The sequence below is a fragment of the Mytilus trossulus genome, chromosome 14 (assembly GCF_036588685.1).
Source record: "Mytilus trossulus isolate FHL-02 chromosome 14, PNRI_Mtr1.1.1.hap1, whole genome shotgun sequence".
NCBI classification, from domain to species: Eukaryota; Metazoa; Mollusca; class Bivalvia; order Mytilida; family Mytilidae; genus Mytilus; species Mytilus trossulus.
Window position 1 is genome coordinate 38,353,342 of NC_086386.1, and position 68,203 is coordinate 38,421,544.

The following is a 68,203-nucleotide window of genomic DNA, read 5'->3' on the forward strand; positions in this document are numbered from 1 at the left end:
AATATATTGAAAAAAACGAATCGAATGAAACAACTGATTGTTATAGTAATTACCTAAATTGTTAAATCAATTCTGCTCAATTGTTACGAATTTTTATTATAAATAAAATACTAGCACAATTTCTCTGTGTTGAGTGTTATGTTTCAACTGATTGTTGTTTTGGTGTCATGTTGAACGCCAACTTAATGTTCTTGCATTGATAAAGTGTTATCCTACATCAACGTTGTACTATATGTTTATTACTTTATAATTAATTAGCCTAGAAAATCTAGCGTTGCCGTCATGTATTTGCCAGTACTCACTTCTCTCGCTACAACATCTAATTCAGTTCCATTGTAATGAAGAGTTACGTTTACTTTGTTTTCATTTCTATTAAAATCTGTCAGATTAATAACTAATGATCCTAATTCAAAACAAGTGTCTTCAGTTACAAAGTGAGGTTTGGGATCAGTTGATGCAAACACCTCCAGAATCGCCAATCTTTCGCCTTGTACAGCTTGATACACAGCTTCTTTTCGTGGTTTTCCTATTTCGGCCTTTTCACCAATTTGCAAATGAATGTCAAATATATCATCACATATAGCATTTCCTTTAATTATTTGTCTTTTTCTCACCGGATGAACACCTGGAACGTACGGTACTGTAATCGCAATACCGTATGTATACCTACAAATTCTTGAAGATATAGCTTGAGGATCATGGCCAAATAAAACAGCACCTTTAAGAACACTAAGAGAACAATCATCCGGATTCACAATGCGCATATCTGGAAAGTTCAACCGCATTGCTTCTTTTACAACATGGGATTCAGAAAACCCACCAACTAACAAGATTGTTTTAATGTCTAAAAGATCCTGTTTATGAAGCAGACCATGGATATGATTTACAATACATGACAGTGAGCTATCAAAGAAGGTGTAAAATTGTTTTGGTACTATCATCATTTTGTCTCTTTTCAGTTCCACTGTATGTTTCATAGTTGAATTTTGAACACTTTCCGCAATAGTCATTGAATTTATTTCATAAAATAGTTCATGTAGACAAACGGGAATTTTAAGTGCAACAGCTAATGTCTGTTTTGGTTCAAAAACTCGCTTTTTTACTTCAAAATCCAACGATAGTTCCAACATTTCATTAGGATATTTTCTATATGCTTTTTCCATTACTTGTTGACCAAAGAGCCTAAACAAAAAAAGCTGGAACTCGCTATCAACAGTCGTGCCTCCCCATCTACCTCCGGTGGCTTGATACAGTTCTTGTAGAGTGCCATCATTGTGTACTTTATGTGCCGTTATATCAACTGTTCCACCTGGATTAATGGTTTAATGTTTAACGTTTATACATATAAATCAATTAGCATCGCATGTAGTTGCTGTTAAGCTCGCTTTAGTTTTCCCTCTCCGATCAGATTTTAAACATGTTTTTACACCGTATATACTTTTTAATCGTTTATTATTTATTAAGTTTATTCATACATAAAACGTAGAAAGAATTCTTATAACTTTACTTGCATGAACTTTGAATATTTGTCGGTGTTATAAAATTCAAAATGGTTAAAAGTTGCATTTAAACTTTCTCCTTACTAAAGGTTAAAATTAACCAAAAAGGTGAAGGAAAATTACAAAAAAAAAATCGAAGAAGTAATTTGAATCTACTATACAATCTTAAAAACTTAAAATATTTAGAATGACACAGTTCAATCCACCATTTTTTTTATAAGAAAGCGCCTGTAGCAAGTCGGGAATATGACAGTTGTGATTCATTCGTTAGGTGGGTTTGAGCTTTTGATTTTGCCACTTTATCAGGAACTTTCCTTATTGAATTTTTCTCGGAGTTCAGTATGATTGTGGTTTTACTTTTCAATATGAAACGACCCAACCTATCTGATTATTAGTTCCAACATTTTCTCAATCTAGACAATCAACTACTGAATAGACTTTTATGGTAAAAACTGTTTCCGGGAAACAATAATCACGTTTAGAGTTGCAATCATTTAGTATTCAATATAATAAATGCATTACAAAGACCTTCATCTTGATTTAAAAATGATAAATTATACCTCCAAGATCAATCAACAGATATTTGCTTCCTTTCCGTATAGCGGCTTGTGAATTTCCGTGTACGGCATGCTGGAATGTTTTACAGAATAGAGACGCTGCTTCAGGCTCCAGGGCAAGAGTAAGACTTTTACTCGGAATACTAGCCTACAATTATATATAATAAACAAAATCATCAACTTTTAATAATGAGAAATAGACAGAAAAAAAAACCTTTAAGATAAATGGCAGATGATTCAATATTAGAAGAGAAATTGTAATGTATTTTTAATTCTTTATTTATTCAAAGAGGATTGCCAACAGCCAGAGGCTACGTGTGGGTCTCCTCATATTTTGCATATTTGCGCCTATTCCAAGTCAGTAGCCTCTGGCCTTTGTTTGTCTTGTATGTTTTATATAATAGTTCATTTATATATTTTGGATTTTAAAGTGACGTCTATTTTCACTGAACTAGTACACAACTTTATTTTCGGGGCCAGCTGAAAACCACCTCCGGTTGAAGGATTTTATCGCTGCATTGCAGATCCATTGTAAGGTTTTCCTACATTGACGAGTGTGCTGTCGAAAGGTATAGCTTGCGAAGTAATATCCAGTCTCAATAATAAATATAAACAAGTAAGTTTGTGCAACTGAAAGATGATCTTACTTCTGCGGCTGCTTTTCTCATAAACTGTTTTGCTTTGTCACTCCATATAGCAGGCACTGTTAAAACCCAATGTATCATATCTTCTCCAACAATTGACGAACTGTCGTGGCCTTTCAATCGATCAAGAAGGTGGTTCTTTAAGTAACTGGTAACTAAACCAAAAACGTCAATGGCATACATATCTTTCCCGTGTATGTCGGGTATTCTGGTTTTGTAGTTAAGATCCTATATCGGTGAAATACAAGTAATGTCAGTTTATGTATCAATGTAGCTAGTTAATGTGGTAGGTACCCAACACTTTCACTAAAATTAATTTGGCTCGTTTAATTTTCATAAAATTTTGAAAATGTATTTACTTTGACCCTTTAACAAAAATATAAAAATATTCAAAAATTTTGCACAACCGTTTTGTCAGAAAAATTACACTGGATATATAGCAGTTTGACAAACACCAATTTTGATCATTGAGAAGCTTAATATTCCCTTTACAACACAACGTAATTAAAACGTTTAGCTGACTTTACAGAGTTATCTCCCTGTAGTGTTAGGTACCACCTTAAGCGAGTACTATAGCAGTATATTTCATTTTAATAGTATTTCATAGAGTTAACATATAAATTTTATCTGTTAATGAAAATGAACTCTTGCTGTCTTAATTTTTTATTTAAAGTTAATTTGTGGTTAAGTTCATGAATAGCAAAGACATCTAGCATATATAAAATACCAAATTAATAAAAAAAGAAATTGAAAGATCATCCAACAAAAAATAACCTCAGTTAACACCATATACCTACAGGAGTCATACAAACTGTTTAAACTATTTGCACGATTATTTATTTATACTAGAACACACCCGTGGTATCGCGGGTCCGTGACTGAATTAAAGTATATAACTATACGCAAGCCTTATTTTAGTATTAGTTTTTTTATCTGATAAAGTTATGCCGATTATACGATACACAGTTTTCTCTGCTTTCAAATCTTTTTGTTTGAACCCGTCGATTTTAGTATTCGTACTGTTATCTTAGAAAGTCTAAACTGGTTAAAATTTGACAATTTAGTAGTTTCAACCCTATGGATACGACCCGTGTATATTAATCCTGAATACACCGTTTGGTGGTGCGCCTGTCAGATGCGGAACGTACAAATAAGGTAATCGGTAATTGGATATACTATTGGTATCGGTATCGGACTCGATCCGGAACTTCTTTATTATTGGCAATATTAATTACGCGGAAAACAAAAGGGCCTGGAGTTGTGTAATTTTTAATCTACACCTTTGTACTATATAAGTTATATATAAAGTCCAATTCTTTAATTCGTCGTTTTACCGTGATGACGGCTGACAAATTGGACCCCGTAATTTTAGTATTATAGATTTTCCCCAATTATCTGCGCAGTATCGCTAACTCTCAAACGCATTGAACATCAATATATATATAAGAATAAAGATAAGAAGACGTTGTATGCATATGATTGACAATGAGACAACTCTAATCCAGAGATTAAATGACGGAAATGTTAGCAATAGTAGGTCCCTGTTTGGCAAAACCCATACCACATAACAAGCTATAAAAGCCCCGACATAACAAAATATTGGAAAAAAAACAAAGGAGAAGACCAACAATTTATATACAAAATAATCTACGGAAAACGGAAATCTAATAGCATGTACAGCAACAAACGACAACTACTGATTAGCATGTTCTTGACTTGGGACAGGCACATCCATAATGTAGTAAATGTTGTCTGATAGAGTTGTTTTTCAACTTTCCGCTTTTAAGTCTTTATCTTTAGATTGTTTGATCTGCACAAAAATTGGTACCGTTTATGATATTAGTGTTGTTGTTTTTTGGTATATTGATTTGAAAATATAAACAACCTACCTGTTTATTATATAAGATAAGTTTAAACTTATTAAAGTAAAAGTAATCACTTTCACGCGAATTTTCAACCAGATTGGCATACATTAGCTGGGCTTCATATCCAAATGCTACGACCTGTTTTCCTGGGCCGATCAAAATAGCAGATGGCGCCTTTGCTGATAGACCACTATTATGTGCCCACATGTTCGTGGATATCTTAAGTTTGTCAACCAGATAATCATGACGAAAAGAAAACGCATATCCAGAAAATGTAGTTCCAATGTCTATCGCTGCTACAAAAACTCTTTCTGGTGTTGACCGCTGAAAATATGATATGTGGATGATCAAATGTTTGTAAATTAAATACATGCAATACAAACTTCTAGTTCAGATATCTAGTCTTGGTAGGTAAAATGGTCTATTATCGTTTTTTTTAATAGTGTATTGTACTAGAGGAACACACTTGTTTATTTTTCTTCAAAACGCTATAACCTAAATGTTCAAACCTCAAAAGATATAAATTAACAGTTACGATTGTGCATCTTTTTCCTAGAATTAGCATTTCTATTTGAACGCACATGCAAAAATTGTTTCGTGGTAATTTATATAAAATAAAATGCATTATGTTTACTAGTACACTTTTTAAATCAAATTAAATCCCACAATCTAAAAGAAGAAAAATAAAGCTTTTTCAAAGTTACTGCAAATATCAAAAATATTATGGAATTATTAGCCTTTTTGGCTACCGATTTATTTTAGGGACCCATTTTTTTTTCAATAATTGCATTTTTTATCGCTTTGTCTGGTTAATTTTGCAATAAGTAATTATTGAATACTTCTGTACATACTGTGAAGTTCTCTGGTGTGAACATGGAAGGACGCTGAGTTTGAACACCTCTTATTGTTCTACGCCCATCATTGTCCTGCAAAAAAATCATCAACAAATAAAAAAATATATTCAAATTCAGCCACTTTTCACGAACAAAATATTTCAGCTCAATGTTTCTTAGGATAAGCCCTTTTTCGAACATTTCGTCAATTTGCTTGTTTCAATGTCTCCGTTGTCTCACTCATGTTCATAGAAAATCAGTCACCTTTCACAATTCATATAGAAGATGGGCGAACGATACCAGAGGGACATTCAAACTCATAGTTCGAAAATAATCTGACAACGCCATGTGAAAATAAAAATGACAAAAAACAAACAATAATACACAAGACACAACATAGAAAACTAAAGATGTGCGTTGCGCTTGATTTATTTATCAGTATTTGAGTTGAATTTTCTTCGATATTTGAATTTATGGAATTGTTTTTGTTTTTATTATGTTGACTTTGAATGTACATTGACAAAATGGAAGAAAAATTCGGGTTTTTTTCTACGTCATTCTTTTTTCCTTCTTGACAAGGGGCTTCGGTGACCGAGTATGACTTTGACACAAGGTCATTTTGTCATGTACGTAACCATGACTAATTATTATATTACAGACTCCCGTTTGATGTATAACAACTCACCCGTCCTATACCTGATGTCAGGGTATTACTTGGTAGATTTAGGTGTATAACAACTTACCCGTCCTCTACCTGATGTCAGGGTATTACTGGGTAGATTTAGGTGTATAACAACTTACCATTCCTCTACCTGATGTCAGGGTATTACTTGGTAGATTTAGGTGTATAACATCTTACCCGTCCTCTACCTGAAGTCAGGGTATTACTGGGTAGATTAAGGTGTATAACAACTTACCATTCCTCTACCTGATGTCAGGGTATAACTGGGTAGATTTAGGTCTATAAAAACTTACCCGTCCTCTCCCTGATGTCAGGATATTACTGGGTAGATTTACGTGTATAACAACTTACCCGTCCTCTACCTGATGTCAGGGTATTACTGGGTAGATTTAGGTCATGTAATGAGTACGGCGGTGGAGACGATGGCTGTTTAACCTGGTCAAGGTCTAAATACACATGTTGTTGAGGTGGCTCTACTATGTATTCATATTGCTAAATGAAATGATAAAATGAAAATATTATTTCAAGTTGTTTGATATTAACAAATAATAAGTTATATGTTGCAAATGAATTTAACAAATACCTTATTAATTGTTTAACAATCGCATGGTAAAATACCGAAACAAAACAAACCATGTAGACTACATCAGAACACTTTCAATCAGATTTATGTTTACAAAAGAAACTTATATATCTTATGATTTGTGAATTTAAGTTTCTTTTTCAGTATACCTACAGTTATCTGTAATAATCATGTGTATTCAAATTCAATAATATATTTCAAAAACGACTTTTCAATCTTTATATTTAAAACTTCAAAATACAATTCTGTTTCCCTACAGAATCAGGCCATTAGTCTACAAGGAAATTAATTTGAACGTTATTGCTCTAAATCCACCATAGCCACATTTTCCCCCTTTAATTAAGATGTATTTTTTCATACGTTAGTGTAATTTCACCATGCGGTTAATGGATTGAAATAAATCATCTTAAAAGTGTATTACATGCATACGCAACGGCAACGGCAACGGCGTAAGTTTATTTTCTCATACAACTTACATGTGCTGGTCCATGTTGTCGGTTCCTTGGTGGTAATGGTGGTGGCCTGGCACTAGTTTGGTCTGTTGATTCTACATCACAACAGTTTCCCATGACTTGGTTTACAGTACCAAAGTATATGAATTAATGTCTTGGTCTTCCTTGATAAATAAGGAAAATTAAACATTTTCTAATTGCATGATTATGTTATAAATTTGTTTCCATCTTGCGACCAGGAATTAGCTACATATTCATGTCAGATGCTTTGTTCAGTGCAGTCGGTTGGTTAAAAGCCTTTACCAATTTCATTACTTGTCAATGAATCTTGCAAATATTTTGATTGAAGAATAGCAATGAAATCAAAATACCTCGGGTAAAAAACTTTCCACTTTGTTTTTTCTTGGCTTTCTTTTAAAAGAATGATTTTCTGTGTGGTCTGCAGTTTCATAATAGTTATCAAAGGTACCAGGATTATAATTTATGTTCATTTGTAGCGTGCACAGTTATCTTATGTTAAAGTTTGTCGGGCAGTCATTTCCTGATCATGCTGCATTATTGCCGATGAATTGAATTTTTACATCACTCATTGTATAAAGAACATTTTCTTTATACTTTTCTTCCCACCGAATGATGTGAATGTCTTTATATTGTGTTAACTCCTTGATAATGTAGAGTTGTAGTGTGTAAGACATGTTTACATCTGCCATGTAGTCACTTTCTGTTTGGTAAAAGTTTGAAATATTCTAACATTTCCTTGTGCAGGATATTTAAAAATTTTGTCTTAATTTCTCTTGCGGAAAAGGGTTTTATATATACTCTACTGATTGATAATTTACAGTTGTAGGGGGGTAGTAAGTTTTGAAGCTACGGTGCAGTCACGTCCTATCATAGAACGACTTCGTCGATTTTTTTCTGGGCTTTTATGGAATGTAACGATTTTTAATTAGGCGTGCATTTTGAAATTGATAACTGTTCACGTGTAAGCAATTTTATATTAGTCAGATTTTTTTTTAAAATCTACCATACAGTTACTTCCTGTTTGTCGATAGTCTGAAAATTGTCAATATTCATCGTACAAAGATTTGTTTTGGTCAAAGTGATCTTGGCTTTGATGTTTTAGGGAATGTACAATTTTTCTTGAGTATTTAAATATATTACCGCCATAACGCCATCAACTGCTTATGCAATGCAGAGATGTTAGTCCAGATGCAGTATTGGTCTTTATAACCAAAGACAATAAACTATGTTTTACTAAGTAATTTAAAATAAAAATATATAAATTATAATTGAATTTAAAGAAATAAAATGTATACGTTATTTCTAAAATTTGTACATTATATTATGATAACTTACCAACGTTTCTTTTAAGATATTATCAACTGCATGAAATCGTATTTGATTTTAAACTTTTAAAAATATTCTGATAACCCATAATATTTATACTAGACTATGCATATTTGTATTATGTAAAACTGTGCAGTGTGTTATCTATTTTTGTAACCTTTAACATGTACATGTATCGATAAACTGCATGAATGTAGGTAACAGTAAAGAAAATGATTTAATTGGAATGTGTCGTACTATAGAAACTCAAATATGAACCAATATGTGATGTTCTACAACAAAAGAAAACACTAATTTATGTTCTTTTGTATTCCTTTTGATATTACAATGATAACATTGGACCTTTTGGTAAAACGTTTGATTGCTACTCCAATGTGAACATAGAATAATATAAAGGGACATAAACGCTACATCGAATATTGTGGCAAGTCCACTCTTCGGATAAACTCATAGCTTTAATAAGATTAAATGCAAACAGTGGGAAATAAAAAAAAAAATAATGATAACGAAACTTTGTCTTTAAATGGTGTGTTTGAAAGGAAATACTATTTAGTAGTGAGCGTCAATTGGATATCAGTTCACCTATATGCACAATACAACAGGATAGTTTTATCATCTTGTCATGTATAATAGATTTTTTTGATTTTTTTAATTATTTTTTTTTAATTTTCTACCTTTATTTTTTTATTTATTAAAACTTGAAATTTCGGAACAACTCTAAATAGATTATGATAACAATGGCTCCGACATTTGCAACTCATGTCATTGTGCCCTTTGAAAATGTCTAAAACTGAAAATCAGATCAGTTTTGAACTGTTTAGCTCGGTTGCTTTAACGTTATCTTGTGATCTGGGACAATTTTTAAACGCTTCCAAGTGGCATAAGGGGCTCGCCAACTGGAGTCAAATTAAAGGAAATGACGGCTCCAGCCTAAAGGTTAGACACAATGAGATACGTTCTTTCTGAAATAGTTTTTACTCCTCAAAACTCTTAAGCCGGTAGTGAAGTTGTAATAAATCAATAACCGTATAGGTCTTTCATATAAAAGCTGATCCGGCACATTTTTGTCCTTATGTGTTTGGTATCCTTCAATAAAAATTTCTAGTATACAAAATTGATGGGAAATTGGGGTTATGTAGGTCTAACAAACAAATAGTATTTATACCTTTTTTCGTTGAAAGTCTTTTGTTCATATTCCTACGTCAATATAAAAAATCGAAAGAAATTACCTTTTACTATGTTTGACAGACTTATTTCTTCTTTTGTTGTGCTGTTGCGCCGCTATCCCAGATGATAGGGAATCATCGGGTTTAGCGCTCTAAAACATGTTTTTGAACCTTGTCACTTCTGTATGTAGCGTTGTCCCAAGTCAGAGGCTTGTAGTTCAAGGATTATCGGTAACTTAATTAGTTCACGTCGGTCTTGCAAGGGCTGTATAGCCAGTCAAGGTCGTTAAAAACTTCCATCATCGTGTCAGTCGTATTTATTTTTTGTAAATTGGTATGTTATAAGTTCGTTAGAGTTCTCGTTAGAGTTCTCGTTTGAGTTGTTATACCGTGACATTTTCATGTCGGGGGACCTTTTATAGCCAACAATATATATGCGATAAGGTTTTTGTTCTTCATTAATTAATGTTTTGTTGCCTGTTATTGCTTATATTTACTTCATATAGCCTCTTGTGGATAGTTGTCTCATTTTGGAATAAAACCCCGCGATATCCCTATTTTTAAGTTACATATGTACGGTAAAAATAATAAACTAATATGCTCACATGAAACGTTTTGTTTAGTAGATGTAAAGAAAGTAACGACTGATGGCAATGCATATTCCATAAAAAATTAAATTGTCATACTGAACTTAGACAGGAAATTACTTGACTGATAATTTACTGTTTTGATTTCTAACCTTCAGCATTTACTTGAGGCACAAAAAACGCGAAATCGTTTCGAAAAATCAATTTTCAACGGTAGTCCAGAAAAAACAAACAACAAAAAAGCTTAACTTGAATACAACCATTGTCCAATTTAAGTTATGAATTACTTCTTAGATGTACTTAATAGACATAAAACATTAGACATAAAGCTTAATTTAAAGTCGGTATATGCAATACAAAAACAAACATTATGAAGAGCTTTTAAAACCGACAGAGAACAATAAACAGACAAAAACACACATAGCAAATCATGCTCACATTAATTAAACAAAGAAAGCAAAAATTCATAGACCATTTCAAAAGATAAATACATACTGAAGTATGTACTTATGAGTGAAAAAAAAACCCACAAAAGTAAAAATAAAAACAGTAAAGATAAAAAAATAATTTTGCTATGCTGAAAACAAAGCATTTATCAAAAATAATGAACAGAATTAACTGGTTTTGCAAGCAAAACATTGGCATGAGTTGCAAGACCAAATTGGAAACATGTGACATGATATTCATTTCTTGTTGAGGAACAAACTTTTTTCTTAAAAGTAATGTTATGGCTTGCCGGTTAGAATTTCTGAATGACAATTTAATATGAACTTGCTTTAGAAACTGTTTTTTTTTTACTGTTATTCCTATAACTTCAGTTAAAGCTTTTGTTTAATTACTCTTTCACTATATATATAGCTATTGCTACCTGAGTACATCTTGTAATTGAATGCTCCATATAGGCTTATACATGCAAACTGACAGCTGATCTTTGAAAACAAAAAAATAAAAATGCTTCAAAGATTTTTTTATATTCATATTTGACATGTACTAATGTGAAATCGCGATTTAATCGGGGGAATATGATGTTACGTAACCCTGAAGTCAAAACCATTTTTTTCTACTTTCTGTTGGTTTTCTGTTTGCTGTTTTTACTAGGCTGCACCATTTCCAGTAATCATAATATCCTTCCACTTTCCTTGAATAGAATTTCCAAAAGGATGGAAGATTTATTTTAAATCTATATATATGTTTTCAATTTAGACTTGTATATATAATCAAATTTTAAAGGTTTGAACGTAGTTTTCAATTTAGACTTGGATATATATATATATAATTGAAACTAAGTTCACACCTATGATTGCGTTGGATGAAACCGCGATTTTTATACGTGTACATGTAGACAAATTTCGTTGTAAAAGGGTCTAAAAACAGCACAAACAACATTTTCCAAAAGACCAAAAAAAGTGGAAAAGTATATTTAAACAAAACGCATTTGACTTACAGGTCGAAATACATATGTATGTTTCAATTCAGCATTAACTTTTCAGTAATCAAACAGAAAAAAATTGGTTCCCAAAAAATTTCAGAAAAGTGGACTATTCAGTTATTTCCCTAGATCTTTTTGGCCTCCCACTAAATGAGAAATAAAATTAAAATTCAGATGAATATATAATTTCCAGGTCTGCCAAAAGACCCCAAAATAGCCCCATTTAAATGAAAACTAATCTACACAGAATACAGAAGAAAAAAAGAATTAATTTAATTATGTTTCATTTTTTTAAAATACAATTCATCAGAATTTTAATTTTTTTCACAAATGTGGCTAGTATGTATAAGTGCCACAGAAATATTGATGATATTCAATAAGTACTTTCTGCTTTATTTCAACCTGGGAACAGTATATCTAACGTTAATATATATGTTCCTGTTTCAACTAAAAGAAAAGAACTACATTTTCAAAAACATTGTTATCTAAGGTTTGTATAGGTACTGAACTAGAATGGGGCGATTTAGAAAATGAGGCAAGTTAGTGAAAAAAGTGAGGCGATTTTCACAGCAAAAGATTAGAAAATTTGCATATTAAGAAGCGTTAATTTTGTTTTATTATGACGATTCTTACTTTTTCCGGACTTTGTACCGAAATTGTTTTTTGTTTTACTGTACTTGTTCTCGTAGCTTACGAGAAAAAACGAGATAGCCACGATTAACAGGTTCCCTGTCCTTTAGCTCCTTGGCTCTGTGGCAAGAGATAACCAGCATAAGCTGACGACTACTTCCGTTTTCACCCGGCAGAAAAAATGAACACAGTTTTATCCAGATTGAACACAATCTTTGCCTTCACACTTAGTGTGATGGCAGGGCTTACATTTTGTTGCTTTTTAACAACATTTTTTAACGACCACAAGGCACCAGTTTATTTAGGAACAGGAAGAGTTATAGTGTTAGTGTCAAATTTACAAATTATTTCACCGTGGAAGAAAAATCCATATGTTGAAGTTGTATACGTTTGCGTGTCTTAGAAATTCCTGCTCCATCAAAAAAGATGTGTTCTATTTTAAATCTAAGCTTCCCATGAACAGAGAGAAAATATTTGTTTTGTACTCGTGTCAAACACTGGGTACATTGTATTTTGTAGTCAATATATATGAATAATTTTATGAAGCCTTGTAAGGGTACTTTATTTGTTTGCTTTAATGCCTTACAGCGCAAATGAAATAGCCTCCACCTATATAACATAAAGGTACTTATAGTCGCGGTCACGTAAAATTGGCACCATGTTTTTTGTCAAAATTTTCTTAAATATCGACTGCGTTTACAGAGAAGCTGTACCCAAGTATGTCAACCATTATTATTTTGTCTAAAAACTGTACATTTGGCTCAACTGTCTTTTGGCATGTGTTAATCTCCATCAGATGTTTCCATTGCACTATTGTTTTTGGGTTAAATATAACTTTCTTATTGGTGTTTATTTAGCAATCTATGAGTTAGAATGATCTGCTACTTTGGGGTTCTTGTTTTTCTACAATGTTTGTGATTGCTACCATTTATCTTGAGAAGTGTCTTGTTTCAGTACATAAAATTCATATATTGAATGATAATTCAAATAAAAAATGTATATGTTGCGAAAATGTTTGATCCTTATTCCAATATTTCTTTTACTTACAGGAAGAATGTACCAGATTACAGTGCTGGAAGAGAGAAGAATGACTTGGGATTTGTTGTTTTTGATATGCAAGCAGATATCCTTTAAAAATAGCAAATTCATGACAAAGTTACAGAAATCAAATTAATTTTTAATCAATGATCTCTTTAATAATAGTGCAAAGACTACTGCTACATGTATTTTGTGGCTGCATTGGCTAGAAAAAAAGTTAACACTTATAAGATCGAGTGAGCTCGTTATATCAACTACACAATAATACAAATTAATATAAAAAAGTCGGGTAAACAACACATCATTAAACATATAATACACAGTGATGCATCATGATTCATGGTATTAAAGTCTTTATTACTCAAACATGCCAAATGTACGATCAAAGATAGTACATGTAAAAAAAAGTTAAAGAAATGAATAAAGTTTCAAATACAATATGGAGATTAAAAACATGCTCTTGTAAAGAATATTAGTGAATGATGACATGGAATGCTAGATTGTAGACAGTGATACTGTTGGCTTTTTTCTAAACCACCTCTACCCTTTTTTTTTTTTATTATTAATGGGAAATTATGCGTAATTGTCATCAAATTGGAAATTTTAGAATAAACCATGAATTTGACTGAAACTTCAATTTACAGACCCCATTTCAAGAGTCAAACCCTGCTTTGAAATTAGACCCCTTTTTTGTCAGTGATGATACATAACCAGACCCTCAAATATGCACATATTGTAATTTTAGGCATGAAAAAAAGTATAAATGAGTGTTTTTCAGTATGAATTCATGCACAATTACTACTGAAACTGCACTGTTTGGGAAAAAAGTTGTCTTTTTGGGAATATTTTAAGCCATTTTTTTCTTCAAATTGGGATTTTCCTCCAGGGGAAACAGCCTTTATTCTCCATTAATATAAGGCAAACAAAATCACTGGTAGAGTACAAGTATTTGACACCTTTTGGGTTCTAAGATTTTTGTCAATAGAATGAAATTATAAGAATAAATTATGAACGACAACGACAAGTAGTTTTTATTTTAATCAATAAACTTGGCTAATTTTTCACATATCTCACACTAACTTGAAGTTGTTGAGTTGAATTTAATTAACTCTTAGATGATATTCATGATATTATTATGGGTAAAAGAAGTCTCCCTTTTGGTTTTAAATTTTTTTATTTAGAGTTTCTTTATTTTACCATAGATTTAAGTCAATTTGTTCACATGCATGTATTGCTCACTTAATAACTGGAGTATGCTTGGATTGAATAACTAAAAGATTAATGCTGTTATTGGGAATGATTCAATGCAACTCTCTATTAATTTTGAATATTAACTGTATGTTTTTTTTTTTTTTAGAGTTACAAGACTTTCAACTGTCCCCTTAAAGTAATTTTCACATTCTGTTTACTTGAAACTTTGCAAGTAATTCTCATGGTCTGTTTACTTAAAACTTTGCACAGAATTAGTGAAGACAATTTTTTTTTTCTAAATTTCTGCAATTTTTTATTCTAGAGTTATTGGACTTTACCCATCAGATTTAAGCTATTTTTTCATATGTTATGCACTTCATTTTAGTTCTAGTATGCTATTATTGAATTTCTAAAAAAACAACCTACTGAGTACTGCATTTTGTGTACATAGGATTGAATAATAGAGACTCCCTTCCCTTTTTGTAACTTTTCTAGTCTGATTTTCCAGAGTGAGTTATAGAACTTTAAATAGTCCTTATTAGGCTTACTCATATGCCTTTTTGGTATCCTATTTCAACCTTTTCTACATGGCTATTTTACTGACTAATGATTAAAAATCTTTTAAACACTCCATTTTATTCTTGCAACAATTTCAATGTGCAAAAGAAGGGGTCACATCCTGGTGTAGCTGTTTGTCAGTATCATTGAGTATATAATTTCTTCTTTGTGTATTGGTTACATTTGAGTAATGAGGACTTTCCTAAATAATCATAAGTATACAAATGAATATGACTATTTGCAAAACAGTTGTTGGCATGACACGGGTTATGTTCTTCTCATATATGTTATGATGGTATGATACTAAACCCCTAACTGGAAGGATTGTGCCTGATGTTCATATGATGAAATCATAATCTTTCAGTCAGTTTAATTGAAGTCTGGAGCTGGCATGTCAGTTAACTGCTAGTGGTCTGTTGTTATTTATGTATTATTGTCATTTTGTTTATTTTCTTTGGTTACATCTTCTGACATCAGACTCAGACTTCTCTTGAAATGAATTTTAATGTGCATATTGTTATGCTTTTACTTTTCTACATTGGTTAGAGGTATAGGGGGAGGGTTGAGATCTCACAAACATGTTTAACCCCGGCGCATTTTTGCGCCTGTCCCAAGTCAGGAGCCTCTGGCCTTTGTTAGTCTTGTATTATTTTAATTTTAGTTTCTTGTGTACAATTTGGAAATTAGTATGGCGTTCATTATCACTGAACTTGTGTATATTTGTTTGGGGGCCAGCTGAGGGACGCCTCCGGGTGCGGGAATTTCACGCTACATTGAAGACCTGTTGGTGACCTTCTGCTGTTGTTTTTTTATTTGGTCGGGTTGTTGTCTCTTTGACACATTCCCCATTTCCATCCTCAATTTTATTAGTTCAGTATGCAAATTGTTTAAAAAAGTATCAGAATAAAATAATTGAATATGCCCTGGTTCTGTTTACAAATGAATATGGATTATCTAAGAAATAAATCACATATCATAGACATCATAATGGATATATATTTTTCCTTAACATGCTGTACATCTGTCCAAAATATTTAACTGGAATGTCAAACAGCTGTTTCTATATTTGACTGCTGAGTATGAATCCAAAGCTCATGTAAGTATTTATAGTGCACAACATATTCATGTGTTATTCATAGATAATGTATGACAAATAAATTCTAAGCTTAGTATAACTTACTTGCACAATCTGACTAGAATCATTAAGAATTGGAACTTTAATTTATTAGTTTGATACTTATGTTTTTTTTTAAAACTGTTTTGACTGGCTGCAATTAAAGCCCTCAAGGTTGGAATACTCTTTAAACAATATCACATAAAACAACAATATAAATCAAATATGCGCATCATCGGATAGAAATTGACCTTATGATACATGCACTGGTACCTGTGTAAAGTTAGTAAGATTGTGTTTGATTTTCAAACATTTAAAAAATGAAATATGAGATTAATTTTGGTCTCTTGCATAGAAATTGTTTCAACATAATATAAACAGATATATTGATAGTCAGTTTTTATCCTATGCAGCTCGTATGTAGAATATAATAAATACATGATTTAGATGTGCAGAAAAACTTGAAATTGTTACTATCATTCATGATTCACTTTTAAGTTTTAAGACATTAAATTCCAATGAGCTTCTTATTGTTTTAAGGTGATCAAGCAAATGTGTTAATTGCAAGCAGTATATTTTCAATAAATTTTAAACAACATGAATAATGTCATATATGGTATTTTCCTTGCAGGTTTTGAATCAAGTGGTTATTTGGGATAAGATAATTAAGAGGGGAGAGAACTCTTTGTTGGACTACAGAAGTAGCAATACTAAATACTATTTCTGGGATTACGGAAATGGTCTCAAGTAAGTAGTTAACTTAGAAATACCAGATTTAACATTTTGTAAAAGTTGACCATGAACTTCAACTTTATTAAAGTATTAAAAGACAACAATTATTATCGGTTCTTTAATTGGGTGATACCAATATCCACAATTATGTGTTAATTTAAAGTAAAACTGTGACAATATCTTCAACTTATTGTAACCCTTCTTGATCCTTCTCCTTTAGAGATAATTTACAACGAGATCCAATTTAAGAATAACAGAGAATCCATATGTAGGTAAAACCTTAGACTGAAAAAGTGAAAGCAACTATATATGATATTATATTGATATTACCTAATTGAAAGTGGAGAAAAAAGAAGCAAACAGAAATATAATTTATAACTTGCATATGATGTAAATGTACAAATTAGTGATCACAATGGCAATGGTAAGGTTGTTTAATTTCAAATGGTATTAAATTAGAATATTTGTTCATGGACACCCCAACCCCTTTCATGTATTGGTCACTATTTAAAGAATAGAGAAATACAGAAATCAGCATTCAAACAGACAAACAATTAACATACAGGTGATTTCCAATATAACATGAAAAACTAAATGAAACAAATAACACTAAAACATGAAACTTATTTCCATTTTTATAATTTTCTCTTATCAAAAAGTACTGCAGGATTAACACAACTTTTACTAAAAAATAAAGCGTAAAGTTAACATTTTGTAGGTAATGTAGGTTAAATTAGAGAAATAAAGAAAGTTGTGAATCATAACAGAGCTCCAGATAAGCTGCGTATTTGCGTGATCATGCAATACAAATATTAGAAAACCCAATGCAATTGTCCATTGCAGGGTTCAACAACCCAATTAATTCAACGGAAAACCCAATTATATGCCAAAACCATGAGTTCTCAACCCTTTTATTGACTACCATTTGCGTTATTTACCCTTATCTGTTTAAAGTCGTCGCGTAAACTATTTTTATAATATTTATAATTGGAAATTTCCTGTCGTTCTAAATATAGATCCCTGCATCAAGTACCTGAAATGGGTCCCTGTTTGAGTTTTCCCTTGCTCAATAGGCACACATGTTTTTGTAAACATCGATCTTCTCTGCGTTTATCATGTAGTCATAATTTTTTCCATTGCTCGGGATTTATCATAACATACATTGAATTAAAACGAAAGTGAATGTCCGGTAAAAATATTTAAGAGAAGCATGTTTTCGGCTTCTTTTGAAAAGCTGAGGGAAAGTTATGATGATAACAAGACTCATCCAGTGTTTTAAGGAAGCGTCCATCAAATGCACGGACGTGTGTATGTTCCATAACGAGAACATTTGCTAATAAACACGGGGTTTCATCAAAATCGAAATCAGTTGAAAAAAGTGAAAGGCCAAATCAATTATGAAATGATAAAGCATCAGAAACCAAAAGTTCTAAATAAAAGACAACTAAACCCAGATTTATGTAAATTGAATAAAACAAAATCATTCAAGTATAATTAGAGTTTATATACTATTTTTTATTAATTTTACTGTTAATTAATGAATACATACCATGCACACAGGCACTGCATGGTCTCAGAATTTATTATATGAAGGTATAAGACGAGTGCCTGTGAATTCACATATGTGTTTTTGTGAGAAAATACAAAACTGGCAAAAGGTTTGAAACGGGACACAATTTAAACCTACAATTGCTCCTCAGTGAATAAACCAAATAAAACAGCTAACCCTAACCATAATCTCAAACCAAATAAAACAGCTAAACAAAGAAAGAAACATATTTAAGATGGAAAACAATTGGGGTTGATATTGCCTAAATATTCAATATTGTGTCGATGAAAAACCCAATTCATTAAGGAGCTCGGTGGTGAAAAACCCAATTTGATATTAACCTGAGGGGTGAATTGGAATTGATAATGCAATTAAAAAACTTTATCACCCAATTATATAAGAAAATGGTGGGTAAAAACCCCAATTTGTGAATTCTTATCTGGAGCTTTGTCATAATGAGGGGAACTATATGGCTGAAAATCACAAGTTGGATTGAATTATCAGTTTTATGTTTACTTTAACCTTTAAATTTACTCTGCTTGTAAGGATCCATTAAAGATAAATGAAATAATTTTGTAGATATAGGAAGATGTGGTGTGAGTGCCAATGAGACAACTCTCCATCCAAATAACAATTAAAAAAAAAGGTAAACCATTGTTTTTAAAGTGAGACATTTTATTTAAATGTGGTTTTATTATAATGATTAAAATAAAGTAATAGTTTGCTTTTACTTTTTTTTCCAGGGGAAATAAAAATGTAACCTTGACCTTATCCTGGAATGTCATACCAAACGCTGGAACATTACCAAAGGTTATGGGTGAAGGACAGCATAGAGTGAAATTCCCAGATGAGTACCAGTCGTCCAAATATTAACCAACGAAAGACACAGAAACAAATGCAATCTCATTTATTGTATGGTGCTAGGAATTACCACCATTGTTTAGCAACGGACAGAATTTTCCAATGAATATTTTTTACTATAAATCAAATAGTTTCACTTTGACTGGAATAGGATGAATGTCTATAAAATCATTTGATTTTACTAAATTTAAGCAAATTTGAAATAACTGAGTATTTATAGTTATTAAAATATTGAAAATTGCTGGTTTTTTTTTAACTTCTTTTTTTGGCAATAAACATAGAAATTAAAACTGAACCCATTGAAAGATGAAAATTATTGTGCAATAAGGATAAAAAAATAATTAAAATTCTCATTAATTTTATATTTCATATATTAAAATTTATAAAGTTAACTAGAGATGTTTGTTATTAGGCACAAGAAAACAAAATTAAGTAAAAAGTAAGAGGTTAAATTTGCTGAGCTCAATGATAGTACAGTATACACCTTATCGCTATTTAGTCCATTCCTGGAAAAACAGTCATTTATACAACTTCCTGTTTAGGTCATGCAGGCCGACAATGGAGGTCATCAGCAGTGAGCTGAGGGAGGAAAAACTTTAAAAAGTGATCATCAAGAAACTTTGATATAGTATGATCCACTTTTTTCGAAATTAAAATTAAAGTAAAAAAAATATTTTGTTCGAAGTATTTACGGTAGTTTAAACAGGTCTCATTAAAAAGTATCATGCATGGTGAATTGTTTAAACAGGGTCCCAGATAGCTTCAACTGGATGAAAAAGTTGTGTAATTCTAGAACTTATCCGGAATGGAATAAATAGCGATTAGGTGTATTGCTAAGTATTTGTAAAGTGGACATTGAGAAATCCTCATATTTAAGGTTATAGTTGGCAAATTAAGACTATAGCTTTTCTGTAGCTTTATTAAAGTAACAAAGTCTGACTGAGGATAGACTAATTAAAGAAAACCTTTATATGATGATTTAAATAGAATGTGGCTTAAATATGAGAAAATAGAATGTGGTTTAAATATGAGAAAAATAGAATGTGGTTTAAATATGAGAAACTGTTTTTCCTTTTTTTTATTTGTTCGTGTTAATTGTTGTCTGTATAAAATTTACAAGAGATATGATGTTAACATACTTTTATGTCAAATGAAAATACTATTGTGGATTTATCTATTGGGTACCAGCTTATGAGAATACTTTATGTCAATTTTTCATCAAATAAGATGCAAATAGTCTTTAGGGATTTTTTATTGTTTGGTACATATTTGTGATTAAACCATAACCCACCCAAATAAATACCTAATAATAATATGAATTCATAGTTTATACACTTGATCAGTCTATATATGCTTTTAATTTGTTGGTTGGATTATAAGTGGGTATGTGAGTTCATTTAAAATGCCTTTATTCATTCTTTGATATGATTGTAATGATTGAAAGTTACACAAGTTTGTCATTGTTGATATATCTGTGTTAGAAAACTTGTTTTTCATGGTTAATATTGATTTATAATATTAGTTTTCATTTGGAAACACCAATTCTTCATGTATGTTGAAAGGAGTTTTTGTGCATTTAGAATAAGCAACTGCAAACCATTGTAAATTCATTTACCATTGAGTACCATCTGATTTTGATTAGAATATATCTTATTTGAAAGCTGAGTTGTTAAACTGATTTTAAAACAAATTCATAATTTTGTATATTAGTTATTATAGTGCTAGCTATTTATATTAACACATTTTTCATGCACCTATGCTTGGTATTGTTGAGAGATATTATGAATGTAAATGATTTGTTTGTTAACAAACACATAGTACTGTGGATTGATCAGTATTTGTGGGATGAACATTTTTATGAATTTTCGAGGAACTGTTTAACAACAAGCTTAAATGTTCAAAGAAATGTGAATATACCTTAATGTTTTATGCATACTTTGGCAAGAAAACATAATCAAGTATCCACTGAACTGCAATTTTTTCCAAAATCTACAAAAAATGGTATCCACATATAATTGAATGAACCCACAAGATATGTCAGTGAGCTAGAAATATTTAAATAAGAGTACAATTTGATAGTTAAAGTCTTTTTGTTAAGAATGTTAAAGTATAGAATAATGAGTGAGAGGGATTCCTTCAAAATACACACAATATTCAAGGATTTTACCCAGTCCTTTAAAAGATCATTATTGATATCATGTTCATGTATAATTGTGTAATTGTGGTTTAAGTGCCAGTCTTTGTAAGAATCAGGCAATTTAGGTAAAAATCAAAACATGATCAGAAAAAACCCACCGAGCTAATCATTCTATTTGATACTAACCATCATCCTGAGTTGAAAATTATTAGTCTTTCGTTTGTGTGTGTCTGGTAATATCAAATAACTCGGTTAGAATATTGGTTAGAATGATAGCAAATCACAGAGTCCCCCCTTATTTGTTAATTTCTAGTGCATTTCAACCAAATTGTATCTTCTATTACCAGAACAGAAAATAGAAATGAATGTTATTTTTGTGCATAACTACATATTATGAACTGAAATCAATGTCAAATTGGGTGGGTTTTTTTGGTCATGTTTTCATCACTGCCTGATTCTTAGCCAGACTTGCACTTAAGTATGATGTCAGGTGAAGGTGTGATGTTCTCATTTGAGATTCATGTTATAATTTCTGATGCACTCATTACATTGAAAGTTCTGAAAAATACATTGTGTCTAGTGAAACAAAAATATTTGTTTTTTTTAGTTTTGTTTATCAAGAGAACATTAGGGACAAAACATTCATTTTCATTCACTCTGAAGTTTTATTTAAAAAAAAAACTGGAAACTTTTACATTAGAACTAAATATATATCTTTAAACTTACTGTCTGTATTTTAATATTGATTCAGGAACTTCTTTGTAAACTGCAGTATTTTTCTCTTAACTGTATTTCAAAGTAACAAGTTTGTAAATTGCAAATATTTGTTTAAAAGAGTATTTAAATTATCTTAATTGAATAAAGAAAAATCTGTTTATTAGAAATGAATAATAAAAAATAAAAATAAAATGTCATTTTATTTATTGTTCAATCACACTGTCAACATTTTAAGCTTACCTGACCTAAAAGTTCCAATTGAGTTCACAAACTTGGTATCTGTCTTTAATAGGTCGTAGTCTGTTTACTTTTCCAAAAATCTTCTCCACTGAAACTAATGGCCAAATGAAACCAACTAGGCCTTAATTATCCTTAGGGTATCCAGTTAATTAAAGATGGCCACCATTGCTAAAATTAGAACATGGGAGTACAATGTGGTTTTTTGCTTATAACCCTGAAAGTAAAGCAAAAAGAGGAAATCTGACATTGGTGGAAGTATTCATCAGGTCATGTATCTGCCCATGAATTATCAAACGCATCAGATAACCTGTTGTTGGCTTGTTCCTCAATTGATTATTTTAAGGAAACACATTTAGAAAATCCAAAGCTAGGATGCAGACTTCAGCTGTCCCCTAAACAAATATGTGTACAATTTCAGTGATAATGGCCATAAACTCATTCGGAACTCCAAAACATATACATGAGTTATAATTAGAAATAAAACAAGACAAACAAAGGCTCCTGAATTGAAACGGGTTCAAAAATGCTGCAGGATTAAGCATTTTCGTGAGGTCTCAATCCTCCCCCTGTTCCTCTAGCCAATGAAGATTAAACAAACACACAACAAAACACATAATTAAAACTCATTTAAAAGAAGTATCGAGTCAGATGTCAGAATAGGTAACAAATGGATGAGTTCAGTTAGTTTCAACTGGAATGTCAATCATTGAAAAACATTTTTATGGTTGAAAAATCAAGGATTTTTCATCTGAATGATATCGTTTTTAGAGAACCGAGCGTGCACTGATTTATATCTTGTTTTGAGAACATGGTCTTCCAATTAGTGTTCTCCTCGATAAAGTTGTTTATGCTTCTGACACGTAGTGTTTGTTGTTAGTACCAGATCTGATTAGTAAAACGTTATTTACTGGTTGTCCCAAGTTCAAATTGATTGTATCACACACATGTTAAAATACACCAAGTTGAAATAGTGTGTGTTCAAGGCAAGAATTCTTCAGTGTAGTATTCCTTAGTTTCCTGCCTTATTTGATTTTCGTTTAGTATCAGTGTCTATGGATATAATTTTAAAGGAGAATGAAACGTTCTTCAGACTGTCGTACATGAAATGTGTATCGTCATATAAGAAAGTAAACTATAAGACTTAGTATAAAACCTTGATTCAGTGGTGGATCTAGAATTTTTCTTAAAAGGGGACCCGCTAACTGCCTAGGAGAGTTTCCGCTCCAGTCATGCTTCAGCGAATCCTTGTATTATCAACAATTGTTTTCAAAGCCCCTTCCCTAAATCCTCCCCGGGCATCATATCTTGTAATGCAGTCATCTTATGTAACGAAGTTGCAGTAATTGCATAGTCCGCTATAAAAGACCCATGAAAACGTTGTAAACGAGAAAACATACTGCCTTGTGTATGTAATTTTTTACAAAATAATGAATAAAAAATCAACAAGTACGTGTATGTAAAACAGCACTAAACTACAACCACTGAATCACAGGTGCTTGACTTGGAAATGCCACAAACATAACTTTGCTGCAGTAAACATTTTAGCGTGCGCCAAACCCTCCCATAACATTAAACAGTTGTGTAAAAGTACAACAAAAACGATATAAACAGTCAAAGAAAAACATAACTGTGCAATCCAAGATACATGTATCGACATATTGTTGATCCATGAATGTGACTGATATGAATATAACAATAATATTTACTTTGCTTTTAATTTACTGAAAACAAAATCAGAATAATGTCTGTCTGAAAGAACTTAGTTGGCCTTGACCTGTTAGTCATGGATCTATAAAAATGTTTAAACGTTTATTATGTGATACGTATAGTAAAACATTTTTTTTAAATATTTCAAACACGACACCAATGGTCAGTATTTTTTTTTTATTGTTGACAAAATCAACAAAATCCAAAAATTGGCAGTCAATAAAACCTGAAAATAATTAAAAGTTAGACATTATCAACCAACGGAATGAATGGGAAACAACTGCCCTATGTCTGATTTGGTACATGCATGTTTCTGAATGATATGGTTGGTATAACATAGTTTTATAGCTAGCCAAATTTCCCTCTTGTACTAGTGTGACTTCGGTTATATTTACAAGATTGGATAAACACAACCATGACCACTAGCAGATATGCATTGTGTAAGTCTTCACTATAAAATAATTAAGTTCTTTTAGCCAAAACTGTGTAAATCACAGACATACAGAACAAATGACAAAAAAATAAATAAAAATGATACACACCTTAGTTTTTCGAAAAATTCAAAGTTTTGTTATCAGGAAATTTATAAAAATGATCACATTATTGATATTCATGTCAACACCGAAGTGTTGACTTTACTGTGCTGGTGATACCATAGGGGACGAAATGTCCACCAGCAGTGGCATCGACCCAGGGGTGTAAATATTTATCAAAGGTACCAGGATTATAATTTAGTACGCCAGACGCGCGTTTCGTCAACATAAGACTTATCAGTGACGCTAATATCAAAATATTTATAAAGCCAAACAAGTACAAAGTCTAAGAGCATTAAGGATTCAAAGTTCCAAAAAGTTGTGTCAAATACGGCTAAGGTAATCTATGCCTGGGATAAGAAAATCCTAAGCTTTTCGAAAGATTCAAAGTTTTGTTAACAGGTACTGGGCTGGTGATACCCTTGGGGACGGAACGTCCACCAGCAGTGGCATCGACCCAGTGGTGTAAATAGTTATCAAAGGTACCAGGATTATAATTTAGTACGCCAGACGCGTTGACAAAAATCACTAAAGATCATGCCTGATACATGAAGACATTTAGTATGTACTTACTTTATTCAGGTACAGTTTGAATCAGCTTTTAATTATATTAAAAAATGTCGTAAAATATAATGTGAATTGTTCTAAAAAAGATTCTAGAATAGTATGGACAGATATGTTCTTCACAATAACTTAGAACCAATTTGAACAGTTAGACTAGAGCTAGAAAATATATATAAATATTTTTGTTTCTAGAACAGATTGTCGCTTGTTCCTGTATATATATTATATTTGCTTTCCGTTCATTGATCTGAACATAAATCAGGGCGTCCGTTTCTCTGCTTGCACTGTATTAAATATCACCTACTGATGAATCTTCTATCAGATATATGTAGATTCAATGAGAAGATTGTTGCTTGTTTATATATTATATATGTGCAGACATTTTCATTAAATATTTAAATTGTATATATATGCATAGATTTTCATTAAGTACTAGTATTTACAGTGATAATCTTTTAAATGTCGTCATTATATGAATATCAAGCACAATATCTCCGCTTGAGGTGCAGTACTATACCATTAAAAAATATACGACGAGAACATAACCCGTAACAACTGGTTTTTAGATACATGTGTTATTTTCCGATGCAAAAACCATATATTAAGTGAATTAATATTAAAGCATGAAAATATGAACATTTGATATTTTGTACTTTGTCTTGTGGTAATACAATGTAAATACTTAATAAAAATGTATGCAATTTCCAATGTCGAATTCCTTGAAAAATACAGCGACAAAATAATCTCCTCATTATGCAACGATATATATCATTATATGCTGCAATGGGTCATTCCAATTAATATCTGATAATGGGAGATGGATGGTCCTTTCTGAGGGGTGTAAAATTTATGCATCTTAGGGGTGAAATTTTGGGTTTTTTCATCTGACAGGTACTCTTTTACGCAACAATTTCTGAGGGTCTTGCAACAGTAAATAATTAAAAATAATTACATCTTAGGGGTTACAAAAATACCTATTTCATATCTTAGGGGTGGTTTGGAATGTAGACAGTTTCGTAGTATGCATTACCTGGTATTGGATTTAAAATTATGATGGGTACAATTCTTGCAGTAAAAAATCTGATAGGTCGATTTTTCCCATGAAAGCCCATCCACCTAATATGAACAGAAACTCTACATCTGATAGGTCTTAACTTATAGATCTGATAGGTAGGTTTCCATAATGTGTTTTTTTCTGATAGGTCTGAACGATAATCTCCCCATCTATCCCCACCTGTCAGAAATTAACTGGAATGACCCAATAAGTTTCTTGAATATTAAGATGCACATTGTAGCTTTTGTTAATTTATAAAAAAAAACATGCTTAGTCCATTTCTGTGTCTGTTACATTTTAATGTTGTGTCGTTGTTCTCCTCTTATATTTAATGCGTTTCCCTCAGATTTAGTTTGTTACCACTATTTAGTTTTTTGTCCATGGATTTATGAGTTTTGAACAGCGGTATACTACTGGTGCCTTTATTTGTTATAACTTGTAACAAATATGTCTGTCAATTGCTCTTTCGGTTTTTAAATTAAAAGAATTGGAGTTAAAAATTTACCAAGCCCGGTATTATTCTATAATGATTCACTAATAAATTTCTGATATTGATAATTTTTCGAATGGGGGATACATTTGTAGTTTGGAGAATACATTTGTACCAAATAAGTGAAAAAGAAGCGTGCAATCAGGAAGTGTGTCCGAAAATATGTATGAAGGTGATGAATATTTTAGTTACTGAGATGACATTAATTTGATAAGCAATAAATGTCAAGGACGACTGAAAAAGATTATAGTCATTACAGGTTCAATTTCACTTAATGATTTGAAATATAGAATTAATAAATCCAAAAAATATTTTAAAGATATATCAGGTAAATAATTAAAACTGGAAAACCAGCACATGCAACTGTATGGAAACATGGCTATTGGTACTTTACGGAACGGAACGGAACGGAACGGAACGGAACAGAATTTCATTTAAGGTATCCAAAGGGGCATTTATCAAAATTTCGAAAAATCTTTAAAACAAAACAAACTTTAAAATTTCTGTGTTTTACGGTTTTCCATATACAAATAACACAAATGTATACTTAATCTCATCTTCACAGGTGAAATGTGTAATAATGTATAACATCGGGAACTATTCTGTAGATGAATATGTCGGATTGTCCTGATAAATTATCATGAAATTAACGCATTTGCAAGTCATGCATTATGATATATAGACTGACCTCACGTCGTCCTTTCCGACGATGATTAGAAACATTGATTCTGATTTTAACTTTTTAAATTTATTATTCCGTTCCGTTCCGTTCCGCAAAGTACCAATTGCTCTGAGGAATTGGTATTTAACGGAATCGAACGGAAACAGACATCTTTAATGTAATTAAAGCAGTATGATAAAAAAAAAAAATTGTCTGACACCTCTATTTGCATGAGCGGTATGTGTTTTAGATAGCATTTTCGACTTGATCAATAATAAAAAAATTATCACAAAGGCAGGTTACACAAAAAGTCTTTCTCCTTCAATCGGTAATTATATTTTAAAAAAGAGGCCTTCAACAGCCCGTTCCGACGATGATTAGAGACAGTGATCAAGTTGAATCTGATTTAAACTTTTTAATTTATTATTCCGTTCCGTTCCGTTCCGCAAAGTACCAATTGCTCTGAGGAATTGGTATTAAACGGAATCGAACGGAACCAGACATTTATAATGTAATAAAAGCAGTATGATAAAAAAAATGTGTCTGACACCCCTTTTTGCACGAGAAATAAGTGTTTTAGATAGCATTCCCGACCAGATAAATAATTAAGAATTTAACACAAAGACCGGATAGACAAAAAGTCTTACTTCTTCCATTGATAATTATATTTTTTAAAAGAGGCCTTCCACCTCTCGTTCCGACGAGGATTAGAAACAGTGATCAAGTTGAATCTGATTTAAACTTTTTAATTTATTATTCCGTTCCGTTCCGTTCCGCAAAGTACCAATTGCTCTGAGCAATTGGTATTTAACGGAATCGAACGGAACCAGACATTTATAATGTAATAAAAGCAGTATGATAAAAAAAAATGTGTCTGACACCTCTTTTTGCAGAAGAAATAAGTGTTTACATAGCATTCCCGACCAGATAAATAATTAAGAATTTAACACAAAGGCCGGATAGACAAAAAGTCTTACTTCTTCCATTGGTAATTATATTTTTTAAAAGAGGCCTCCCACCTCTCGTTCCGACGAGGATTAGAAACAGTGATCAAGTTGAATCTGATTTAAACTTTTTAATTTATTATTCTGTTCCGTTCCGTTCCGCAAAGTACCAATTGCTCTGAGGAATTGGTATTTAACGGAATCGAACGGAACCAGACATTTATAATATAATAAAAGCAGTATGATAAAAAAAAATGTGTCTGACACCCCTTTTTGCAGAAGAAATAAGTGTTTTAGATAGCATTCCCGACCAGATAAATAATTAAAAATTTAACACAAAGGCCGGATAGACAAAAAGTCTTACTTCTTCCATTGGTAATTATATTTTTTAAAAGAGGCCTCCCACCTCTCGTTCCGACGAGGATTAGAAACAGTGATCAAGTTGAATCTGATTTAAACTTTTTAATTTATTATTCCGTTCCGTTCCGTTCCGCAAAGTACCAATTGCTCTGAGGAATTGGTATTTAACGGAATCGAACGGAACCAGACATTTATAATGTAATAAAAGCAGTATGATAAAAAAAAAATGTGTCTGACACCCCTTTTTGCAGAAGAAATAAGTGTTTTAGATAGCATTCCCGACCAGATAAATAATTAAGAATTTAACACAAAGGCCGGATAGACAAAAAGTCTTACTTCTTCCATTGGTAATTATATTTTTTAAAAGAGGCCTCCCACCTCCCGTTCCGACGAGGATTAGAAACAGTGATCAAGTTGAATCTGATTTAAACTTTTTAATTTATTATTCCGTTCCGTTCCGTTCCGCAAAGTACCAATTGCTCTGAGGAATTGGTATTTAACGGAATTGAACGGAAACAGACATCTATAATGTAATAAAAACAGTATGATAAAAAAAATTGTCTAACACCTCTTTTTGCATGAGTGTTATGTGTTTTAGATAGCATTTTCGACTTGATCAATAATAAAAAATTTAACACAAAGGCAGGTTTCACAAAAAGTCTTTCTCCTTCCATCGGTAATTATATTTTTTAAAAGAGGCCTTCCACCTCTCGTTCCGACGATGATTAGAAACAGTAATCAAGTTGAATCTGATTTAAACTTTTTAATTTATTATTCCGTTCCGTTCCGTTCCGCAAAGTACCAATTGCTCTGAGGAATTGGTATTTAACGGAATCGAACGGAAACAGACATTTATAATGTAATAAAAGCAGTATGATAAAAAAAATGTGTCTGACACCTCTTTTTGCAGAAGAAATAAGTGTTTTAGATAGCTTTCCCGACCAGATAAATAATTAAGAATTTAACACAAAGGCCGGATAGACAAAAAGTCTTACTTCTTCCATTGGTAATTATATTTTTTAAAAGAGGCCTCCCACCTCTCGTTCCGACGAGGATTAGAAACAGTGATCAAGTTGAATCTGATTTAAACTTTTTAATTTATTATTCCGTTCCGTTCCGTTCCGCAAAGTACCAATTGCTCTGAGGAATTGGTATTTAACGGAATCGAACGGAACCAGACATTTATAATGTAATAAAAGCAGTATGATAAAAAAAAATGTGTCTGACACCCCTTTTTGCAGAAGAAATAAGTGTTTTAGATAGCATTCCCGACCAGATAAAAAATTAAGAATTTAACACAAAGGCCGGATAGACAAAAAGTCTTACTTCTTCCATTGGTAATTATATTTTTTAAAAGAGGCCTCCCACCTCTCGTTCCGACGAGGATTAGAAACAGTGATCAAGTTGAATCTGATTTAAACTTTTTAATTTATTATTCCGTTCCGTTCCGTTCCGTTCCGCAAAGTACCAATTGCTCTGAGGAATTGGTATTTAACGGAATCGAACGGAAACAGACATCTATAATGTAATAAAAGCAGTATGATAAAAACAAGTCAGACCCTTCTTTTTTGAATGAGTGGTAAGTGTTTTAGATAGCATTTCGACTTGATCAATATTTAAATAAACAGCTGCGCCATGAGCGCATGATACGCCCGTCGTCTTGTGAAAAAACATAAATCTTTTTTGAATAACACAGGGTTGTACAGGATGTCATGCTTAGTATATCCTGACTCCTTCCTTATTCCCGCTCAATAGGAAGATTGTACAAGATGTATTTGGAAACCCGACGCAACATTAGCCTGTTAAGTTTTAAGCAATAGAGATACAGCGCAACATGTGAAAAAAACTTCTTTTTTTACAAAAAACTCAAGAACTCGAAAATATAAAAATGAATCATCACCAAAAAGTATACAGATCTTTAGATTAATATAACAAAGAAGTGTGTAAAGTTTTAAGCAATAATCATAAATCGTTTTTGAGATATGGTGCGACATGTAAACCCCCCCTTTTTTTTTTACAAAATACTCAATAACTCAAAAATTAAATTTTGAATCATCACCAAAAAGTATACAGATATTAAGATTAATATAACTAAGAAGTATTTAAAGTTTTAAGCCATAATCAAGAATCGTTTTTGAGATACGGTGCGACATGTGAAAAAAACACACCCCTGTTTTAGTTACAAAGTGCCGTAACTCAAAAAGTTGTAATCTTATTTTCACAAAAAAGTATACAGATCATTTGACCATCATAAGAAACAACTATGTTAAGTTTCATGAAATTTGGATAAGTCGTTCTCAAGTTACGGTGCGACATGTTTACACCGGACAGACGGACAGACGGGCGGACGGGCGGACTGACGGATGGACGGACGGACACTGGACATTTGTATACCATAATACGTCCCGTCAAAATTGACGGACGTATAAAAAATAACACAAAGACAGGTTAGACAAAAGGTCTTTCTACTTCCATTGGTAATTATAAATTAAAAAAGGGGCCTTCCGAAGATGATTAGAAACAGTGATCAAAACTTGACAGACAAAAGATTGACGTGCGAGTTTAACACAATGTAATGTGATGCCTGAAACACTTCTCAAGCAACGTGGGTCATATTTGGCACCACAAATAGCAGAGATCTACAAAAAGCTTGGCTGTGACAAAGAGACGTCTGCAGTACTCAAACTTTATTTATAGAACGAACAACATAAAAACAAGTACACAATCCCGAACCCAATAACCGTTACAGTAATTAAAAAATTGACACTGTCATAGTTTAAGTACACTTGTATTTCTACATCAAAAGCTTATGTCATTCGCACTGTATATTGTCAAAGTTGCGGACTTCTAATTTAATAAAAGGTTGATTTTGATATTTTTGTAACCACTATAATGACGCCGGGTATAATTGACGAGAGCTTTGTTTTTATTCAAGACATTTTTTTTAATTTTTTTTTTAACTTAAATATACATGCATGATATTCAGTAGCACAATTTAAAACTTACATTCAAATGAATTCCAAGAGGATCAACATTACTTTAGACATACAAATGTAGCATCTCATTCCGAACTTTAATAATTAACGACAACTTTTTTTTGCCCATTTCATCATTTTTTTTCCCGAAAATTTTAAAATATAATAAGGAATGGATGGATTTTGGGTAACCTGCATTTGTGTTAAATTATTTATTAATGATCAGGTCGAGAATGCTATCTTAAACAATTACCACTCATTCAAAAAAAAGAAGTGTCAGCCTTTTTTTATCATACTGATTTTATTACATTTGTAGATGTCTGTTTCCGTTCGATTCCGTTAAATACCAATTCCTCAGAGCAATTGGTACTTTGCGGAACGGAACGGAACGGAATAATAAATTAAAAAGTTTAAATCAGATTCAACTTGATTACTGTTTCTAATCATCGTCGGAACGAGAGGTGGAAGTCCTCTTTTAAAAAATATAATTACCGATTGAAGGAGAAAGACTTTTTGTGTAACCTGCCTTTGTGTTAAATTTTTTATTATTGATCAAGTCGAAAATGCTATCTAAAACACATACCACTCATGCAAAAAGAGGTGTCAGACAATTTTTTTTATCATACTGTTTTTATTACATTATAGATGTCTGTTTCCGTTCAATTCCGTTAAATACCAATTCCTCAGAGCAATTGGTACTTTGCGGAACGGAACGGAACGGAATAATAAATTAAAAAGTTTAAATCAGATTCAACTTGATCACTGTTTCTAATCCTCGTCGGAACGAGAGGTGGGAGGCCTCTTTTAAAAAATATAATTACCGATTGAAGGAGAAAGACTTTTTGTGTAACCTGCCTTTGTGTTAAATTTTTTATTATTGATCAAGTCGAAAATCCTATCTAAAACACATACCACTCATGCAAAAAGAGGTGTCAGACAATTTTTTTTATCATACTGTTTTTATTACATTATAGATGTCTGTTTCCGTTCAATTCCGTTAAATACCAATTCCTCAGAGCAATTGGTACTTTGCGGAACGGAACGGAACGGAATAATAAATTAAAAAGTTTAAATCAGATTCAACTTGATCACTGTTTCTAATCCTCGTCGGAACGAGAGGTGGGAGGCCTCTTTTAAAAAATATAATTACCAATGGAAGAAGTAAGACTTTTTGTCTATCCGGCCTTTGTGTTAAATTCTTAATTATTTATCTGGACGGGAATGCTATCTAAAACACTTATTTCTTCTGCAAAAAGAGGTGTCAGACACCTTTTTTTTTTATCATACTGCTTTCATTACATTATAAATGTCTGGTTCCGTTCGATTCCGTTAAATACCAATTCCTCAGAGCAATTGGTACTTTGCGGAACGGAACGGAACGGAATAATAAATTAAAAAGTTTAAATCAGATTCAACTTGATCACTGTTTCTAATCCTCGTCGGCACGAGAGGTGGAAGGCCTCTTTTAAAAAATATAATTATCAATGGAAGAAGTAAGACTTTTTGTCTATCCGGCCTTTGTGTTAAATTCTTAATTATTTATCTGGTCGGGAATGCTATCTAAAACATTTATTTCTTCTGCAAAAAGGGATGTCAGACACATTTTTTTTTTATCATACTGCTTTTATTACATTATAAATGTCTGGTTCCGTTCGATTCCGTTTAATACCAATTCCTCAGAGCAATTGGTACTTTGCGGAACGGAATAATAAATTAAAAAGTTTAAATTAGATTCAACTTGATTACTGTTTCTAATCCTCGTCGGCACGAGAGCTGGAAGTCCTCTTTTAAAAAATATAATTACCAATGGAAGGAGTAAGACTTTTTGTCTAAGCTGCCTTTGTTTTAAATTCTTAATTATTTATCAGGTCGGGAATGCTATCTCAAACACTTATTTCTCGTGCAAAAAGGGGTGTCAGACACATTTTTTTTATCATACTGCTTTTATTACATTATAAATGTCTGGTTCCGTTCGATTCCGTTAAATACCAATTCCTCAGAGCAATTGGTACTTTGCGGAACGGAACGGAACGGAATAATAAATTAAAAAGTTTAAATCAGATTCAACTTGATCACTGTCTCTAATCATCGTCGGAACGGGCTGTTGAAGGCCTCTTATTTAAAATATAATTACCGATTGAAGGAGAAAGACTTTTTGTGTAACCTGCCTTTGTGATAATTTTTTTATTATTGATCAAGTCGAAAATGCTATCTAAAACACATACCACTCATGCAAAAAGAGGTGTCAGACAATTTTTTTTTATCATACTGCTTTAGTTACATTAAAGATGTCTGTTTCCGTTCGATTCCGTTAAAAACCAATTCCTCAGATCACTGTTTCTAATCCTCGTCGGAACGAGAGGTGGGAGGCCTCTTTTGAAAAATATAATTACCAATGGAAGAAGTAAGACTTTTTGTCTATCCGGCCTTTGTGTTAAATTCTTAATTATTTATCTGGTCGGGAATGCTATCTAAAACACTTATTTCTTCTGCAAAAAGGGGTGTCAGACACATTTTTTTTATCATACTGCTTTTATTACATTATAAATGTCTGGTTCCGTTCGATTCCGTTAAATACCAATTCCTCAGAGCAATTGGTACTTTGCGGAACGGAACGGAACGGAATAATAAATTAAAAAGTTTAAATCAGATTCAACTTGATCACTGTTTCTAATCCTCGTCGGCACGAGAGGTGGAAGGCCTCTTTTAAAAAATATAATTATCAATGGAAGAAGTTAGACTTTTTGTCTATCCGGCCTTTGTGTTAAATTCTTAATTATTTATCTGGTCGGGAATGCTATCTAAAACATTTATTTCTTCTGCAAAAAGGGATGTCAGACACATTTTTTTTTATCATACTGCTTTTATTACATTATAAATGTCTGGTTCCGTTCGATTCCGTTTAATACCAATTCCTCAGAGCAATTGGTACTTTGCGGAACGGAACGGAACGGAATAATAAATTAAAAAGTTTAAATTAGATTCAACTTGATTACTGTTTCTAATCCTCGTCGGCACGAGAGGTGGAAGGCCTCTTTTAAAAAAATATAATTACCAATGGAAGGAGTAAGACTTTTTGTCTAAGCTGCCTTTGTTTTAAATTCTTAATTATTTATCAGGTCGGGAATGCTATCTAAAACACTTATTTCTCGTGCAAAAAGGGGTGTCAGACACATTTTTTTTATCATACTGCTTTTATTACATTATAAATGTCTGGTTCCGTTCGATTCCGTTAAATACCAAGTCCTCAGAGCAATTGGTACTTTGCGGAACGGAACGGAACGGAATAATAAATTAAAAAGTTTAAATCAGATTCAACTTGATCACTGTCTCTAATCATCGTCGGAACGGGCTGTTGAAGGCCTCTTTTTTAAAATATAATTACCGATTGAAGGAGAAAGACTTTTTGTGTAACCTGCCTTTGTGATAATTTTTTTATTATTGATCAAGTCGAAAATGCTATCTAAAACACATACCACTCGTGCAAAAAGAGGTGTCAGACAATTTTTTTTTTATCATACTGCTTTAATTACATTAAAGATGTCTGTTTCCGTTCGATTCCGTTAAATACCAATTCCTCAGAGCAATTGGTACTTTGCGGAACGGAACGGAACGGAATAATAAATTTAAAAAGTTAAAATCAGAACCAATGATTCTAATCATCGTCGGAAAGGACGACGTGAGGTCAGTCTAGATATCATAATGCATGACTTGCAAATGCGTTAATTTCATGATAATTTATCAGGACAATCCGACATATTCATCTACAGAATAGTTCCCGCTGTTATAAATTATTACACATTTCACCTGTGAAGATGAGATTAAGTATACATTTGTGTTATTTGTATATGGAAAACCGTAAAACACAGAAATTTTAAAGTTTGTTTTGTTTTAAAGATTTTTCGAAATTTTGATAAATGCCCTTTGGATACCTTAAATGAAATTCTGTTCCGTTCCGTTCCGTTCCGTTCCGTAAAGTACCAATAGCCTGGAAACATATAGGACATATTTCAACTTTTACCATACCGTGTAGATTGACGAATATGTTTTCAAGGTGAAAAATATATATGCAACTTTCAAAGAAGAGTTTTACAACACTCTGAGGAAAAAGAACACTTTCGAGTTATGTCAGTCACCGGAAAAGTTCACCAACTTTGCGTGATTATTATGGTAATGACTTTTAGTGTTCATTAAGATATTTTTTGTCATACGGAACGAAATTATAATGAGATATATAATAGTCTTCCCCCCAGTATACATTCATTAAAACGTAAACATAAATACAAGACTTAAAATCAATTATACTAGATTCAGGTTCGGTCTTCACACAGTAGTGCTCGAATAAAAAAACCCACACACAACTGGAATGAAAGACAGTAATTTAAAGGACATTTGAAATATAAACAAAATTACTCATGACTATTTCCTCGTATAGTTGATGTGTTTTCCACGGTTTTAGTTTGTAACCCGGTTTTATTTTCTCTCAATCTATAAATGATTTTTTAAACCGGTATACTACTGTTCTGCCTTTCTTTAATAAGTAAAAAATAAAGTTATGTTAGAAAATAATGCACAGAATTAGTATAAAAGTTATATGAGTACTAATAAACTTAAGATTATACTATGACACTTTTATATTAATAGAAATGAGATATATCAACTTCGTGCGTTCGTAGAGTTTTACAATGTAAATAGGATTTATATGATTAAAATCATAAGGGCATACACAGAGTAGCCGAACTCATGGTAGATCGAAATCATCAGGAAATAAACAGAATATTAGCTAAACTTATCGTACGTTTCACTGATTGGACAATATGGCTTAAAATACCAACTTTAACACAAAAAAGGTAACAAATTGACCTTTTTCAAAAGCCGTAATGCTAAATAAATCAGTTCTCATAATAAAAGTATATTATACTTTCCAAAATAAGCCCATTTTGGAAATTTTGTCAAAATTGATGATTTTAAGGCAATTTTCAGACTTAAAAGCTTTAGGAAAACCATGGCCGCCACTTACGATCCGTAATGTTTTGCAACCGAAAGATTCCAACGATGATTTAGAATTCATCAATATAAAACGATTTAGATCGTGGATGGCGAACAAGGCAAATTATGGAAAAAATCTCAAAATTGACGTTAAAATACAAATAGTGTAAACTTGATATATTATAAAGGAAGTTGTCAAAAATGTATTTTGTCTCAAAGGTATTATGTCAAGACAGTTAGTATTTCTATGTAAAATGTGTAGTATCTTGGTCTTATTAAAACATCAAAATCTAAGGGACAATTCTAGCACTTCGTGAACATCCATCTCTGCTTGAGAGAGTTACATTAATTAAGTATTTAGGAATAATGCAAAACTGATAAGGAAAAGCACACACATCTGACTTATAATTCATTAAACACCAACAGGTATCTTATCATTTTGTCAACACTAAACATAATACTATTTGAGGATCTGCAATCGCCTTCCTGTTTTGAGGATTACTATAGTAGTGAACTTGACTTGTCTATCAGTTGAAGGTCGTACGATTATATATATGTAGGACTGCAGGTTAGTACGGTGACAAGAGTTGCACATTTACGTGTAATGCGATCTCTTTTGACCATTGCTTCACAAAGAAGAAACAGTTTCACTTAAAGCCTTCCTGCCCTCCAAGTTTAATTTCATTATAGTACTTGTAATTTGAGTTGAACTTAAATTCCATTTGACTTTACGAAAAGAGTTGATTAAAAAAATTCATACCGTTTACTATACGTAGATTTATGTATAGCATTCTGAATCTCGAGGACTGTAACGCATATTTACCTTATAACAACCGACCACAATGTTATCAATAACTAATTACTAAATTTTCCATTTTCACAATTTGAAGATTATTTGACTCACATTAATTATCATGAAAGTTTAAACACTGCTTAGGATACGGATTCACTACAAAAGATACGGGAAAAATTATTGACAGAAGTTCAAAGAGGTCAACATTAATTTTGTTAACACTTTGAGTCGTTATCTCAAAGTACATAACAGGAATTATAAACAATCCTTTACATAGTACTTTTATATCACCCACTACATATCAATTCAATTCCATTATAAAATATCCAACCTGTTGATAAATTTAACTTTTATTAATGAAGAGACAACGTGTTGCAAGCCTCACTGGTTTTTTGAGACGAAGAAAAGTAAAACAAAACTGTTCCTTTTGTTTTTGTTTTTGCTTATGTGTTTAATTTGTAACATACTTTTGTGTAGACGTAGCGCGTCTGGCTTATAAAAATATGTTTTAACCTGTTACCTTTAATTTTGATGGCTATTATTCGTTTGTTTCACTGTCCTTTATGTCCACCCTTTATCTGTTTATTTATTGTAACCCTGTCGTGTAATGTTGTCTTTTAATGTTATGATTAACACTGACATTAAAGCGGTAGGTTTGGCATGCCACAAAACCAGGTTCTACCCATCATTTTCCTCATAAAATTCCCTGTCCCAAGTAAGGAAAATGGCCATTGTTACATTATAGTTCGTTTCTGTATGTGTTACATTTCGGTGTTGTGTCTCTGTTGTGTCGTAGTTCTCTTATACTTGATACGTTTCCCTCAGTTTTAGTTTGTAACCCGGATTTGTTTTTTCTCTATCGATTTATTTGAACAGCGGTAGACTATTGTTGCCTTTATTTAGCTGTGTATGTACCGAATTTTGGTCATGAAGAAATACATTATATATCTTATTTTTCTTTTACGATAGATATTTGTAGCTACACAAAGTCAATTAAAACTCGGTCATATCAATATAAGATACCATATCTCTTAAGGTATAAAGGGTGTCTTAATATAGAAATAATTTCTGTATCTTACAGGTTATAGTAAAATCTACTTATTTTTATTTTTTTTGAAAATTTAATTCATAACTCACTGAAATTACAGCTTACCTGTGTATGTCAATACACATAAATCTAGCAAAGATGTTTGCTCATATGTTGCCCAATGCCATCTTACACTCGCAGTGGTAAATAGTTCCAACCCATGTTGAAAGAGTTTGAATTGTGACTCTGAGACAGCAATAAAAGCATTGTGTCTTTGCTCTTGATTTTTTCATGTGCTTTGAATTATCTTATGGCATTAATTGATTCAGTATATCTTTCTCTCTATTCCAGATGTTTCGTGTTCTGTATACTGTTGGATGTCCTTTCGTAATGTTTTGTTTTCTTTTTAACTGTGGTATTGTCTGTTGTTCGTCGACAAACCATATCTTAAAATTTTATTGTCCTTTTGTTTCAGAGGTTTCTTCTGTTTTTGTCAAAACAAAATTCATCATCGTATGGTTGCATGCTAGAGTGACCAAGTATCCTCAAGGCTTATCATGGAGCTGTCATTCTTTATTTCCAAATAGTTAACAATCGGTAGTATACAAATAAAATTAAATTTTGCGATTTGTAGACAATCTGTTTTTTAAAACACGACTCATAAAATAATTCAAAATCAACCTAATTAGGACGAATGACATGAATACAGTCAATTGAAATAAACTACTTCCACTTTAAAGCTGTTCGAAGTGAACCAAGGCTCCGTGTTGAAGACCGTACTATGACCTATAATACTTTACTTTCACATGTTGTGACATGAATGGAGAATTGTCTCAATGGCAATAATATCACATCATCTTGTATCTATATACTGTTTTGTTACATCTGAAACAAGTCTCCAAAATTAACTGTATATACAAACATTATAATAAGGGACAAATGCAATGTTTTTGGCAAAAAAAAGACAATTTTCGTTCATAACATTAAAGAAAATGTCCAAAGGTTGAGTTAAATATACATTTTATTTGTACCTGGTATTTTTTTTTCAACATTAATAATTGAATAATCAATTTTGAATTTCAATGAAACCTGCCTTTGCGGAATAATTTCAATGTCGTCTAAAGATTTTTTGCATTGGTTTAATCAAACATAATGTTATCTTTAAATAATGGGCACACTTTCCAATTTATAAAACTATTTATCTACATAACTTTACCTTGAACTGTTGCATAGGGTACGGACAAAGTATAAAAGTCTAGGGAAAAGACATTTAAGGAAGTTCAAAAAGGTGAACAGATATAACTGTACCGCATATTGTCGTTATCGCGGGTACTCCAAAGGAAATTTAAAATAACCAATTAAAAATCCACATCAAGCCTTACATAGCGCCACAATTCCTGAAGATGAAGGAGGATTTCCAATTAAAAGAGACCAGATACCGTAGATGTTGTCAACTTTTCGGCCGTAACAAATGAACAAAAACAATAATGCATAACAAGCTACAACGAGCTTCAAAATTACAAATAGGACATACTTCAATAGAGAAACTAACGACCTAAAAGGTAAAATGACACAAATACTGAACTCTAAAGAAAATTAAAACTAAAAGTCCCTAAACAAATGGTAAAATTAAAAGTTCAAACACATCAAATGATTGCAAAACAACTGTCTTATAACTTATTTATACCAAAACAAAAAATGAAAAGAAAAACAAGTATAATGATCACAAAAAATAAATTACTGATATGTTTATGCATAATCCAACGTTTCTGTATACTCGTAAAATCTATAACTATTATCAAAAGCACCCGGATAAAAATTCACCACGAGGTTAATATCCAAGGTCATCTTAATCTTATCAGTTGTTGCGCTGACAGCATTACTATTAATGTCAATAAAATTACAGGTTTGCACAATTCTAATATGAAATGTTGTATTAATAATATTTAGTCCAAGTAAGATCAATGACAACAATAACTGGACATTCTTCTTCAGTCGTCAAGTAAGTAATTCTTATTTTTTTTGTTATTATGGCTTCCATCTGAAGTTAGATTCAAGATGGTTCCAAGTATGAACAGGGAATATTTATTTTATCAGGCAATTATCATTTAAATTTTTGCTTACACGAATAATGGTATGCTTTAAAAACAATATGGTTTTTATTAAACAATATAAATACACAGAAGAAAACATCTAACGAACATTTGAATTTAAAATAATAAAAAACCATTCCCAAATCTAATATCGATAAAACTTATCTGGTTGAAAAATAAATCTGTAAAATTTGTGTCGTCCGTTTTTTTCTTCAAAATAAGAATTGAAGGTTTAGTCAAAATCAAAAACCAAACTTTGTATCCATGAGAGAGTTTTGCAATAGTGTTCATTAACATATGATTAGGAAATCTCCGAATTAATACCTACTAATAAATGCATAACTAATGAATAAATAATGCATATACAACATTCTTTTAAATCTAAACAATTCACAACAGACACGTGCATAGCAATGGAAAACGTTTATCAAAACATCGCTTCAGACACGTGCATAATGATTATTATGGGAAATGAAACAAACTGATAAAGGGTGAAGAAGAAACATCACCGCCTTAATAAAAGAGGAAACCTAAAAGTTTTTGTCGATTACCTGTTTTTCCAAAATGTATAGCTTTTGATATTGGTAGTGTCGTTCAAAACTGCTATTATGAGTATTTTTGTATTCTTCGAATTTCGTGTATTAACAAAACCAAATGAGACCATTTATTGCCTTGCAAAAGCAAATACCTACTATATGGAAACAATCTACCATGAAGACACACTTTGGTATTTTTCTGTTTTTTGTAGGTTACAGTAAACCATGCGGCTGCCGTGTCCTTCTACAAAAAGGAAAGGTGTGTATTTCATAATAGATAAAGTTAACTTCTCAAATAATCATATAAGAAGGAGAATCACAAAAATACCGAACTTAGAGGACAATCAATTCGAAAAGTCATTAATCACATGGCAAAATCAAATAACAAAACGCATCAAAAACGAATGGACAAGAACTGTCATATGTCATAACGGGTATAAAAATATGTCGAGACTTTTGGAAATGATGATACACAAAACACACTTTTTGATTTCCCAGGTTCATTCAGTATGTGGATTGTCAGGTGAATTGAACATACCTTATCCCTTATGAATCAGTTGGCGTAATACGAATACAAATCATTTTTAGGTATGCAAGCTCATAATTCATTGAGGTAAACAAATGTTAAGTAACATTTGGGTATTTAAAGCATATATATTGCATGACTTTTAAAGTATTTGGTAAAGTTTTAATCGATTATTGTTGTAACAATGTCATTGCATCATCCCATTTAGAAATGTAACTGCGTTTTTTAAATGTCCCGTTCTCCCTATTTTCTGGAAAAGACCTTGACAGAATCATCAAATGTAAATGTTAGATTACAAATTGGTGAATTAAATCTAACTGTATTCTAGTCCTTTGTATTTCATTTACAATGGTTGACGACTATGTTGACGAATATATATCAGAAGGAATTTTCCTTATCCATTAGCTTTTTGTCAATGAAATTTCAAATTTATTAATATAATAATCTCAGTATTTGTTTTATATGACATTGATAATTTGTAAGGACTAGTCTACATTTTAGTAATCTGGTTAAATATCCTTTAAAGAGTTACGCCATTATTATTTGAATTTTCAAAAATACAAATTATTAAACATTAATTATTTTGATTCAATCAATTCAATAAAAAAATTATTTAACAGTTGTTATTACGATTTAATGCGTGTTAATCATCTCAGCCTGTGCTATAATATAGCCATTACTAGATTATATTAAAGGCGAAGGAAATAAAAAGCACGAACAAATTTCGTAGGAAGCACAGCTCTTATTATCTGTTATTGGTTATTTTGATAATAAGTGATTTGCACACAGAAAAAGTAAAAAATAAACACATCTCAAAACCACTGATTTGGCACATTTTTTTTTATGTAAGTTCAGATATCCTCATGTATCAAGTTTAAAGGCACACTATTATTACATAAACACTATTATTACATAATAGTCATATCGCTAATTCGAAAATGGAAATAAATCTCATATGCTAGTCTTTAAAATTATCATAATGGATTCTTCGTTACTCGATTATACAAAGAAAACGAACAATATCTACATATAAAAAATATCTGCAGACATTTCTAGATCTCTGATAAATAAAAATAAGATGTGGAATGATTGCCAATAAGACAAATCTCCCAAATAGACTTAACGAGACAGAAATTCACATATATAGGTCACCGTACGGTCTTCATCAATGAGCAAAGCCCATACCGCGTAGTCAGCTGCTAGTAACACTAGGAACAAAATGTCAATGTAATCACAACCTGTCAGTAATATAATGCGACCGTGCGGTCTTCAGCAAACCCTCATAGTACAGATGCACTCAAAAGGCTCTGACATGAAAAGATGTGAAACAATTCAACTAAGAAAGCTATCAGCTTAATTTTGAACTAAACAATTTACAGAAAATAAATACGACGGATATGAAGCAACGGCAACGCTTGAAGTACTAGTTTCTAAGATAAGACATACACATCACTAATATCACAAACATGATTGAATGCGACAACCACCCCTCCCAACATGACCTATAAAATTAGTTAAATAGTAAAACATGATAACTAACTGTCAAAATCAGTTCAAGCAGAAAAAACAGCAACAAACAATATATAATTAGTTAAATAGTAAAACATAACTAACTGTCAAAATCAGTTAAAAGGGCTTAAACCATTAGATCGATATCAAGCAGAAAAAAAAACAGCAACAAAAGCACTGACTTGCATTTCGTCTGCACTCAAAACGTTTTAATCTTTTATTATGACTCACATCATATTAGTGCAAAATCAAGAAGATATAAAAATTCTAATATGCAGACCAAATAAAACAAAATGATGCAAAAATTGTTACTTAAAAGCAAAGCATGTAATATCAAGAGCAAAGTCAAGTTTTGATGTGTATGTATACATTATTGAAGTAGATATGAAATATAATCTGTCAAGAACACTTTTATTCTTTTAAACAAACACAATTTAAATGCTTAAATGTATTGACAACATTCATGTATGATTTAGTTTTTGTTTGTACAATATGCTTTTCAACAGACAATCATATCTAGGCCTAGCACTTGCCTAGAGTAGCTTTAAAAACCACTATGGTCATAATGTCGCATAGAAATCCTTTTCTTATCATCTTTGCATAATTTTATGAGTAATAACTTAATTTCAGTTGTATCCTGTGCAGTATTGTTTTCTTTGCTTATATTCACACACCATTACCTGTTTTATGAACCACCTGGTTACATATGTCCATATTTTAGAGGACGTCTTGGTAATTTAATGTTTATATATGCATCAGTTTACGGGATTGCAAAGAGCAAGGGTATGGTATTGGTTGTAGACACTTCTGATATAATCAACACAGTATTTCCAAACTTAAATGCTTTAGCTGTTGACTCAGCTTTTTACTTTTGTAACAGTACAAAGTTAGTTTATGAAAGAAGAGCATGCGCATACGACATTGATACCACGCAGTTTAATAATAGGAAAAATACAACATTAAAAGCATATCTACAATCTTGGAAGTATTTCAAAAATGTCGAAAAGGAAATAAGAAGGCAATTTGTTTTTAAACAAGAAGTGCAGGATAAAGCTCAAGCTATCATCAATAACTATACTAGGGAATATATCCAAAACAGAAATATAACAAATACTTTACAAATCATAGGCGTACATATTCGCCGAGGAGATTATCTTAAACCTGGAAAAGTCGCATTTGGTTATAAAGTGGCTACTAAGTCGTATTTGAATAAAGCATTTAAGTTTTTCCGTTCGAAATTTAAAAATTGCTTATTTCTTATTTTTACGGCACCGAACAGAGAAGATTTAAAATGGAGAAAATACCACATGAACGGAAGTGACGTCATAAACGTAGATGCCAATGAACGTGATGTTGACATGTGTGCCTTGTCAAAGTGTAATCATACAATAATTACTGTTGGTTCATTTGGATGGTGGTCAGCATGGTTAAATAAAGGAATGACTATTTATTTCAATGATGTAGTACGACCAAATTCGTATCTTAGCAGAGATTTCAGTAACGATATGAAAGATTACTTTCCGTCAAGTTGGATTGGAATGCAATGATTCATCAATACATTATGTGCATTTATGTTTTTAGATTTTAACATTGAATGTTTTATCTATCATTTTTACGAATTTATCTTTTTAATAAATGATATCAAATATCAAATATTTGCTCAAGAAAATGATGTTTAGAATGTCACTGCTCAGTTGGTAATGTTTTACGCTAAAAATGAAACAAAATCAAATTAATAATATGAATAAAGGAAACAGTAGTATAGCGCTGTTCGGAAAATGATGGACACTCAGGATAGAAAATTTTAATTTCGCCAGACGTGAATTTCGTCTTTAAATACTCTCCAGTGACACTTGAATCAAAATATGTTTCAAATAAATCACGAAGTTGAAGAGCATTTAAAACCTGAAATTACGAAAAGTTTTGCCAAACACAGCTAGGTACTCTATTCCTGACAATCATATTCATATTGAGTCATTACATTTCAATCTTTTGGGCAACTTCTCTATTTTTGAAAAGGGTTTGACTATAGATATTTATCATTTTGTCAAGTATTTAAATGATATCCTATATAAAGTTTTGAGGAATCAACTCTAATTCACTTTCGAAAGGTTAATTTCTACGGTTAAGTAATACATTTTATTGTATATTTTAACCATGATTCACTAGTACCGGCGAAACAGACAAACTCTAACTTTTGCCATTAAACAGGAGTCGATGAAGTACAAACTATATATAAATCATATATCACAATATTAGCTTTTTCGAAACAAAATAATAGTAACTGAAACATAAATGTTTCAAAATTAAACAAGTTTAACGGCACCAAACACTTGTATGGTTGATGCTGCCGTCGAACGCCCCCAAATTTTGTCCAGAAAAAAGTGAAATCACAAAAATACTGAACTACGTGGACAATTCATTCGTAAAGTCCCTAATCAAATGGCAAAATCAAATGACGAAACTAATGGACAACAACTGTCCTATTTTGTCGAGGTTACTGTTGTTCATATATTCGTTTTATATGCTGTATGTTGCATGTGTTGTATACTGTTGTTTGTTTCGTGATTTTTTTTCTTTTTTGTTTGCCTTGTTGTTGTCGTCTAATGAGTTTCAATGTCTCTTTGGTATCTTTCGCCTCTCTTTTGATTAGTTAACATATTATGCAAAAGAAATGTAGCCATAGCTTTTGGCGCTTTGTTTAGGCTGTCTTTCACAGAAAAAATATCACATTATAAATAAATTTGGTGAATTAACTGTCTTCTGATTGGTTAAAATTATTAGTTTTATTTTCAATGTTGTCAATTTCAATAGCGACACGCCCACTCTGACGTTGTGTATTCATACACCAACATGTGTGTACCTTTATAATTAGTATTAATAATACAAAACGTTCTTTGTGCCTTATTTTTGATTGGAATTTATTTATAATGAATGGCAATAATTTATTTTGATTTTATTGACCCATAAAACTAATTTTTGACTCTTCACATTTTACATAATCCACTTCGCGGATTATTCAATGTGAAGAGTCAAAAATTAGTTTTATGGTTCAATAAAATCAAAATAAATTATTGCCCTTTATTAAATGTACATGTATTTGCTTTCGTAGTTTTACAAGAAAAACAAAATCATAATTTTCGATCCAGTACACATGTCTCTGTTTTTTTCTGATTTCTGCAATCACAATTTAAACATTTTAAAAATTAAGAAATCTTTTGATTTTGCCATTAGATTAAAATCATTCTGATACTACATTGATAGTCGTTACATTTCCCCTTTCTGTAATAATAATATAATACATAATACTGGTAATAAAAATGATTAATATTAAAATGATGAATGATTTGCTTAATAATGTGTGCTTGTTAATGAGAAAAGTTATACGATACAGTGATTCGAAATAAAATAGGAACTCACTACATGTTTATCTAATTGCACACGTACATGAATTTCTTTACTGTTTTGAATATGAAGAAATTTTATATAGAACTAATAAATCACCACTTGATTTAGAGGAGTAGGTCCAGTAAGGACCGATTTCGGCCTCAAATTTCAGGTTCATCTGATGAAAGATTTTGACCACTTTTTAAACACTTACGTGTCTGTTTCATTTGATTAAATTAGTTTATGTGAAAGATTTTTACTGATTTAGTCATTAAAAATGATCCGATTCAAGCTCATATACGAAAAAACTACCAAATATGCCGGAAAATATCACTTTTCAGATGGTTTTTGTCAAAAATGAAAGTGTCCTAATCCGTGTTCATTCTCAAACTTTATATATGTTATGTATTATCATCAAATTCAACTTACATTTCAATATTACGGATGCGGCTACTTTCGTTTTATACGAAAACCGTCTAAAATTAACTGAATTGCTTGAATTGTGAAGAATTCAGTAACTTAGCATGACTTAATGGTGCTAGTACCCGATATATGTGCATTGTATCGTAAATAACAGTCCATTTGTATGTAGCGGAAGCATTCTACTGTCCAATACGTTTTAACAATTTGGTAAAACTGTTATATTTAGTGGCCATATAGGGGTTTTACTGGACCTACTTCTTTAACACAATATTTGGAAATCTTTAGTTCATCTACAGATACAAGTACCACTACCGGTAGCCTGTCATTACTAGTATTGTAAGTTCGAATCGTCCTATCCCTAGATATGGATTGGAAATTTTTCTATCATAGGTCGATCGATCTCTTCAGATAAAATGGCCTCCTCTATAAATAAAAGTGGTTACCACGATATAGACAAGAAGGCTGTGAGTGGTCTTTTTAAATAACAAGCAATTAATTATTCAATTAATTAATCTAAATAATCATATGAAATGTGTCCATCCGAATGCATTCTAGATATAACCAACATTTTAATAGATTTATATTACAAGTAGAGATTTCTTTGTGATGCAAGATTCTACTTATAGAAAATAAACACAACAAAAATGAAAACCAACTTATAATTATTTAAGCTTTTAACGCTTATAAAAAGTCCAAGACGTTCACGAAAGATGATTATAAATTTAATCGAAATAACTAGTTTGTTTCTTATTATTGTTTTTGTGATCTGATGTTTTACTTAATGAAAACATGAACAGTCTGCAGTATCCGAACACTCTCCTTGTTCCCCTTTAAATTGTGTACTCTTTTTTTTTTAAATCACAGAAGTAAGAAGTAATAGTTTTCTATAATAGTAAGTTCGATCAATATAGTCCGGCGGCTACAATAATTTTTCAGATGAATTGTGCACATTCTGCTACAAGCATGACATTTGGCATTGACCTTTGTTATATATTACTCTTTCATTTCAGATAGGGAGGCATTTGAAAAAAATGTCTCACTTCAGGTAAAATCCAAAACGGCGGACGTCATACAAATGTAATTGAATCAGCCCAATAACGAAGGCTAGTGTGTAAAAATGTGTTATTATCATACTACTATTATAATATTTGGTACAATTCTTTGTTTTTTACTACTATTGGATAAATTAAATAGATTAGATGTCTCCATCAACCCTACTTCCGGTTAAAATCCATCATCGCGGACATTGTACTTAGGTAGCAGGTACCAGTTTTGGTGTACCAGAACATGTGTCCCACGCAGAAATTTTGTTTTAGTAAAGCATTGAGGTATATAATTGCATCATGTGGACTAAAAAAATAATTGAATGTAAATTCTAGGCTAGTATACTACACAAGTAAGTAGTTGCATACACAGGTTGGGGATTTCCTTCACACATGGGTCCAATCAGATGTCAAAATTGTGGTCTCCTCACTTGACGGCATCCAATCAAAGTAGTGAAAATATTCATTTTTTTGTAAACAAAAATATCTTGAGATTTTGATGGTAAGGATAGGTTCGGACAAGGCTCTAATTCACTAAATATCCTTTATCTCTTCAATTTTGCCTAAAATTCTTGTCGGCTTTAAGCAGGATTCTGCAGGTGAGCAATAGATTGGTATCAGAGCATCACATGTTTTGCCTTATTTACAATGCATTTATAAATTTTTAAATCTCCATGCTGGACAGACACCCACATTTAAAGGTTTTCTATAGATTTACATAAGCACGCACACATCTTGGTTCCTTGAAACCATACATTTTATTTGTATATAAGCTTGAATGAATTTTCAAGAAAATAAAATCATAAATCCATGAAATTCTAAAGATTTATTGTAAAATAACTGGTTTCTGCCACCTTAAGCCTTAACATGATTTTATAATATCACAAAATGTGCCTTTTTAAAAGTTCTACATGTGGGTGGTATTATATTTGTTTTATTCATAGTCAATGTTTAGGTCTGTTTGCAAGCAAATAGTTTTTACATGGATTTTAAGAATTATCAAATATCAAGACAGATAACTCTGTATTCCAATACAAACAATGACATTCAATTGATTTGTTTTGAAATGATTATGTTCACCACACTATGGTTTTATATCATAAATTATATAGAAATAGCAATTACAAAGAGAGAAAACAGTAAAACAAGCCTCAGCATAGTACTAGAAAAAGCTGATTCTACTGTATATTGCCTGTTATAATGATTTATTTCATATGATATGTACATTTTCTTATTTATTGACTTTTTAACAATGAATATATGAATTCTTCTTTTTTTATAGCTCTACTACAAAGTTGATACAGTAGGACAGATTACAGAAATAAGAAAACTGGCTTTTCTCATCAGCAGTAGTGTGGCAATTCTAAAATTTCAACATGCGGCCTACACAGCTAGCTCATGTGGAGAAGAGATATGACACTGGTTGCGAATAAATGTACACTTAGTTAAGTGCATCATGGATCTACAAAGTGAAATATATGTACCAAAAATATTAGTTTATTCATAACTAAGCCTTTTTCAGCACTGCAGTCAATAGAACAATGATAGTGACAAGAATTGAGACTATTTCATACCTCAAACTATGGGAAAATACTTCTTGAGATCAGTTGTAAGTGGTTTTATATCATGCATGAAACAATAAAGTAGTTTTAAACACTGTTGGATAATTTGTACACTGTACCAGAAAACTGACACAATAAAAGTTATTAAATATGAACGCAATCATTTTTTTCTAATTTTTTGGCATTCAAAGCAGTATGACGGCAAAAGACACAAATATTGCTATAATAAATTTGGTCTTACAAAACCTATAAAAGTTTTTTTTTGTGCTGTAACCATATGAAATGCAAGTATTTTTAATGGTTAATAACTCAAGAACTCAATCAGACTAAAAAAATGTAAATAAATTGTTTTCAATGAGTGGTTAAAGGTACCAGTTTTGGTGTACCAGAACATGTGTCCCACGCAGAAATTTTGTTTTAGTAAAGCATTGAGGTATATAATTGCATCATGTGGACTAAAAAAATAATTGAATGTAAATTCTAGGCTAGTATACTACACAAGTAAGTAGTTGCATACACAGGTTGGGGATTTCCTTCACACATGGGTCCAATCAGATGTCAAAATTGTGGTCTCCTCACTTGACGGCATCCAATCAAAGTAGTGAAAATATTCATTTTTTTGTAAACAAAAATATCTTGAGATTTTGATGGTAAGGATAGGTTCGGACAAGGCTCTAATTCACTAAATATCCTTTATCTCTTCAATTTTGCCTAAAATTCTTGTCGGCTTTAAGCAGGATTCTGCAGGTGAGCAATAGATTGGTATCAGAGCATCACATGTTTTGCCTTATTTACAATGCATTTATAAATTTTTAAATCTCCATGCTGGACAGACACCCACATTTAAAGGTTTTCTGTAGATTTACATAAGCACGCACACATCTTGGTTCCTTGAAACCATACATTTTATTTGTATATAAGCTTGAATGAATTTTCAAGAAAATAAAATCATAAATCCATGAAATTCTAAAGATTTATTGTAAAATAACTGGTTTCTGCCACCTTAATTAAGCTTATGTTTAAGGGAGGGTAATTGAAATGTGTTTTAACGTATTAATTTCCTTGATTTTTAACGTTTGGAGGTTACCGCTCGTGACACGTTTTGTTACCTTTATTATCCCAAATAAACTCCTGCGTTAAACTTCTAACAACTGTTTGTTTTTATTGCTGTAAAGGCGATATGTTGAAAGTTCTACATAACATTAGCTAATTCCCTTTTTAAAAGGGGAAATTAACAAAATACTTTGTTTTTATTAGATTTCACCATGGATAATATATTGCGTTTTGAAATAATTTTCTTGTCATTGTATGTAATTTATTTGATCGCAAAATAACTTGTGTTTTTAAGTAGATAAAATAAATGGTTGGCACTTAAAGTTAACCATCGAGGGACATTAACTACCGAGGGTAGTAATTAATATTCATCTTTACCGGATGATTGGCATCGATGTAAATAAAAACATGAGAGTGATTACCCTGTGTCAATGTTAGATCAAATTAGTTCAATTTAATTGTTAGAAATACTGGTTTCTACTGAAAATTAAAAAAATAAATAAAATTGAATTGAATGGAATGGAATTGAGCTATGTACAATGCAGTAAATATTGGGAATTAGAATTAGGCGGTAGACAAGCATATTTTGCCTATTGATTCTTTTTCATGCATATTTTGTTATATTAAAATGCACTTATTGTTTTGATACTGCTTAATGTTTAAATAAGACCTATATGTGAACCATTTATGCATTTTATATATAAAGATCAGATGCATACATGATCATACAGTTCGAGCTAACTATTTTATGTACAAAAGTAATTACTAATGTAACGGTGATGCTGATATAATCTCCCTTTGCTAGAATATGGGATGACGCAAAACGAATTATATCTCTGTGCAAGAACGGACCAGCAAAGTAAATATATAAAGCAAGCTGTATTTGGATGTTTTGGTAAACGTTTAATCCAACTTACTGGATATTTCATGTATAGAGGAATTATACCTTCTAAAATGAACTTTGGAGAATAATAAACTCAGTGTTGAATTTTTAGAAACATGAACGAACTGACCTTGTGAAAATTTACACGAATGTAGATACTGTTGCGTGCAATTGTTAAGTTTTTAATGCAATGAGTGTTATTACAGACTGAAATGAGATTGTAAATATAACGGTTAAGAAAAAAAGCCTGATTAATTTGAACGCAATATTTCAAAATGCGAGTCTTAATTATTGTCGCATTTTTGAATACCACATGAGGGAAACCATTAAAGGTCAAACTGTGGTAGTTAACACGAAGATTTCAGACATACAGACATGAGAAATGTTCATGTGTTACTTAATTTGGATTTCAACATACACGAGGTCCGTAATCTTGAAAACAGACCGGAGAAATGCAAGTAAGAAAACAAAACCAACAATGGCGAATACAGTTGAGTTTTACAATTATAGTAATTGTTTTCTCTTAGTTAAACGTTTGTCGTTAACCCAAATGCAAAAAGAAAAGATAATTGTATAATTTCTGTAACCATAGATTCATATATTATTGACAAAAAACCAAATTTCATTGATTCAGAAATAGGTTTTTTTTTACTCAAAAATAGAGAACAAATAATGAGATCAAATCTTCCCATTAATATATAAATGCACCCGTTCATGGTTTACCATTTACACTATTATCCATAAGTTTAGACTTCTTTTTATTTACAGTTTGAGTTAATTCAATAAGAGCTTTGTTGAATGAGAAGACATCTATAATTATTAAGTTCAATAAATAAACACACACATATATGGTAACCATGTTTAACTTAAGTTTTTTTGTATTGTAAGACATATATCCTCTATCACTGTTTTTATTTTGGCTGTATTTTCTCCGCTTCCAACAAAGATAGCGACAAAATTCGTCTTTTCTTATTTGTTCGTTACATGCTCAGGATTTTTTGCGTTATATAGATCGAAGCAATCCATTAATATCTGAAAGGAGTTATCTATTTTTACTTAATACATTTTACGTTATCTGTTTGTAACTCATTAAACGTAAACCGGGTCAAAGTCATTTACTCAACTTTGACATTTGTTTGTTTGGTATCTTCTCTGATAGTATTAAAGATATATAATGTATGCATAAGAACTAGTGCGAAATGTTTGCTTTATTGTGATGGAGTTATGATACCTTTGGTCTAAAACAATTTAATGCCAACTGTCCCTATAATGTTTAAATTTAAGATTAATTGATTAAACTTTAACATAGTTCATAATGAAGCCAAAGGTTTTTTTTGCCAATTGTAAGGTGACATATGACCTTCAAACATGTCGTTCGTTGTTGTGTTATTACAGCTATCATATGCCACCGGAAGTGACATTTTCTAAACTGGAAGTTGCAAAGTAAATGATTTTCTTTTTTCAGGCACGAGCAAGTATAAACCATATTTGTTTTAATCTATTGGAATAAACTTATCATTTGACGCCAATAGTACCTTAAGTTTGAGTAAATCGAAAGATGCTTTTTATTATTTCTTTACACAATTGACGAAGAAAGCCCTTCCGTTGTTAAATGAACAATTGCTTTAATTCTTTTTTTGTTGTTCTGAAATAGCACACATTGTGAAATTTCTAGAAAAGTCCAAAAGGTTAAAGATAGTGAAAAGCCAGTTTTAACCAGCTGCAGCTTACGAGTTATCAGTATCTGGTGTTGTTACATATCTAGTGCAGACAAATAAATTTACAGGATCCACTATCATCAAATAAATGTATGTCATTGAAAAACCTGGTTGTCGGATTTCTGATGAGTAATAATGTGAATCAGTTTCTTCTATAGTGTTTTATCGTTATATTTAAAGCCTATGGAATAACCGTTTCCAAAATGATCCTTGCGTCGTAACAACAATCTCCTTCCCTTTCATGAATTTGACCTACCAAATTAGACTGTTTACCGGATTTGCTGTCTCGTAAACAACACGACGGGTGCCACATCTTGATCAGGATCTGCTTACCCTTCCGGAGCACCTGAGATCATCCCTAGTTTTTGATGGGGTTCGTGTTGTTTATTCTTTAGTTTTCTATGTTGTGTCATGTGTACTATTGTTTGTCTGTTTGTCCGTTTCATTTTTTGCCATGACGGTGTCAGTTTAATTTCGATTATGAGTTTGACTGGTATCTTTCGTCCCTCTTTTTGTAAACTTCTTAGGAATGACTGTAATATTTTTTTTTCTGTCTATGAAGAAATAACATAAAAAAATTGGTGCACACTGAATAACATGCGTAGCAGTGTGCCTCACATTTTCTTTTATATGTTATTTCGAATAGACAGAAAAAATATTACAATCATTTTTTATAATTTAATTCTAAATTCCATTTTAAACCGTAGGGAACCATGAAAAAACGTTGATGACGTCACGGTCACATGACTAAAGTATGTCTTAAGGCTGGTAACAAAATAACGTTAGCCAAGCAGAAGACGCCATACATTAAAAATTAAATTATTCTCAAATAACTTGCAATAAGTGTTTTGTCTACGCTTGTGAAAAGTCAAATAACAACAATGCTGAAGCTCAAATACATCATCCAAATGCATAACAACTGTCATATTCCTGACTTGGTACAAGAATTATCTAATATAGAAAATGGTGGATTAAACCCTGTTTATAACTGGCTAAACATCTCACTTAAGGGCATACGATACAGTTACAGGGAAGGTAATGACGTTGCTAACGTAATTTGTTATCTTCGCGACGTCAAACGGTGACATATCGGGAAAAGATGCATTTTTCGACTGATTTTTATCATTCAAACTGATTTAATTTGAAAACGAGTTCATGGACCCCTATTTTTCAAAACGGCATTTTGTTAGATTTTGCCGGAAGATTATGTGACCCAAATTTTATAAAACTGTAAATAGAGGATTTGTTTTTATTTTGATAAACATGCAGTAAAAAAATGACGTTTTTTCTTCAATATATGAACATTTGATAAATATGAGTTATTTCTGAATTAAAAATGCATTTTTTTTAGGATATTTATAAAACACAGAAATTACCGATTATTTAACAAAAAACAATTTGTGTTTATCTTTTATACCAAAAAAGTTATGTCTTTCTTTCAAAAAAGAAATTACGGCCACAAATCTGAATTTCGAGCAAATATGCAAAATTTCAACCTCATTTTACTCAAAAAAGAACACATGAAGGTATATTTTTTATTGCATATTTGATTTAATCAGGTAAAAATTAGCCGACATGCAAATTTTCATGAACTTGTAAATACAGGATCAAAACTGTATCGTATGCCCTTAATTGGCAGTCATAATTGTAGACATCAACGTTGGGATCGCATTGAGTGGACATTTTTTATGAATGCTGTGTTCAACTGAAATTTAATAGTATTATTTAAATGAATGATACTTCAACAGTATCACGCAACTATTTAGATATATTAATGTATTGCAATGAATATTTATAAAGGAAACACAATACAGACTTGGTTACAAAAACAATAACATCGAAACTACATAACCCTTGACTATGTTTAACGTCATACATGGTTTCACAGTAAGTTTTCATATCGATAGTCTCTTAGGCTTCTGCTTGGATGTATTTATTTCACTCGAAAGTTGAAACATTGAAGTGCTTTGTTTTTCATTTATAAGAAAATCTTTCACCCCAGAGCATTGCATAATTTGTGAAGGATTCAATTGCAGTCCATTAAAACCCTTTGTAACTTCCCCTACATTTAAGCAATTCACACACTGTAAATCAAGAAGTTCTAAATATTTTCTTTCATTGGGATTATTACTAGATATTGCATCAGTATATCCGGTTTCTTGTTTATTTTTCAATTCTATTTCCATTGATTTACCACTATCTGCAATTGCAGTGTTATAATCATGACTATCCATGTCTTTAACTATATGTTGATACGGATTTAAGTACCCATCATGCTCCAGCATCTCGTCGCTTCCGCTTTCAGAACTATCTGATTTTGATTGGACAGATGTTTTGTCATTTCGTTCAACAAGTATGTTATTCTTATTACTACTGATTTCGTCGATTTCATCGTACAAGCTTTCAAATTGATTTAAATGTTCCTGGTTGACTAATACTGGATTTGGCAGACCACGTGGGATTTCAGGCAGTCTATTAACACTATTGTTATCATTTTGGTTATTCGTAGTTCTGTTATATTTCAGACGTTTAGCACATACATAACATATTGTTATCACAATAAGCAGACCTGCTCCGCACATAGAATATACCACTATTTACTGACTAAATATGGCTGAAAAACACAAAACAGAAGGTTTAATTTTGGAATTTAATGAAGAATGTAAAAAATCACAAAAGAGTTTGAAATAGAGTTTACATATATCTGAAAGGTATATAACACATATAACAATCTTTTACAAAGGTATACAAATTTACAGGTTTTCAAATGATGGCATGTAGGTTCATAGATGTAGTCATACTAATTCCGTTCTAATGAAACGTTGTTTTGGCAAGTGAAAAAGAAAGACTCATAAAGGCAAATATAAAAATTTTGAGAAACTTATTAAAGATTGCAATTGTAATCAAACCAAAGCAAGTGACAAAATTAAAAGTGTCGACAAACAATAAAAAGGCTTACGGAAATCAAAATAAGATTGCTTCCCCTTCAAAAATAAAGGCAACAATAGTATACCGCTGTTCAAAATTCATAAATCGAAAAAAGATCTTTATTAAGAAAACAAACACAAGTTAAATCAAGTATTGTATTCATTACAATTATTTTGGTCATTGTCGTCTTCTTTCATTCCTCCGTCTCTTTCTGTTTCCCCATCGTACATTTTAGTCATCAGCGTAACAGACGTGAAATGATCTATAAAAAAAAGTTGGCTATTAGCATAACAATATATCTATATCAAACGAAGCGCGTAACTACATTTATATTTGAAAGAAATTGAGAAAAACATTCTTGAAATAATCAGAAATATTTTATAAACCTATGATTTCCAGTTTTTATTGCACTCCTTGAAATTAAGATGCGATAGGATCTTTAAATTGCCCTAAATATTAAGTCCTTTATTGATTGAAACAGAGAGGTGAAATATACCAAGAGGATATCCAAACTCTTTATTCAAACACGAACTTCATTTCTGGGAAACCGGCAATACACTTCATTAAATTGAGAGCTCATTCACAAACTTTTGTAAAAATATTTATATTAGTCGAAAGGTGTTCTACTAGGATCACCAGTCCTTCACCTTTCATTTTATGCCTAATTTACCAAAATACATTCTACATAGTTTGTTATTCAATTATATGCTAAGGAACTATTTAGTTTTTAAAACTTTCTGGTAAACTTTTGTTCTTTTTTAACGGACCCGATATTGTGGTGGTACATATAAACTCATCATAGATATCTTAATGATTTAAATAACCCAAATTACCTGTCCTATATATACATTATTTCTTACTAGCCTACCTAACATCTTGCGATGTGTCCCGCGGTTGTCTAATAGTTTGTAATGTTTTATCACTTTTCAATGAGATTTCAGGCTAAATTATGACACTACATGTTTAATTTCTTTGCAAGATTTATTTTTTTGATATTATTTCAGGTCTGCTTTTTCATATCATAGTTGTGTGATGGTATTGTCAGTTTGGAAAGACATCCGCCAAACGCGTGCTAGGGTCAGTCGTAGACTTACAATGAGGTAAGAGTTGGTTTGCTCCGTGTTGAAGGCCTTAATTTGACTTTAAAATGAAATGCATAAAAAAACAACTTATTCCTTGGCATGTTTTGTGTTTTCTGCTCTTCATTTACTGATTTTCTGACACAATTGGAAATTTTGTATTTTTTCGTAAATGCTATCACAAAACCATGGCAAAAACAACTTAAATCAACAAAAAAGACAAACAACATTACACAAATTAAACACTAGGAACTTACATTGATGCATAGACATGATGAAGTGAAATAGAAATAGTGTCCAGCTCTTTATATTAAAGGTTGAATACAGATATTCCGATAAAGTCAGAAAGTTTAATTATAGCAACAAAAACATTACACTGACAACGAAATCATAAAATGAACGACAATACGTAAGCTATAAAAAAAACTTTCTGTAATGCCAAAATGTACTCTTACTCATGAATAGTGATACATGTGAAAATAGTTTTATCGTTATATGAAATTAAGCCACTTCATACTAACTCACTAACAGAATTTTGTAAATGTTATTCACGGTTGATCCCGAGGGTACCATCTGTCCAGTAGCCAGTACTTCGGTACCGTCATGAAGAAAACGGATGTTTTGTTTTTTAAATTTTACTGTTGGTCTCTTGGAATGTATCTCCCTTGTTGAAAGCCATGATCCCTTGTCCGGATTTAGCTGAACTTGATGTGCCTTAAATATTCGATTTCACCTCTTCATCTTTTTAAAAATCTTTTGATTTTCAATTATTTTGGCCTCGATAGTCACTTAAGAGAAATTTATTGTCGAAATGCGCATATTTTGCAGAACAAATGGAACCATTAATGTTATTATTAAATATTTTTTCATTGTGTACACGAATTTAATGCAAGTAAAATAAATTCTTGTAAACATGGTACAGTTTACTAATAATCTATCTCAGCTTCTATTTCTTTTTTCTTTTCAAAAATTGTAATTGACAAACGACATCAAACTGAACAGAAATTGAAGTAATAAAAAAAAGAGCAATATTTCCAACATACCTTCTGTTGTCATTTGAGAAGTTGTTGATTGTTGATAATTTACGCACCCCTCAATATGGTGACACCTTTGATATAATAAGATAAAATTATTTCATTCGAAAACACACATTATAAAATTCCAATAACATGTGATACACAGTTAACAATTGGTTATGTTTAGCTTTATTTTGTTTGTTAGGGCTTTTGTAGTAATTTTTATGATTCTCGAAGCCTTTGAATTCAACGGTATATGGAATCAAATGATATCACACTGACAATCACGCAACTTATCTTTGTTTATTTTTATTCATGCAGGTGAACCATACCAGACATCATTTTAAAAAGAATTTCATTCATTTTGCTATGTTAGTACTGATTTTGTGTCACATCCTTTGGTTGGACATGGTACCTTACAATAATTCCATGCATCCAAAAGAATTGTACTATAATTGTTTATAGTAACTGTTAAACTGACATAACCACTGACCAATGAACCCCGAAATGGAGGCCAAGGTTAGATAAAACCTACGAGTCAGACATATGCACCTTCCAATCATGTCTTACACCAAAGATGATATAGGTTCTGCTTATTGTAACTGACATTTTTTTAATTTTACTTTGATCACTGATCAATGACAAGTAATAAAATCAACGGTACCAGTTTTGTTGCACCAGATGCGCATTTCGACAATACATGTCTCTTCAGTGATGCTCGTGGCCAAAATATTTGAAATCCAAAGCATATATAAAAGAGGAAGAGCTATATTCCAAAAGGTCCAAAAAGTATAACCAAATTCGTGAAAGAAATCAGAGCTTTGCATGAGGGAGATACATTCCTTAATTTATAATAATTTCTAATATTTTGTAACAGCAAATTTTAATAACACAAAAAATCCGTATTTTCATGCCAGTACCGAAGTACTTGCTACTGGGCTGGTGATACCCTCGGGTACTAATAGTCCACCAGCAGAGGCATCGACCCAGTGGTAGTAATAAAATCAACGGTACCAATTTTGTTGCACCAGATGCGCATTTCGACAATACATGTTTTTCAGTGATGCTCGTGGCCAAAATATTTGAAATCCAAAGCATATATAAAAGATGAAGAGCTATATTCCAAAAGGTCCAAAAAGTATAACCAAATTCGTGAAAGGAATCAGAGCTTTGCATGAGGGAGATACATTCCTTAATTTATAATAATTTCTAATATTTTGTAACAGCAAACTTTAATAACACAAAAAAATCCGTATTTTCATGCCAGTACCGAAGTACTGGCTACTGGGCTGGTGATACCCTCGGGGACTAATAGTCCACCAGCAGAGGCATCGACCCAGTGGTAGTAATAAAATCAACGGTACCAATTTTGTTGCACCAGATGCGCATTTCGACATTACATGTCTCTTCAGTGATGCTCGTGGCCAAAATAGTTGAAATCCAAAGAATATATAAAAGATGAAGAGCTATATTCCAAAAGGTTGAAAAAGTATAACCAAATTCGTGAAAGGAATCAGAGCTTTGCATGAGGGAGATACATTCCTTAATTTATAATAATTTCTAATATTTTGTAACAGCAAATTTTAATAACACAAAAAATCCGTATTTTCATGCCAGTACCGAAGTACTGGCTACTGGGCTGGTGATACCCTCGGGGACTAATAGTCCACCAGCAGAGGCATCGACCCAGTGGTAGTAATAAAATCAACGGTACCAATTTTGTTGCACCAGATGCGCATTTCGACATTACATGTCTCTTCAGTGATGCTCGTGGCCAAAATAGTTGAAATCCAAAGCATATATAAAAGATGAATAGCTATATTCCAAAAGGTCCAAAAAGTATAACCAAATTCGTGAAAGGAATCAGAGCTTTGCATGAGGGAGATACATTCCTTAATTTATAATAATTTCTAATATTTTGTAACAGCAAATTTTAATAACACAAAAAATCCGTATTTTCATACCAGTACCGAAGTACTGGCTACTGGGCTGGTGATACCCTCGGGGACTAATATTCCACCAGCAGAGGCATCGACCCAGTGGTAGTAATAAAATCAACGGTACCAATTTTGTTGCACCAGATGCGCATTTCGACATTACATGTCTCTTCCGTGATGCTCGTGGCCAAAATAGTTGAAATCCAAAGCATATATAAAAGATATAAACTATCCTAACGGACATGTATACCTCTGTAGGCATAGGAATTACATTATGTATTAGATTTTAAAATCTTGTAAAAAATAATTTATAAATTCAAGTCGTAAAAATTGACCAATACGCACTAAGCTTAAAGTTAAAAATAATGACATGAATACTTTGTCTTTTATCTATCAATGATTCAACGGGGATATGATGTTTTTTGTATCTGTTTACTAGCTTTTAAAATAAGATATTACATTTTAGGTATACCTCTGATTTTCAGTACATTGACAAGACTGGAGACACTTTTTTCCAAACGTTTGTGTATGACATTGCTGACATTGGCTTCCGTCTGTAGAAGTATAACCTTTTCCACACTCTAAAATATATAAAAGAAAATATTAAAAACATTTGTTAGAAGATACGAATAACATGATTAAGTACCAAAACATTAGACAGTAACATAAAACTAGAGGCTCTAAAGAGCCTGTGTCGCTCACCTTGGTCTTTGTGCACGTTAAACAAAGGACACAGATGGATTAATGACAACATTGTGTTTTGATGATGGTGATGTGTTTGTAGATTTTATTTTACTAAACATTCTTGCTGCTTATAATTATCTCTATCTATAATGAACTTGGCCCAGTAGTTACAGTGGAAAATATTTGTAAAAATTTGTAAAAATTTATGAAATTTGTTAAATATTGACTATAAAGGGCAATAACTCCTTAAGGGGTCAATTGACCATTTTGATCATGTTGACTTATTTGTAGGTGTAATAAAATTAACGGTACCAATTTTCTTGCACCAGATGCGCATTTCGACAATACATGTATCTTCAGGTATGCTCGTGGCCAAAATATATGAAATCCAAGGCTTATATAAATTTGCTGTACATCATTGCTGTTTACAGTTTATCTCTATCTATAATAATACTCAAAATAATAACCAAAAGCTACCAATTTTCTTAAAATTACAATTTCAGTGGCAGCAACCCAACAACGGGTTGCCTGATTGGTCTGAAAATTTAAGGGCAGATAGATCTTGACCTGATGAACAATTTTATCCTGTAAGATTTGCTCTAAATGCTTTGTTTTCGGATATATGAGTCAAAAACTGCATTTTACCCTATGATCTATTTTTAGCCATGTCGGCCATCTTGGTTTGGGGGCTGAGTCATCGGACACATGTTTTATACAAGATACCTTAATGATGATTGTGGACAAGTTTGGTTAAATTTTTCTTTATAGTTTCAGAGGAGAAGATTTTTGTAAAAGATTACACACATTTACGAAAAATTGTTTAACATTGACTATAAAGGGCAATAACTCCTTGAGGGGTCAACTGACCATTTTGTATTGTTGACTTAGTTGTAGATCTTACTTTGCTGAACATAATTGCTGTTTTAAGATTATCTCTATCTTTTATAATATTCAAGATAATAACAAACAAGCGGCAAAATTTCCTTAAAATTACCAATTTAGGGGCAGCAATTCAAGAACGGGTTGTCCGATTCATCTGAAAATTTTAGAGCGGATAGATCTTAACATGATAATCAATTTTACCACCTGTTAGATTTGCTCTACATGCTTTGGTTTCAGAAATATAATCCAAAATCTACCTTTTACCCCCTATATTCTATTTTAAGCCATGGCGGCCATATTGGTTGGTTGGCAAAGTCACTGGACACATTTAAAAAAAAAGATACTCTACATTATTTCTTTTTAAAATTAAAACTTGCCAAATTTCAATTAGTTGTGATAAAATAGAAAGTTGTCCCATGTCCTACTGGCAATATAAATCAGTAACTAATCATTTCTATCTTTTTTTAGCATTTTTGACCAAGTTTGGTTTAATGTTGCCCAGTAGTTTCAGATGAGAAGATTTTTGTTAAAGTTAACAGACGACGCCGGACGACGACGACGACGACGGACGCAAAGTGATGAGATAAGCTCAATTGGCACTTCGGGCCAGGCGAGCTAAAATATGATATAAATGATTAGTTACTGATTTATATTGCCAGTAGGACATGGGACATCTTTCTATTTTATCACCACTAATTGAAATTTGGCAAGTTTTAGTTTTAAATAGAAATAATATGAGGTGTTTCGGATAGAAATTGACCTAATGCACATGAATATCTATAACTTTGTGAACTTAAGTTGGGGTTGGAAACTTCTCTTTGCAAAGTCTGTAGTTGTTTGAAAATTGACCTGATTAATAAAATAGAGGCGTTCAAATAAATCAGGGTACATTTGGTGTGTAAGTTGGTAATCTAGTGATTACAAAAACACATTTATTTATTGTTTGCGTTATAAAACATTTTTTTGATTAACCTTCCAAGGGAGCATAAAATGCATTAAAAGACAGGAATGTATAAATACTAGAAAGCCTACTTGAAGTGTAGCTACAGTTCAACTGTTGGTGAGATCCTCCCGCTTTAGAATAAAAATGAGAAACAGCATTCGTAACATAAAATAATTCATTGCTAAAAATGGCTGAATTAAAAGTAAGATATTTACGTATTGGATCTATCAAATAGTAAAATAAATCAGCTAAAAATTTCATAAATACCAATACAAGTTCCATTTCTGTTTTCGTAATCATCACAGCAATAATTTACACGTTCATTGGTCTGTAAAGCTTTATTCCTTTGTACAGAAAATACGACAATTTGTAATTACTGAAGTAAATCACCAAATGACTAATGCATTTGGTTCAAGAAACTCATTATTTTTTTTAACACAATTAAGACTTTCAACTAAATTCCTTATTGTTGATCTCTATCCAAATAGTTTTGTTTCATCGCCATCTTGTGTCTAAGGGTTTGTTTGTTTGGAATTATAGTGATTAAGATTATAACACAACGTTGACTACTGTATCCTATTTATAACATGTTTTTACTTATTTTGTCCACACATATTGCTGTCAATATAATGGAATAAAGACTTTCATACAACTGAGAGGTATAACACAATGTTTATTCCACCATTTGCTAAATAAAAAAATACATGTACCAAGTCATGAATATGACAGTTGTTTTCCATTTGTCTGATGTGTTTGAGGTTGTGATTTTGCCATTGATTTGATAAGCGACTTTCCATTTGAAAGTTTCCTCATAATTCGATATTTTTGTTATTTTTCTTTTACCCCTGAAGATTCTAATATGTCTTTTAAATGACAGATGTCTAGTAAGTTATTGTATTAATAATAATTTTGGAATATGAAATTCTTTCGGACTGATATTATAGCTTAGCCTAAGGAGAAACAATCAAAGTTGGTTCTAGTTATTATAGGAATAGTAGCATATAAATTATGAATAAACTTAACAACGTAACCGAGAAAATTAGACACTCACTCAACAATATATTGTTCATATACAGTATATTTTAAAAGGTATTCAGCAGTCATGTGGCTTGAGGAAACACTTACTATATAACATGATTTTCATACATCAAATTCCTGGAAATGGATTTCCACATTGAATATATCCAAGTGTCTTACAAATAAACTCATTAAGATACTAAGATAAAGTTGTGTATTTACCTAATATGCCCGTTTCTTCTACAAAGGCGAAACATTGACGCTTGAATCCAAAAAATGTTAAAAAAAAAGTCAAATAAAGTACGAAGTTGAAGACCATTGAGGTTTGATTAATTAGCAATACGTCCATTGCAATAAATGGGTCAAGTAAATGTACGCATCCTTTTTAAATTTTTACCAATCTGGATATATTTTTTGTTAGATTACATGGAAATGTACATGTTTACTTCTTCACATGGCCTATTAAATATCACCACCAAATATATTAACTTTTGAAATACATGTAAAATTATTGTAGGGTTTGTGGTAATTTGTATGAGAAAGAGATTCACAATTAGCAGAGGGCATTTGTTTTACATGCAATGCATCAAAAACAAGTTGCAATGTTCTAACCGATGATACACATTTACACCAACAAACTGTAAAGACGATTTTTACCGTTTACGGTAAAAGTGACACATAAATTGGTGTTTAGGTTTTGATATTTCAATCTACCTAAAAATTACAGAAAATACGAAACAGATAAAAACACAATTTCTAACATTTCTGTTTTAAATTAAATACAAATAAGCAATTCAAATATATAAAATAAGGAGATGTAACATGTAATCATGATATTTAAAACCGAAAATGCACTTGACCAAATTGAAAAAAATGCAGTTAATAAAATCATTAAATAATAAAAACATAAAGTTACAATACCAGTCGTATTTAAAACATTCACCAGGACGGTCTTTTCCAGACACGAAAGAAAAGAAGAAAACCACTGTCACTAGGAATAATGACATATTAGGATTACATAGTGTCAAATTTTCTCATATATATACATATTAAACACGGAAATTATTTGAAACATTATGTTTACATACAAACAATCACCGGAAATTCTATAATGATGCTTAACAATTGATATATTGAAGAGACTGATTATTGGGTTTTTTTAAAGTTAACCACGCTTAGGTTTGAAGGACACTTTATGAAAATTTTTCTAAACAGAACAGAGTGTTTTTAGTAATATCATTACATCACAATAATGTTAAATGTGGTTAGTTTTGAAGAAAAAAAACATAGACATTTGTTTATTTTTGTTTAATAACTCATTTTGATTTTTCTGGTTATTAATCAAAGTAAATAAACTCATCATAGATACCAGGACTCAATTTAGTATATACGCCAGACGCGCGTTTCGTCTGCAAAAGACTAATCAGTGACGCTAGAATAAAAAAAAAGCCAAATAAAGTACGAAGTTGGAGAGCATTGAGGACCAAAATTCCTAAAAGTTTTGCCAAATATAGCTAAGGTAATCTATGCCCAAAGATAGAAAAGCCTTAGTTTTTCAAAAAAATCAAAAGTTTGTAAACAGTAAATTTACAAATATAACCATATCAATGACAATTCAATATCAGTAAACGATCACTTCGCCTTTTATTTAAAAAACCTTCCATAGATTATACTGCAAGACCGTAAAAGTATTAAAACGCCTATACATGTATCTCTATTTGACTGCACTAATATTTACTCGACCAGTTTGAATTGGTCTAAATTTTAATCGATATTACTCGACCTCATTCTAAAACATACTCAACTGTCTGTACTTGATCCTTATCTTTGCAATTGCAAATAGTCTGAGCTTTTACTCGACCAGTCAGAAACAGTCTAAACCCATACTCGCCCTGTAACTTGTTTTCAGTCTAAACCGTACTCGATCAAAGGTCTCAATAATACTCGACAAGTTAAAACCACTAAACCAAATAACCTGTACTGTTTTAAAATTTTAACTGTCGAAATAAACTAACATCAGCCACAATAAAGTAATGATTAATGTAAAATCAGATTTTCACATCCTTATATGATTCCCAAATTTTTTAAATTATTATTTAATTATATTAATTTTAAAGTTTTAGAGTTTTGTTAAACCAAAGACTTTCGTTTACCTAAAAACAACACCTACATTGAGAAATATTAAACCTTATCAAGGTGCATCTTGTTCGGCATGTATGTGTGTTTTTAAAACTTAGTTTTCATAAATTCCCAAATAATACTTCATAGGTATCATGGTTACATACACTAGTTATATTATTCGGTTTTAAGGAGATAATAACAGTCAATAAGAAATACTGAAATTGTTTAACATTATACATTTTATATTAGAAATAAATCTATCATTATAATTTGGCTATTATTGTTTATAATATATATCAGAAAGGGATTAAACAAAAATAAACAAATTATCAAAATTGTTCTTCTTATTAGTCTATGAATGTTACTGGTGAAGTTTAAACTGATACTTTCTGATTAGGTGCAAACTAAATAAAAAGATCACATCTGGTTAGAGAGTATCAAATAATAAATAACACTCATTTCAAATTGCAAAACATCCTGTTTAAGTTAAATTGCAAGGCCGTTTGAATTTCCTAGATAAGTAGTACACCAGTTAAGAAAAATAAGAGTTTCTTTCTACCTGTAAATATAAAAAAAGATATGGTATGATTGCAAATGAGACAACTCCCCACAAGAGACCAAAATGACAGATGTACAGAAATTTACAACGTTTGGTCACCGTACACGGCCTTCAACAATGGACCAGCCCGTACCGCATAGTCAGCTATGAATGGCCATGAAATGTAAATCATTGAAACAAGAAAACTAACGGCCTAATGTATGTCCAAAAACACACATGTACGGAGGTAAGTAAACCTTATTTCGTGTTTCTTGTATGCCATGTCTCTAATTTTTAAAAGGATATCAAGGATTGCTATGCTATGCTAGTTCTAGTATCCCTACCATACTAAATTCTTTGATAAACAAAACAAAGGTGTCAATTTTTAAATATATTTAGTTGCGTTATATACTATACACATAGAAAAAAGTAATGCAACACCTTTATTTTCAAAAACTTGAAAAATTAGCGTCTTAATTTGGATAAAATATTTGCTAATAGTATTGAAAAGTAGTTAATGATATCAATGGTATTAAAACGAACAAAAAAAAAACGATTTTTGTTTATAACAAAAAGAAGTGTTTTTAGTACAAAAAAAAAATGCGTTTATCAACTTTTACTGTAGTCGAACCTTATAACGTCAGACATTTCAAAAATAATCTTAAGATGATAGTTCACATCATTGTTGATCGTGATACGCTAAAGAAGTACTTTGTGCGCAGCCTCCATTCAAACGGATAACCGCATCTTAACGTCTTCAGATTACTGCCATAAGTCGACTAATATGTTGCAAAGGTAGCAGCAACCATCCCTGAAGAAGGTTTTTTTTTTGTTTTTTTTTAGAGGTAAATCATGTTTTATTAATAGTTGTTCACATTTGTTAGTTGATACATCAAAAACCGGTACCTTATCCCGGCCTCGTTAACCGTTAGTAGTATATAATACATTTTGTTAGTATTTGTTAGTTTAATTTCTGTGTAAATCATACATTTATAATTAATAACAAAATCAAACTGATTGTAAGTCAATTACAAATAGAAAAAATTACAATATAAGCATATATAATTGCAAATCATTCACATTTATAATTACGTAATTTTGTTCCGTATTTGACCTTTACTTTTACATCCTCATAATGGGATACAATCTACCTGACACATATTGCTCGTTAAGAAAAATCGTGCAGGTGTCTTAGTGTGATCAAATAATCGTAACCTGACATGATAGAAGGATAATTTAGTTCACGTGTTAATCTTTTCGCTTTTGGATTATTATCAAAAGGTGAGATATTTTATGTTAATTATTATCGAAATATGAATTTATTTTCTTTCTCCATAATCTGTACCTTATTGTGTTTTGATTTAAAGTTTTAGAATAGGTGTAATTTAAGGGTTTTTCTTTACGGCTGCTGAGGTGTCAATTTTTATTTTGTATTTGTAGTATTTCATTTTAAAGATACTTCAGTAAATATTTTCTACGTTATGTTTCGAAACTCTATATGAATTGTATGTTTACATATTTTATAATCTAACAGTTTAAAGAAATTTGCGAAATTTGCGAATTAGATTACTTTTACGTTTTTTTACATATCTGTTAACTTCTAAATATATAATTCAAATTCTTTTTTAAAGATGTTGTATATGTTGGCGGATTTTTTTCTTTGTTTCGACGTGTAAAATGATTTGTAAATTGAGAAACCTATCAACGTTATAATAAGATTTATGTCATTATAATGTCGGTCGCCTATTTTATATCCAAAGACTATATATCTATTAAGTTTATTTTCTTAGAGAAGTTTCTGATATTCATTTTTACTG

General features: G+C 31.5%; 4 protein-coding genes across 4 annotated transcripts; 2 read left to right on the forward strand and 2 right to left on the reverse strand.

Annotated features, from left to right (window-relative positions):
* Window positions 1–213: 213 nt before the first annotated feature.
* On the reverse strand, window positions 214–6,530 carry LOC134697724 (heat shock 70 kDa protein 12B-like). The gene is made up of 6 exons (XM_063560007.1): window positions 6,432–6,530; window positions 5,417–5,491; window positions 4,590–4,889; window positions 2,704–2,928; window positions 2,060–2,204; window positions 214–1,309 (listed from the first exon to the last, which is right to left on the reverse strand). Exons 2-6 carry the CDS (start codon window positions 5,438–5,440, stop codon window positions 255–257), a joined length of 1,749 nt encoding a protein of 582 aa, XP_063416077.1. The 5' UTR covers window positions 5,441–5,491; window positions 6,432–6,530; the 3' UTR covers window positions 214–254.
* Window positions 6,531–12,355: 5,825 nt separating this feature from the next.
* Window positions 12,356–19,429, forward strand: LOC134697224 (signal peptidase complex subunit 3-like). The gene is made up of 5 exons (XM_063559358.1): window positions 12,356–12,598; window positions 13,324–13,397; window positions 16,081–16,157; window positions 16,807–16,922; window positions 19,200–19,429. The coding sequence occupies exons 1-5, from the start codon at window positions 12,456–12,458 to the stop codon at window positions 19,327–19,329; spliced, it is 540 nt and encodes a 179-aa protein (XP_063415428.1). The 5' UTR covers window positions 12,356–12,455; the 3' UTR covers window positions 19,330–19,429.
* A 21,878-nt stretch (window positions 19,430–41,307) lies between these two features.
* Window positions 41,308–44,733, forward strand: LOC134697253 (galactoside 2-alpha-L-fucosyltransferase SEC1-like). Its single transcript, XM_063559410.1, has 2 exons — window positions 41,308–41,396; window positions 43,803–44,733. Exons 1-2 carry the CDS (start codon window positions 41,363–41,365, stop codon window positions 44,717–44,719), a joined length of 951 nt encoding a protein of 316 aa, XP_063415480.1. The 5' UTR covers window positions 41,308–41,362; the 3' UTR covers window positions 44,720–44,733.
* An 11,582-nt stretch (window positions 44,734–56,315) lies between these two features.
* LOC134697725 (uncharacterized) lies at window positions 56,316–64,740 on the reverse strand. Its single transcript, XM_063560009.1, has 5 exons — window positions 64,649–64,740; window positions 62,978–63,054; window positions 60,674–60,782; window positions 58,244–58,356; window positions 56,316–56,431 (listed from the first exon to the last, which is right to left on the reverse strand). Exons 1-5 carry the CDS (start codon window positions 64,732–64,734, stop codon window positions 56,316–56,318), a joined length of 501 nt encoding a protein of 166 aa, XP_063416079.1. The 5' UTR covers window positions 64,735–64,740.
* Window positions 64,741–68,203: the final 3,463 nt, after the last annotated feature.

Coding starts and splice junctions, on each gene's coding strand:
- LOC134697253 (XM_063559410.1), top strand. CDS start 41,363: ATGCGGCTGCCGTGTCCTTCTACAAAAAGGAAAG. Junction 41,397..43,802: donor TCCTTCTACAAAAAGGAAAG/GTGTGTATTTCA, acceptor ACTTAATTTCAG/TTGTATCCTGTGCAGTATTG.
- LOC134697224 (XM_063559358.1), top strand. CDS start 12,456: ATGAACACAGTTTTATCCAGATTGAACACAATCTTTGCCTTCACACTT. Junction 12,599..13,323: donor GGAACAGGAAGAGTTATAGT/GTTAGTGTCAAA, acceptor TTTTACTTACAG/GAAGAATGTACCAGATTACA. Junction 16,158..16,806: donor AGTATGAATCCAAAGCTCAT/GTAAGTATTTAT, acceptor TTTTCCTTGCAG/GTTTTGAATCAAGTGGTTAT.
- LOC134697724 (XM_063560007.1), bottom strand. CDS start 5,440: ATGTTCACACCAGAGAACTTCACA. Junction 2,929..4,589: donor TTATCTTATATAATAAACAG/GTAGGTTGTTTA, acceptor TCACCGATATAG/GATCTTAACTACAAAACCAG. Junction 1,310..2,059: donor TCTGTTGATTGATCTTGGAG/GTATAATTTATC, acceptor CCATTAATCCAG/GTGGAACAGTTGATATAACG.
- LOC134697725 (XM_063560009.1), bottom strand. CDS start 64,734: ATGTCATTATTCCTAGTGACAGTGGTTTTCTTCTTTTCTTTCGTGTCT. Junction 60,783..62,977: donor CAGAAATGGAACTTGTATTG/GTATTTATGAAA, acceptor TATATATTTTAG/AGTGTGGAAAAGGTTATACT. Junction 56,432..58,243: donor ATTACTTCAATTTCTGTTCA/GTTTGATGTCGT, acceptor TTTTTTTTATAG/ATCATTTCACGTCTGTTACG.